General features: G+C 39.6%; 1 protein-coding gene across 2 annotated transcripts; it reads left to right on the forward strand.

Annotated features, from left to right (window-relative positions):
- The first annotated feature begins 1,259 nt into the window (after window positions 1-1,259).
- On the forward strand, window positions 1,260-50,871 carry Fam81a (family with sequence similarity 81 member A). Of its 2 annotated transcripts, XM_026384849.2 has the most exons (10): window positions 1,260-1,329; window positions 19,141-19,237; window positions 20,427-20,700; window positions 33,071-33,189; window positions 39,062-39,191; window positions 40,818-40,924; window positions 42,361-42,496; window positions 44,207-44,402; window positions 48,573-48,722; window positions 49,215-50,871. In XM_026384849.2, the coding sequence occupies exons 2-9, from the start codon at window positions 19,218-19,220 to the stop codon at window positions 48,695-48,697; spliced, it is 1,107 nt and encodes a 368-aa protein (XP_026240634.1). In that variant the 5' UTR covers window positions 1,260-1,329; window positions 19,141-19,217; the 3' UTR covers window positions 48,698-48,722; window positions 49,215-50,871. The 2 variants fall into 2 exon arrangements, with proteins under 2 accessions (XP_026240634.1, XP_077655970.1); XM_077799844.1 differs by having other exon boundaries at window positions 48,573-50,871.
- Window positions 50,872-52,501: the final 1,630 nt, after the last annotated feature.

Raw genomic sequence — 52,501 nt, forward strand, 5'->3', positions numbered from 1 at the left:
GTAGAGGGTCACATTTCTTTTTTCCTTCTTTTCTGTTTGTCTTAGATCTAAGCATAGTTTCTGGCACTTAGCAGGCATCCAATAAACACTGTTGACGGAATGAGTGTTACAGATGCTTTAACCCCTTGTTGGGGGTATTATTCTATTATAAAGGCAAGGAAATAGCCTCAGAATACCAAAGACAACACACAAATATCTGCTGAAGCAAGGTTTCCAAGACGGCTCTGCCTGACTCCACAGCTCTTCCTACTGTGTCACACTCCTTATCCAAGATTGGAGAGGCTCAGGCGGGTGGGGAGACAGACAGGAGGACCCGCGCTGGGTAAGTAGGAGAGAGTCTCCACGAAAGAGGTATGAACCAGACGCAGCGAGGCGGGCAAAGGTGGGGGTCTACCGCTCCGCTGAAATCCCGCCCATGGAGAGGAAGCGAAATTATGAGTGGATGGGTTTGTGCATCCTGCCGAGAATCCGTCATTGCGAGGAAGGTGGAAAGAGTTAGGATGCTCTGGGAGGAGGATGAGGCAGAGGAGAGAAGGAAGGGCTGGCAAGAAGAGGGGTGTAGCATTCTTCCTTGCGTCGTATCTTGCCCAGAAACGTGACCCTGGGTCCTCGCTGGGGATGTCAGGGTGATTCGTTAAAAGGCACTTGGTGCCCAGGGTGTTCGTTTACCTGTACAGGTGAGGCATCAGCGCGCGAGCCGCTAACCAGACCGTGACCTCGTCGACTAACTTCTCCCCCATCTGAGGAGGAGCGGGCAGTTAGTTATTTTTTTGTGGGGAAGAGATTTAATAAATAAGGGATGTTAGGGCTTTGGGGAGAATTACAGTGCAAACGCCATGGCTTAATCAGGCACCATTTCAACACCTAACTCTACATTCAAGTCAACCCGTCCTACAACAGGATTTATTTTCCAATAAGCGAAATCCCCGCCCGCCAACTCCGAGGCGCTTGGATGCTAGCTCTGTGGGAAACAGCAGCGATGAGGAGAGGCTATTTTGGGTGTGGGAAGGAGGAGGGAGGAGGGGCGGCGCCGCCGGGCTGGGCGCGGGTGCGCGGGGAAAGCCTCCAGCTCGGGCTGCCACGGCAACCGCGTCCAGGCAACGCGCCCGGAAGCGGCTCGGGCTGCGCGCGGCGGCTCGCGCCCCTCGGGAGCCGCGAACCCTGCCGGGCCGCGCGCGGGGCCAGGCGGCAGGCGCGCGCTGATTGGACGGCGCTCCCCGCGGCGCGGGCCCGCAGCCGGGCGCCCTGCACAGCCCGCGCCAGTGGCCGCCGCACCCAGCCGCGCCGGCGAGGATATGGGCAGCCGCGGCGCGCCCGCCCCCCGCGCCGGTGAGTGCCGCGCCCCGAGCCCCCGGCCGGCCACGCTCCGGGTCCCGGCAGCGGGCGCTCCCTGGGACCGCCGGTGACCTTGGGGCCCCAGCTTAGTAGATAGGCATGGGGAAGAAAGAGAGCTGCGCGTGGCCCTTGTGACATGCTGCGGGCTAGAGGGTTAACTGCATGCTGACGCGAAGGGGAGAAGTTGGGCACAGAGCGCAACTGGCATTGCATTTTCGCGGGGGTTGCATGCTAGCAAACCAACAGGCCGGGAGAGACTGTTTGGGGGCGCTGGGGTGGTCTACAGATTGCTACCGGTAAGGGCGAGTCAGCTGTCCCACTACTCAGAGCTGAGTGACCTTGGGCAGGTTAATCATTCTGTTCCCTCGCGGCTTTTCTTTTTCTCATCTTTGAAAAGAAGGACTCAGGTTCTTTGCATTGTACTGTGAGCTGAGAAAGGGCCCCAAAGTACGGTTTTGCGGGTACTGTATATACAAGGCTTAACCATATTAATTTTACTAGGGGTTTTTGTTAATTGATTCCCAAAACGGCAAGAAATGGAAGTGGAAGGTTAGTAATGGAGAAAGCAGTCGTGGTCTAGAGAGGGCTTGCTAAAATGCACAGGTTAAAACCCTAAGGTGCCCTAACATAGTGAACAAAATCAGGATTAATGCTCCCGGAGTACTTCTTTCCTGAAGTTGATCTAATAGAAAACTTTGTGTTTGAACAGGTAAAATCAATCCCAGTAGTGGCAGGCAGCAGCAAATTAAGTGAGTCATTTCTTCAATGTGCATGAGGTTTTGTGTGTGTGTGCGTGTGTGTGACAGTGCGCACGCGCAAACCCTCAGCTTAAAATCTGTATGTCAGTGTTAGAAATTATTTCATAAGAATAATCAGAATAATTATTTGAATCCACAGAGCTGTAACTCTCTCAGAAGCAGGGACAAACATTTGCAGCTTATTCTTTCGATAAGAGGTCTGTGAGTGTAAATATGTTCTTTATTGAGAACCTTTCCTAGGATTTGCGAATAGTATCTGTCATGAAGTGTGTATGTGTGTGTAGGGGGTTGCCAAATAGGCTGTGGTACTTCTTTTACTTTAGCGCTAGTTAGTACTAAAAAAAGATACTCAGGCCCCTTTCCATATTCTGCTTCCATAAACCTTCTCCTGAGAGGGAAAGAAGAAGTGTTCTGGATTCCTCTCACAGATCCCTTGGGATGCATGCCCCTTTTGACTTTCTGCTTCAAGGATGCCCTTGATAGTCATTCAAATTTGATTTTATCTGTATAAAAATATGAGTTAGGAAGATAAAGTTGTTAATATTAAATAAGCTTCTGCAAGCTTGTTTACCTGAGGGCTTAATAATCTTTAATGGTTTGCATCTTAGAAATCTGATAGCATTCAAATAGGAAAATCTTTACTGTTCAGAAATTCAACCACTAAACCCTACAAACTCTTCAATGAACTATATCTCATTGTACTTGGAACCCTCATAGCAAACTGGTCTTCCTCTCTCTGCAGGGCACTGACCTGCATGACTCCAGACTGCCTTTCAGTGTCTTTTTTCTTGCACCCTGCAGCCATACTTTTTTATTTTTTGCTGAGCCTATCTTTTTTCTCTCCCCTCACATCAGAGCCTGAGTGAACAACTCTACTCAGAAGAATCCTCTCTACTGTCCTCTCCATTGCACCAGAAGGGGATGTTCTTCCCCTTGCTCCTTAGTGCCACCTCATTCCCAGCCAAGTCTTCTCTTAGAAAGTAGTTCTGTTTTCCCAGTACCTTCCTTCTTATCTTCTGGTTTCTTTCTTATCTTAAACCTGGTGGCTCCTCAGAATTACCTGGAACATTTTGAAAAGCCTGGCCTGTTAGACTCTGTTAAATATACCATATTAGAATCATGAGGATGAGTGAGACCTAAAAGATCCTTATTTTATAACAAACCCCAAAAGAAGGAGGAGTGATAGGGGAGGGAGAGAGAAAACAGAGTTTCCTGGATGGTTCTGATGTTCACTCAGGTTTGGGAATCACTTCCCTTGATGCCACAAAAGAATAAGAAACAGTGGGAGCAGCTAGCTTCTTTCCCTTCTCTGTCTTGTCTGTTGCTAGTGACTTTGTGGATACGTTGAGGCTCTTTTAATTCATTGACTTTGAAGTTCTTCAACATTAACTTCTATGGTTCAGTTTTCATTCTACTTCAACTGCTAATATCTTGGACCTATTTAGACTTGGGAATTTTTCTACCTTCAAGAGCTGAAACTTGGACTTCTGCCACCTACTGTGCCCTATTTTAACCATCACTCTGGTCCCTAAATCGCTTGCTGTTCCAAAGCTTCAGCCCCTCATGGCTCCATTTTTCCACTTGGAATGTATAGGTAGGCAGCCATTTCAGTTCTGTCTGGAATCAAGAATCCTTTGTCTTAACATTTTGGGCTTCTCATATTCTAGTCCTCAATCCAAAATCATCCTTGTTATCTGTATATTCTTCTCCCATCCTACAAGTTATCCAGGAGAAAAATCACAAAGACCTTCAGACTAGTTACTGTTGCAAATTATGCTGGTTCTAATTTCACTGAGATCTTGCTTGTCTATGAACCCCCCCCCCCCAAAAAAAAAGCACCATTTATTAACTCTGTCTGCATCTATTTAGAGGTTGAATGCCATATCTTTCCATTACTTAAACTTCGAGGTACTTCCATTTCAGGAAGTAGCTCCTTTTTACTGTTAAGATTAAGGATGTCTGCAGTCTAGTTTACTGTCCTTACCTCAATGTAAATTCCCACTGCACCCTCCTCAGTACCTCTGAACACTTTTCTCTGCTTCTCTCTGTCCTTTATCTTCTCTTTCTCCATGGAAGAAAATGTCTACAAGTCCCTTCACTAAGATTAGCCCACATATACCATACTGTCCATTCTCTGGACTTTGTTCCTTCCTTCTTGCCCCTTTTGGGAATTTTTTTCCAGTTGTTATTCCCTTTCTCTGTTTTTATTTTGGTCCCTCCTTCCTCTGCTCCAGCCCTCACTACACCATGTATTCAGGACATCTTTCGTATAACAAATCCTGCCAGAGTCCTCACTCTGTCCAATAAAACTTTCAGTGGTGAGAGAAAATACTGGATTGTCCACATGGTAGTCATTGACCCATATGTGACTACTGAACTTGCAAAATGGGTCTTGCTTTGTAATTTAGGTTAAATTTAAGAAAATTTACATTCACGGGGCTGAGAGTAGGGTTCACCGATAGATCACATGTTCAGAGTGCATGAGGCCCTGTGTTCGATCCCCAGCACCCTTGCCCCACACAATTCGAGTAGTCACATGGGGCTATTTGCTGGCATATAGGACAGCACAGTCCTCTACTCTGTTGCCCTGTCCAACTCTCTTCAAGTTTCTCCCTTTGACTGCCCACTTGTCTCTCTGGCTTCACTCTTACTTTCTGTTGAATCTCCTCCCTGAAGGGCTCCAGCAGGGGTGTTTTGGCAGCAGATCTGAGCCTGTGCTGTCCAGAGCTCCTGGATGTGCCCTTCTCCCCTGCATTTGCTGCCTGTGTCAGCCCTCCTTCTGTGCTTCTCTTTTTCCCTGTCTCTAAGGCCTGGCTCTCCAGGTCCCACTCAGACCTCCTTTGTTCCTTTCTTCTTCTGGCCTCTAGGAGTGGGGATTCGGTGAGACTCTGTCCTTGTCTGTTTCTCCTCCTTTCCTGGCCTCCTCCCTTCTGCCTCCCAGCTTCAATCTCACTGCCAGCCCCTGATAGCCAAGAGGAGTGGGCACTTTCCCTGTGCTGCCCTGGGAGCCTGGTTCATCCGTGTTACCCTTTAGTGCTCCATCCGTCTCTGTGTGGCCAGCTCTTCTTATTGCTGTCATATAGTGAGGATCCTGGAGTAGAGGGGAGTAGAATAAGCCAAAGGGGGGGCATGCTTTTGGGGAGCAGATCTGGGAAAGGAACTCTGGCATCATTCTGACCTTAGAGCCCTGGTTTCAGCCCTGATTTGCTCAGCTCCTCAACCCCTTCTCTCAAATTCCATTCAGAATTTAATACCAGAAAGCCTGACTGTTTTGTCATCTGGCTTCCATAAGCATTTTTCCTGTTTCTTAATTGTTTACTTTGAAAAAAATTGAGATTTACAGGAACATTTCAAGAATAATTTAAGTAATTCTGATATACCTTTCAACAAAATTCAATAAATATTAGCTTTGTACTACACTTGCTTCGTCTTTCTTACTCTATCACATTCTCTCATTCTTGGAATCTATATACATCACATATGTGTCCGTATACACACATACAGATGTCGAAATTTTTCCTTGAACCATTTCAGAGTAATGTAGACATGATATACCTTTATCCTCCTAAATACATAAGGGAATATTTCTTTCTTAAAAAAGGTCATTTCTTGTATAACAAGTGTCAAAATCAGGAAACTAAGATTGATTCAGTCCTGTTATCTAAGCTACAGACCTTATTCAGGTGTCACCAATTGTCCTAATAACATCCTTTATACAAAAAGAGGGGAAGAAAGATCTCAAAACTGAAAAACCAAAACCAAAAAGATTCTGTCCAGGAGTCCATCCAGGATCCTTGTTACATTAGTTGTTATGCCTCTCTGGTTTCCTTTAATCTAGACTATTTTCCCGGTTGTTCTGTTTTTTGTGACCTTGACCTTGACACTTTTGAAGGGCACAGGCTGATTGTTTTGTAGGATGCCCTTTTCCTCCTCCTTTTTTTGTTTTTTTTTTTAAGATACTGAGAGTTAAACTTAAGAGTGTTCTACCCCTGGCCTACTTCTTCCCTAGCCCTTTTTATTTTTTATTTTGGGACAGGGTCTTGCTACATTTCAAAGACTGGCCTCAAACTTGTGATCCTCCTGTCTCAGCCTCCCAAGTCACTGGGATTGTAGGCATGTGCTGTTGCACCTGGCTGTAGGGTGCCACTCACTTGGGCTTGCCTGTGTGTTCTCCTGAGTGGCCCTGTGGTGCCCTTGCTGATGGTTTAGAGCTGACATTCTCTGCCCTTGGGGTTAAGCTTTCTGCTCTTCTTTCCTCTCCCACATCCAGTTGTCATCTAGTGCGAGGTGCAGTCTCTCTCAACTTGTTTCTTCCTTCTGTTCCTGCTGTCTCTCCTGTTTCTAGCAATCGTGGAGTGAGGGCCTCTGCACACGGGCCACACTCAACTCTTCCAGCCTTACCTCCGCTATTTACCTGCTGATTTCCACTAGTCAGTATTTCCTCTGCTTTGTCCCCTCTTCATCTTTCCCCTTGCTGCCCTGAGTTCACTTAGCCCACCCCTTGGGACATCCGACTCAAATGCCTGCTCCTCAAAGGCTTTTCCTGATGCCCAGTTCAAACTGATCCAGCCATCCTTTTGTCCCATAGCCTTGGCTAGTTTGTTCCTGGAGCCCTTAGCAGCCTCTCCAGTCTTGCTTGGTGGTCTGCTACTGCTATTTCCCCGTTGAGTCAAAGCTCTTGCAGTGCAGGGACTGTGTCTTGTTCGGCACTGAAGAGTGTCAATGAATGTTTGTTGACTTGACTAAAGTATTTGGTTAAATCATGAAGTGAGCACACACAGTGACGGCAGAGCTGTCCACTACCATCCAGTCCTTGATGGAGGATGTCAGACCCGTGCCTTCCCCTTGGAGTCAGATGAGCATTGGTTCAAACTAGGATCTTTGAGGAAAGTGGTGGAAAATTTGGGAAGGTATTTCCATATTGTAAGTGGGAAAAATGATTTCCCCTGATGATATCTTAATTTTGTGTTTATGTCAAGACAAAGAAAGAGCATATTTGATTAAGAAAATGAGTAGACAAACCTCACAGAGCATATTAAATATGGCCCATCTAGTTCTTCACACCCCAAATGAGCAGCTGAATGTGAGAGGAGCAGTTTCTCAGGCGTCCTCCCTTTGGAGCCCTAGCCACCTGTTCTTCGCATTGTCTGGCCTCCTGCTGTCCCTCCTCGGGCTCCCTCAGTGCTGCCTCTTCTCCTTAGCCTTCCCCTTGCTCATCCCCTCTTCTTCCTTATTTTCACTTTTCCTGCCTGTTCCTTCTGGTCAATATGCTTCTGTTTCCTCCCTTTCCCTACATTGGTTACTTCATTTTTGTCTGATCAGAAGTGGTTTTATGTTCCATGAATTTTTAATATGAAAGCAGGTATTTTTTTGAAAAAATAGGAAACTCAATTGTGTGTGTGTGTGTGTGTGTGTGTGTGTGTGTGTGTGTGTGAGAGCCTATTCAGTTGTCTTTTGTTGATTCTTTTCCATGGCTCAGTGGTTCTTGGTATTTTATTGACTTTTTACAGTGCAGGGGATAACCCAGGTCTTTCAGCATGCTAAGCAAGTGCACCACCCAACCCCTTTACTATTTTAAAGATGTAGTTATTGGTGATCATCAAATACCTGTTTCAGAAATAATCAGCTCTTTCTGGAACACCAGGAAAGTTACTGGGAATTTGCTGTTTGACAAGCTTCAAAAGACCTGAATTTTTTAGTCTCTGCTAAAGCAACATTTGTTCTTGAAGTTAAAAATCAGATTTTCGGATGGTGAGTGGTTGAGGTTGTGGGGAACTGCTGACGTCCCTCCTCAGGGTGTGTCTGCCCTTGCTGACTGGTGGTCAGCTCCGCCACCCCTAGTGCTTCTATGGAGATGTCCTCCCTGGACAAGGAACCGCAGAGGTGAAGACAGAGATCCTGCTGCTGCAGCTCAGAGTGGCTTCAATAAAGAGCGTGTTTGTGTGGGAGAGAATGTGTGGGGGTTGCTTTCGCATTATGGAATTCTTAAAATTGTTTAACCGGGAAGATGTTATTCAGAATCCCCTGGTGTCTTCAGCTTGTTTTTTTGTTTAGTTCAGATTTCTTTTTTTTTTTCCTGCATTTTTAATTATCTGTGGAAGAGCTCAAGAGTCCTCCCCTGCTCTCTCTAAATAGTTATAAAATTAATATGCTGCGCTCCAGTTGTGACTCCAAATAAAAGAGTCTCCTGGAGTCTCCCATGTGGGGCAGAGCAGTGCCACCACTCCCTCTGCATGTGAGGAAAGGGCACAGGCTGGGGCAGGGTCCTGGTTCAAGTCCACACCCTTGGCTTTCCCCTCAGCGATTCCACAAAGCCACAACTAGCATTTTGCCTGCACAACACAAAGTCGTGCCTTCCCCTCCCATGTGAGCCCTGGAGCATCTGGGGGTGTAGGTAGAGAGTTCAGTAGGTAGAGAGTTTATGCCGGCTTTAAATAATATTTTTTTCTGTTCTTGCTGTTTCATTTGGCAGATTCCCTTTTTAACATTTGGTAATGTGTCTTCTGTAATGCTAGAAAGAAAAGTTGCCAAATATAGCTGTTGATAAAAGTAATATTAAGACATTTCTTTTTTGGTGTGGGTGTGTGCACGTGTGTATGCCTGGGCCCGTTGCAGGGTGACCTCAAGCAGTCTGCCAAGTTCACAGCTGGAGGGGCACCTTGAGTCAGCCATCAATACGTCATTTGAGCAGAGCAACTCAATAATTAAAATGATGGGCCTTTCCAAATTAGAAAAACAAAAAGGCAAATGAACACATATTTATGAGCATCTGTGAAGAGGCACTCTGCAGGCTTACATAGGATGTGGTCCCTGCTGCCCTGAAGCAGCTCAGTTGGGGAGACATAATCCATGAAAAGTTCAAATAACAATAGAAGATTTAAATAGTATTTCAAAATAGCTGTTATTAATAGATTAGAACAAAAACCAGCCTGTTTTTACTGGGGTTCTTCTAGAAATGTTAATATTATTCTAAGCTGTGGAGAGTGGCTTAAGGCAACATCAATGGCTGTTCTTTGGGCTCCGGGGATTCATTTGTGAGTCTGTCTGTATGTGGCAGAGTCCACATGTATGTTACAGGATTACTGGATCCCTTCAGTTATGCAGTGACCACTGGTCTGGCTGGAAGACCATTGTAAATGTTTTAAGCATTTTGAAACCCATTTTTGTGAATCAAACACATTCTCTTCTTATCTTTCTATCTCCAATGGAGTTCCCTTTGTGAATGTAACAGAGTGGAGGGGAAAGGAAGCAAGTCTTACAAAGTAGAATCAGGTCATTTTTGCAAAGGACATTGGGAATATCTGCCTGGGACCCTGTGGAGGGATCATACCTTCCCTGGAACTAAGGCTTTTAGAAGGCTGGCTGGTGGCACTCCAGAGCCACTGTATCCGTGCCATATGCCTGATCTTCTTCTACAGGCAATCCAGGCTGCAATCATGACTTTGCTGAGGGTGACAGGCTCAAGCCTTATTATGTGCCCAGAAGAGAATGAGGTGAAGGTAAAAATTGACAGCACAGTTGTTTTAATTGAACCGTAAGCTCTTTCAGACTCAGAATTGGGCTGGTTTCTTGGTTTTGATAGCATTAAATGAGCACTGTCTGCATTTGTTGTTGTTCATTGGTCCATTCTTTTACTCAAGAAGTACCCCACTTATTAAAGTTCTGAAAATAAGGAAGAGCAGAATAAAAATGTACTCTGTGCCACTATTAACATTTTGACTTATTTCTTTCCACTATTTACAAAGATACTACTATAATAAATTTCCAGTGTGGAACTCCTGCCCTATCCTTTCCAAGATGGTAGAGGGATTTCTGGGTTGTTGGGGTAATGTAAGTTTGAAAAAGCATCAGTATATAACAGATGAATGGATGCTTCATCTGCCATTGGTCTAATATCCTTTGGTAAGGATACTCAGTACCTTAGAGGCCAGGGGTGGCCTTGAGGACTTACCAAAAAATTCCCTAGATCCATCTCACATCCATCATGCGTTCTACATCTCTGATTATGCAAACACAGGATATTTCATCCAGGATTGCTTATTTATTCTCCAAATTTCTATTCAGGGTTGGGGGGAGATGAGCTGCCTGTTAAGAAGGTAGCTATGTTTACTTGCCATTTTTGTTTGCTTGACACACAATTTGAAGTACTTAAAGCTCCTCTGGTGAGCAGTGGCCCTTCCCTTCGCTTCATCATGCTGGATATACTGGCCTTGCAAAGTAGGTATTGAGGCTTCAGTTGCACAGTCCTCCTCCTGCTCTCACCAAAAACAAATGGTATAGCCAGTTACTGACTACCCACACCACAGGGGAAACTCCAGAAATTTGGCATGGGAAGAGTGGAATGGTGTATAAGAAGGGGGAAAAGGAAATAGCATTAAAAGTAGCGTGAGTCCATGAAAGCATCCATGCTTGGAAAAGGGACAGGAGCTGGTGTGAGGAGTGGGGGAAGGCAGATAGTTGGTGTTCTGTGCACACAGTAGGACAGTGACTGCTTGGCTCTGGCCCTGGATCTCCTGCTCCAAACACTTCTGCTGGGTTAGGATCTGGTTGACTTCTCACTGTGGGGAGAAGGAAGGGAAGAGGAAGAAGAAAGTGGGGAATGGCAATAGTGGCATTGGTAGTGGTGGTAGAGAATTGGCAGGATTCTTTAAACATAAGTTAAAGTATTTGTACCACCTAAATTGCAAAGCCAAGGAGCAAAGCTTGGGATTCCAGACCCTGATTATGGTTGTATATAATACTGTAAATTCAATTTGTTTTGGTCTTAAACCTTGGCATTATAACTAGCATATAAATATTTCCTATGTTACTTCATAGTCTGTATAACCATAATTTTAATTAGCTATTGATATTCTATTGATAAATAGCTGTAGATGTCTTTGATAAATAGCCATTGATGCTCTAATTAGCTCCTCTTCTATTACTAGACACTTAGCCTGTAGCCACTTATAGAAATATTAACATCTAGTTAATATCATCTTATTAAGTATGGATAAAATGCTTTAAGGGTAGACATTTAGTGCAGATTAGTTACCATTGCCATGAAATTCCATTTGTGGGCCTAGAAAGTGTAGGGCAAGATTGAGTTCTGGGCATGTCCTGGAGAGTCTAATAGTGTGACAAAAATTTACATATTTTGTCATTTTTTAAAGTGGGAAATGGAAAAAGTAATTTTCTTTCTTTTTAAATAATAGAGTAGAAAATTGAGCTTAAGAAGTAAAACATCTGGGACTGGGGTTGTTACTTGGTGGTAGAGCATTTGCCTAGTATGTGTGAGGCCCTAGGTTCAATCCTTAGCACCATATAAAATAAATAAATAAAATAAAGTTACTGTGTTCAACTACAACTAAAAAATAAATATTAAAAAAAAGAAGTAAAACATCTGTCTGTTTATCTGACTCCCTCAGTATTCTGCTGATTCCCTCTAGCTCCAACTCAGAAAAAATCATAACCCTGGTTTGGTACTGGTTGTTTCCATGTTCACCTTCTTTACTTGTTATAGATTTGGCTTATTTTTGATATATTTTAAGATGGCATCATAGTGTCCATATCATTCTTTAATTTGCCTTTTTCACTTCATGTATTTGTGAGATTCTTTCAAATTTGGCTTGTAAATCTAATTAGTTAATTTTCAATACTGTTTATTATTTTATTATTTCATTGCATGAGTATGTCAGTAGGTTCACCAGTGGCCTAATGATGGGTGTCTGGCTCCCAAATGCATTTTTTGCTATTAGAAACAACACTATCTCAGAGGGCAGGCTGGGAAAAATAGGCTGGATTTGACTAGTGAGCACTATATGCATGTATGGGAATAGCGCACTGACCCACATTAACATACATAAATTTTACTGAACCATGTAAAATTTATGTATGTTAATCAGAAATAAAACAATTGTTAAAGAAACAACACTCTCTTAAGTATCCTTGTAAATGTGTCCTTATGAACATATTTGTGAAGTTTTTTGAGTAGTTCTCAGCAGTAGAATTTTGGGGTCATGGGATTTCTGCATCTTCAGCTTTAGTAGATATTGAGCATTGCTTTCCAAAGGAATGATACCAGTTCTCATTTTCATCTGGTGTTGCTGTTGTTCCATGTAGATTCTTGTCATTAGTTAATCTTATCAGACATGATTTTTGCCAATGCAGTGGAATGAAATGATATCTCTTGTGATTTTTCTCTGGTGGTAAATTAGATTCATTTTGTAATTTACTTTCACTGCCAGAACAGAAGTATGTATGAGTGGTACGAAAAAAACTTGTTAAAGTTCTTGTTGTTTTCAGTCTTCTTTTGATATATTTTAAGCAAGATATCCATTTGAAATTTGTGAAATGACTTAAAAATTAACTTATAAAATAGCTATTCTATTTCTAGTGAACAGAACTACATCCCAGGTGATTTGGTATCAGAATTGCAGCTAACTACAGCTGCCCACTGTTCTTCCTGCTGCTCTGAACTCTTAGGTTCTTGGAAACAGTTTATCTCTTCAAATTACCCAGTGCAGTGTAGCATGCTATAGTCCAGCTACCTGGGAGACTGAGGTAGGAGGATCATTTATATCCAGGAGTTTGAGATTAGTCTAGGTAGTGTAGCAAGATCCTATCTCAAAGTAAAAATTTTAAAAATTAAAAGAAGAAGAAAATTTGTTTTGACTAGACATGCTGTTATGTACCAATCCCCTTTCTTTTTTTTTTTAAATATTTTTTTAGTTGTAGACAGACACATTACCTTTACTTTATTTGTTTATTTTTATGTAGTGTGGTGGATTGAACCCAGTGCCTCACTCATGCTAGGCAAGCGCTCTACCACTGAGCCACAACCCTGTCCCCCAATCCCCTTTCTTATTGTATATTCATTTGCTGGTCAAAGTATAATTCAGTTGATCACACCCAGCATTATTAAATTACTTCAGTTTAGACACGTGTCCCTGAGATTCACTCATCCAGCAAACATTTGTCTGTCAGCTACTATGTGCCAGGTTTTGGGGATATGACTCTGGACAATATAGCTCCTCTTTGAGCAAACAGAACAGAGCCCCAGACTGACATTGAAACCAGCGTGAGTGTTTGCCTTGTTTCAGTCTCCCATGTCATTTTTACAGATCAGCTGGCTTATCACTTCTTGATTCTTCAAATCTAGCAGCATCTCATCTTAACTTGAATTTTGCATGTAGCTTATACTTTGCTCCATTTATTTCCACATACCTGAATCATTTTGTAGAACAAAGGGAAGGAAAACAACATGCCAAAAAGCTGAACTAAATCATGATTATAAACAGTATTTCAGTGTAAATGTCCATCAGTAAGGAGCTGGCTAACAATTATGATATATTTGTTTGGGGGACTATTTTGCCGTTATTAGAAATAGTGATATAGGGCTGGGGATGTAACTCAGTAGTAGAGTGATTGCTTAGCATGCCTGAGTCCCTGGGTTTAATACCCAGCACCCCCACCTCCCCAAAAAAGTGATCCGTATTTTTTTTTATAGCAACATCGAGAGATGGGTATAACAGTACAAGTTAGGAAATGCTGAGTACACTTATAGTGTGAAGTATGCTTTTATTATTTTAAGAGGAAAATTATATGTACCTGAGAGAGATTTTTTTTTAAAAAAAAGTAAATTGTTATAACATCAGCAATTTCTCTTTTTTTTTTCTTTATTGGTACTAGAAATTGAACCCAGAGCCTCAGGCATGCCAGGCAAATGCTCTACCGCTGAGCTATCCCCAGCCCCAACATCAGCAATTTCTGAGTGTCAGCTTTCACTTTATTTTTTATGTGTCCATGTAGGCCCTGAATCTTAATAATATTTTATTAATCACAGAAAAACCCTGTTTTTTAGTTCAAGAAGATGTGTTTCCCAAAATGTTCCAAATTTCTTCAAACAAAATACATGTTACAAATTGTTCTTTTCATGTGTGTGCTCTGGTTCCCCAATCACCAAATAACAGCACCATTGCTTCAGTCCAGCTGTAACCCCAGCACACTGAGACCCAGGAAAGACAAATTTGGCCACAAAGAGGCTACATAGTAGGTACTTAACAATTTTCCATTAGCTCCAAACAGAAAACAGTATAATAGTTCTTTAAATATACCAATGAATACTGTTTCCTAGAATCTTGTTTATAAAGTTTTATTTAAAAAGTTTTATTAGAAAACACATCTAGTTTATTAGAAATGTTTTCTATCAGATGTGCATGAAGAGACATTAGCCAGGAAAGGAACCAGCGTTTTTTGGGAAGCTTATCCAGAAGTGCAAGGCCAGACACTATCTTAGAGGCCTGCACAGCTTCCCTCTGATGAAGAGGTCAAGGTCCTGGGTTCGAATCTCTGCCTGCCTCCTCCCTGGCCTGGATGTTGGACAGTTGCTGAACATTTGTCGGGCTGTTTCCTTCTGTCAAATAGAATAAATGATTGTGAGAATGAATTAGACTAATGCTCCGAAACACACTTCCTCAGTGCCTGACCTAGGTCAAGCCTTAGGTGAGTGTGCACGGCCAGCCTGCTCAGATCACAGGGCCTTTCCCTGTACACTGTCCCGTGTTTTCCACCACTGAAAGCTAGGAGGGACTGTAGTGAGGAAGGGACTGTAGTGAGGAAAAGGGCGAGTGAGAGGAGGGAAAAGTGGTGGTGGAAGGGAGGGAAATGGAAGTGAAGGCAAGGGAGAGGGCAAAGGGAAGTGAGTGGAGCAAAAGAGTAAGAAAGGACAGAGAGGAGGCAGGAGGAGAGCTGGAGGGAGCTGGGGTGGGCTGGAGGGGGCAGGAGGAGAGTGGGAGCAGCAGCCCCGGGGACTAGTCCTGCTCCAGCAGGATCCCATCCCGGGTGCCTGGATTCCTGGCCTGGCTCCTGTGCTGTCCTCCTCCGACTTCTGCCCGCCTGGATGCTCCCGAGCTTGCCCTCCCCACCCTGTTCTTACACTTCCCCAGGACACACCGCCCAACCCCAATGCGATGCCCCGGGGAGCCCAGGCTAGAGGCACCTCAGACGGAGTTAGAGCTGCTCCCACCTGTCTTGCACACACCTTCTGCTGCTCCCGCCCTCTCTTACTCTATTTTTAACTATAAGGAAATGGGCTTTTTTTTTCCTACTACCAAATTATGATCATTTTATTCATAAATTCATTGCCGATTTTTAAAAATCTGACACTTGGCATAGCATATCAGCACTATATTTTAATAGTGAAGTGAAAAACGACATTTTTACATGATTGATATTCAGATTTTCAGTACAAGTTGTCATTTTAATTGGTTAAATTCATCCTTGTTTTACATTAGAATATTTCCATAGCATTTCTATCCAGTGTCACATTACTTATAAAAATATAGTAGTTGGCAATAATGTCTTCTTTGGTTATTGAGGTATTAAATATTCATAAGTATGTACACACACATACACACACACACACACACACAGCCTTTATGCATCTTCTTTCACAGAATCCTCATTGACAAAAAAATTTTGATTTAGACAGTAGCATTTCCCTTTACTGTTGTATGAGCCTCCAAATTCTATGAATGGATTGCATATTTGGGGCATTATGAGTTTGCCTTTCTTATGCTTTTTAGTTCTTCTCTTTTTGCTTTACCTATCTGTCCCGTCCCCTAATTTCCCCCAAATCATAAAGTGGAGATCATTTATTGTAATAGTGAACCTGATACAATCAGCACAGCACACTACATAGACCTGCTTGGTAAGGCTGTGGACCACTCACAGTATCAGTGATCAGATTTATAAATGCACAGGAGATGATAACCTCAGCAGATAACCCAGAGTTGACAACAGGGAAGATGAAGAAATGCTGCTTGAGGAGGTATTGATTAAATTGGATTCAGTGTATGCCTCGAGAACTCCTCTTCATTCTTTAAGAGCCCCCAGGCCTCAGTTGTAGAAAGTGTCTCTTGTGTATTCCTCCAGCTCTCTACCTGTGTGTTTTACACTAATTATTGTACACCATTGGTTTTTAGCTGTTTAATAGGCTGCCTCTTCTATTAAACTGCATACATTTCAAACCTTAATAGGCGTAGAACTGACCTAGAATATGCCAGACATGTTTGTTAATAAGCAAATGGCTACTGTTCCTGCATCAGAAATGGCATCAATACAGGCATCCGAAAATATGGTTTAGTTAAAAAGTAGAGTTCTTTACGGAGATGGAATTCCAACAGTTAGAAACCCAGTAAGGATCTGTGAGTGAATGGAGACTTTTGTCACTGGATTCAGTGATATATTTATTATCAACTCTTATTCCTCTGCAATATAGATCCCATTGTTCTGGCAAAATATCAGGATGCTAACCAATTAAGTGACCTAACAGATGAACAGATCCTCACCATGTTCATGAAAGGGCACAATTCTAAGTAGACAGCAGTGTCACATGAAACTTCCTGTCATAGAGCTAGAGCCATAGCACTGGTTATAAGGAAGGTTTGCTACGGAAAACCTGTTTCCAACAAGTAGTGGTGTACACACTGCTTTTTCAGAAAGTTGATCTGTGGGTGGGCTTCTGTGGCACAGGCCAGGTAATTCCAAATGGATGAAAAGAACTTCAAGGGGTGGGGGGGTAGCAAAAGTGTCCATTCACTCACAGATCCTTTCTGGGTTTCTAACTGTTGAAATTTTATCTCCATAAAGAACTCTACTTTTTAACTAAAGCATATTTTCAGATGCCTTTATTGCTGCTATTTCTGATGCAGGAACAGTAGCCATTTGCTTATTAACAAACATGTCTGGCATATTCTAGGTCAGTTCTCTGCCTATTAAGGTTTGAAATGTGTGCAGTTTAATAGAAGAGGCAGCCTATTAAACAGCTAAAAACCAATGGTGTACAATAATCAGTGTAGAACACACAGATAGAGAGCTGGAGAAATACACAAGAGACACTTTCTACAACGAGGGCCTGGAAGCTCTTAAAGAATGAAGAAGAGTTCTTGAGGCAAACAGGGGTGGGAAGGCTTTTCCAGAGAGCACAGGAACCTGTGATGCCTGCAGAGCACAGGACTGTTGCAAGCACAGTTGCAGATGGGGTGGCAGAGGGGATGTTGACAGGAGCAGGTGTCTGTGGTAAGGTATGGCCAGATGTGAGGCTGGAAGAACAGTTTGGCCATAGCTGAGAGTGGAGGAGGAGAGCCAGTGTTAGCCAAGGAGAGATGCTTGGGATCATCTCTCTGTTCCCTACTCTGGGAAATCCTGCTCATTCACATCAGTTCTTCCCTGACCTGGCTGCCCCCCAGGAAAAAATGCACCTCTCTCTTTTTGTCCTCCCCATGTGTTTGTGTTCATGTTATTATTTATCTCCCTGCTTTATGGTTGCATTAGCTGGGCTACTTAACAGATGCTAATAAATGTATCTTTTCTTCTTTTTTGTACCATGGATTGAAACCATGGGCGTTTAACCACAGAGTTACATCCCCCACCCTTTTAATTTTTTATTCTGAGGCAGGGTCTCACTAAGTTACTTATAGTCTCCTTAAGTTGCTGAGCTTGGCTTTGAACTTGCCATCCAGCTGCCACAGCCTCCCGAGTCACTGGGATTACGGGCATGCTCCACTGTGCCTGGCCCATAAATGTTTCTTAAGTGGTGCTACTCTGTAATGAAAATTTCAGCTGAGGTGTCTTACAATTTTAAAAGTAAACGATTCTGTGATTCTGAATAATAGCATTCTTTATACCAGTCTAATTTTATTTAGTCTAAATGGCAGCAATTCTTATCTTTGACACTTAAGAACTCCTGGGCATCATAGCTTGTTTGGCATGAATTACTTTTCTTCTTAAATGACAATTGTTTAAATTTTGAAGTTCTTTGTCTATGAAAGGAAAATGTTCACATTCTGAAACCCTAAAAATAAAACACCAGAGAGATGATGCCAAAACAATGGTATCAATCAGAAATGCCTTCTGAATTCAGTGTCTGAGAACAATGACTGAGTCAGATCCCAGTTACTAGGCATTCATTGTTTTAAACCAATTAACAGCTAAGAAACCGAAGTAATGAAATCTTTTAAAAACTCTCTATTTTCTAATGAGTTGTGATGATCAAATGTTCCTTATGTGTTAGATGCAATCTGTATGATTATACCTTATAGTTTTACAGCTTTAATTAAGAATATTATTCTCATTCTGTTAGTGGATAGCTAAGTTCTCCCAAATCATATCACATTGATCATGAGTTATTTTATTTTTGATTTAGAAACAAGCATTCTTAATTGCCATGAAACTTACTGAGATCAAATTTACTTAGACAGTTTCCTGCAAATTTCTACAGGGAAGTATAAGATTGAAAAAAAAATCTATTAAAGAAATTACCTTGCCAGCAGGCATGGTATAATCCCTGTAACTCTGGAGGCTGAGGCAGGAGAATCACAAATTTGAGACCAACCATGGAATTTAGTGAGACCCTGTCTCAAAAAGAGCCGGGGATAAATCCCAGTGGCAGAGTTCCCTTAGGTTCAATCCCTAGTACAAAAAAAAAAAAAAAAAAAAAAGGAAAAGAAAAAAGAAACTGCCTTCTTCTTTCTTTTTTCTGAAAAGTGGCTTTTTGTTTGTATGTTTGTGGTACTAGGGATTGAACTCAGGGGTGCTGTACCACTGAAATATATCCCACCTCTTTGTATCTTTTTATTTTGACAGGATCTCACTAAATTGTTGAGGCTGATTTCAAACTTGTGTCCTCCAGCTTCAGCATCTTCAGTTACTGGATGATAGGCGTGTGCCACTGTGCCTGGCTTGGAAAAGTGGTTTTTCAACTTGAGATATAGTGTAGGATTAGGAAACTTCTGGAAACTCCATTTGACAGTCTGTGTTGATTGATTCAGCAAAGTTTTATAGTATTAACTTCAGAAGCATGTTGATTTTGCTAAGTTCTTTTCTCCTTATTTGGAAACATTTACTGTTTATTTCATTTATGAGATACAGCCATTCAATAATAGAACTGATCAGTGTGTCAGCATAATTTATGAGCCACTTAGTACTAATTTCATAATAAACTTTGAGGTCACTTAAAGTTCCAGATATAAACTGTTAAATAATTTAGTGCTTGTTTTTTCAACAGATGTGAATTATTAAAAAGAAAATGGCCCAACGGAACACTGTATTTCCTAATCTTGTCACCGAGGAAAGGTATAATATATGGAAAATATGCATCTAAGGTATACTTTTCCTTTACACCAATCCCATGAGGGCTGCTAGTGGGTGTGATGGTCTTTATAAGTGAAGCTTTGTGGCTGTTGCATTATCCAAGAATAGTTTTGTCCAAGGGCAAGAGAAGTATTATAGTGTCCCCACTCCTGGTTTCCAGTTTATTGGATACCATGGACCACTTCATGACCCCAAGAGGTGGAGATTTCATAGTTTCCCTATAGTAGGATTAAACTTTCTATCAATAGTGAAATATAACTCTGGAGGCTTGAGGTTAATGTCTCTGTTATTTAATTAATTAATTTGATTGATTGATGATTAAATTATACATACTGGGGATTGAGCCTAGGGATGCTCTACCACTGAGCTATATCCTCAATACTTTTTATTATTCACTTTAAGACAGGGTTTCACTCAGTTGCCAAGGCTGCCCTCAAACTTGACATTCTCCTGCCTCCTAAGTCCCTAGAATCATAGGTGCATGCCACCAAGCCTGGTCCTTTTTACCTTTCTAAATAAAAAATTGGGGGCCTACATGACAAAATTGGCTCTTGGAAATAGATTGCATGGACTGCATGATCTTAAATGCTTTTTAAATGAGTTGTCAACTTTTAAAAATAGGGCAATTTCACATACAAGTCTGAATTTTCTGGCTCATTTGAAAATACCAAATAATCTGAAAAGATGAACCTGTGTTCCCAGATGATCACTTATAGGAGGAGCAGAATTGTGGCTCCCTTTTAGCTGGGAAATGCCCTGTCGAGTTCTCCAAAGTCCCCATCACTCCCTATTGCACCATGCATGGCATGCTTCACTCATTTATGTCACCTGCCTGACCCCTGTAGGCATTTGACTTTGTAACCATTGCTTCAGGGGGAGGGCTGGGGAGGAGATCCTGTCAGGAGACTGTGTTGGTCAGCTGGATCTTGATTTCACAACTTGAGCTGGGGATACCACTCTGCCCGGTTCTGCCAGCCTCTTGATCTTAGAGGTCATAGAGCCTAAGCCTGTGAGCACAATTATCTCAAGATCCTGTCTGGTTAATGGAGGAAACTCTTTGGGGCAGAAACCTTGCCTCAAACCCTATTTACCTTGTAGGGGTAGACAGTATGTATTTCTTTCTCTGTGAAGTCTTGAATCTGGCTTTAAGAATTATATTTTCCCAATGAGCCACTCCCATCCTGTGGTTTCCTTCTGCAGGCGAGTAAGAACCATGCCCCGACACAGCCAGTCCCTGACCATGGCACCCTACTCCTCTGTAAGCCTTGTGGAGCAACTAGAAGACAGGATCCTCTGCCATGAGAAAACCACCGCTGCCCTGGTGGAGCATGCTTTCCGGATTAAAGACGATATTGTCAGCAGTTTGCAGAAAATGCAAAACAAAGGGGGTGGTGACCGCCTGGCCAGGCTTTTCTTGGAGGAGCACATCAGGAACATAACTGCCATAGTAAAACAACTTAATCGGGACATTGAGGTAAGGTGTGTGCAAGTCATGTGGCCTGTGTCCCAATTGATCCTTATCGTCACCCAACTCTAATTCCCACCTCTCAGGCAGTGTGCACGTAGGCCTAAGCTGTCTGTCTTGACTGTAATGATCGCCAAGGAAACAGCTTGCACAAATATCCTAATTAAAGTTATTCCAGTATTTGATAGCAGTTTCTGTCAGTGTTATTTGTGTTTATTCCAAAATTGCCTTGCTGTTTATTAAATCACTTTGTTTTGTTTGGCTTTCAATGGGGAGAGAGAACTAGTCAAAAAGTTTCCTTGTAAAACCCTTCATACCTGTGAAGATAGCTATTAAATCAATTACTAGGTCAGCCTTTGCTACTCCAGATTAGATGTTTCTAGGCCATAATGATTATATATTATGCAATTTATTATTCAGAGAGCTTAGGTATTTGGATTGCTTCTCAGACTCTCCTTTATTGCTCTATTTTGCTCTGAAATGGGCCCCCTAAAAAAAGCCAATATTGTCTATTTGTAGAATTTAAAGGTTTACTGCTATTTTGGGGGCAGTCACAGAGATCATACAATTTAGTTCAGAAAACTTAGATCATTTAGGGCCTGGGTTTCTATTGCTACATAATGGTAATAGACTTCACATGTAATTATTAAATATAGGAATAAATGTATATGGCTAAATTAAGGAGAATCTTTGTTTCTTCTCATGGGATTGTACATTAATGGTGTTTTCTGAAATTAAGCCCCCACCTTTTTTCCATTGTCAGATTTGTGTTGTAATTAAACAGTTTTATTGAGGTATAATTTAAATACCACAAAAAACACCCATTGTAGGTGTACAATTAAATAACTTTTAGTATATTATTGAAATGTGCTACTGTCAGCACAGTTCTGTTTTATGACATTACCCTCACCTACCACAATTCACACAAGCCCTACTTCTTCCCCAGGTCAGGGCTTATCCACTTTCTATAATTATAAATGTGTCTTTTCTGTACATTTCATATAAATGAAATTATACCATATGAAGTCTTTTGCATCTGCCTTCTTTCACTAAGCATAATACTTTTGAAGTTCACACATATCCTCACATGTGTCATGTTCTTTTTGATGTCAGAGTAGTATTCTATTGTACAGATATACCCCTTTCTGTTTATCCATTCATTAATTGATAGATATTTGGATTGTTTCCAATTTTTAGTTACTACCAGTAAAGTTGCTATAAGTATTTGTGTACAAGTCTTTGATATGGAAAAGTTTTCATTTCTTTTGGGTAAATTACTAAGAGTAGAATTGCTGGATCTTTTATCACTATAAGATATATGTTTAACTTTTCAAAGCATAGCCAAACAATTTTCTAAAGTGACTGTACCATTTATAATCCCATTAGTAATGTATGGGTGTTCCAGTTTCTACATAGCCTCACCCATATTGTGTGTGTATGTTTTTTTTTTTTTTTTCAGTTCTGGGGATTGAACCCAGGGCCTCAAGCATGGTATACCCCAGCCCTTTAAAAATTTCATTTTGAGATGATCTTGCTGAGTTCTCTAGGCTAGCTTTGAACTTGCAATTATCCAGCCTCCTGAGTCTCTGAGATTATAGGTGTGTACCATGGTGCATCCCTACCTCTTAATGCTACCACAGTGGGGACAGAGTCTCAACATGAATTTTGGAGGGGACACCATAATTTAAATCATAGCAAATGAGTATTAGTGAATAAACACCCAAATTGAGAATGAAGGCAGTTGTAGATTTCCTAGTAGAGACTCTTAGATCATCTCTACAAAGTGCATCCTTTTCAGGATAGACCCAGTTGAAGTGGCCTCAAGTCTCAAAACCATTTAGTGGCAGTTCTGGGACTAAACCCAGGGGATTCAAAGCTCCAAAAATACGTTCCTTTCCCTTTTCTTCTTTTCCTCATGGGAGCTGTTCTGGAACCCTGATCTTATGTAACTAACTCTCAAATGTGACAGGTTGGCCGCTGTAGCCATTCTCTGCTTTCCGAGGATTTCTGACCCTCCAGAGAGTTGTTCATGAAACCAGGTAATTCCAGCTGTGGTTCTCACTAGTTCTCCCTGGCCTCATCATTCTGTTGGTGAGAGTTAACTTGAACTGGGATCAGTAGCAGATATATCATCAATCATTTTATGCTTTGCTAATTATTTCTCACCAAACATATTTCTTTAAGACAATTTTTTGAACCATTTACAATGCACTGAGTTTTAAAGTAATTGCAATTTTGCCGTTTTTCCAACATCTGAAACACATTTTATATACTGATTATGCCTTCCTCACCCAGACAGCACTTTTTTCCATTTCCATTTATTTTTAGAGTATGCAAATTTTGCAAATGAAAATATGATTTCTGTTGTAGAGAGGGAAAACTGAGTAAAATCTAATTCTGACAAAAAATTTACTTTGGCCATGTGAGTGTTTACTTTTTTTATAACTGGCAATAACTACATATCATAGTAAAGTAACAGCAAGAAAGTTTAGAAATGTAAGACTGCTATGAAGCACTAATTATATGTACTTGTGTATATTATGAACTTAGGCATGTCTACCCAAACATAACCAAAATTAGAATGCTTCATGAAACGTAAGAATTGCTATACTGTAGCCAAACTTCATCAAAATGAAATCATGACAAATTAGTCTGGGTGGCTTAAATAACAGAACTATATCTCCTGCAGTTTTAGAGACCGGGAAGCCAAAGATCTGAGACCCTGTTTCCTGGTTTGTGGGTGGCTCTTCTTGTGTCCTCATGGGGCAGAGAGCAAGAGCAGAAGCAAGATTTGGGGTTTCCTTTTTTAAGGGCACTAATCCCACACATGAGGGCTCCACCCTTATTACCTAAGTACTCCCCAAAGTCTCCCAAATCCCACCTCCTAATACCATTGCAGTAGTGGGGATTTCAATATATGCATTTTGGGGGATACAAATTGTATCCATAATCATAGTCCATAACTGTAATATAGGGTAAAAATTTTAAGAAGTCCTTATATATAAGTAGTATAAATATTGGGAGGGTGGGTATTATACAAGAGATGATAGTTGAATTTTTAAAACTATAAATGTGACAATATTCCAACTGTATTTCATTCTTTTGTGTGTTTGGATGGGGCGAGGATACTGGGAATTGAACCCAGGGGTTCTACACTGAACCACATTCCCAGCCCTTTTTATGCTTTATTTTGAAATAGTGTTTCATAGAGTTGCCCAGTCTGCCCTTGAACTTGCAATCCTACTGACTCAGCCTCTTGAGTATCTGGAATCACAGGCATGTGTCACCATGACTAGCTTTAAATTATATTTCAGTGATGTGAAAGTGTCTTTTTTATCTATAGATTCTGAATTTCTTCTGAAAATTGCCTGGCATTTTGTTGTTTTTATTACTGGCTTCTACTTGTTTTTCAGTTCTCTCAGTAAAATTATACTGGGCATTTGTTTTCTAAGAATCATCCTGCAGGTGATTTTGCAATACAAAATTAAAGTAAAAACCATTCTTAATATACAGAGCTCACTCTAGGCTCTTTGACAGGGCTGATCAAATTGAGAGATATTAAATCTGCAACTGGGTAAATGTACCTAGATAAGTCTTTAAGATTTTTCTATCACATGGCTCTGAATACAGTTGTACACTAGAAAAAGAGTAAAATATGTTGTCAAACCACTAGCCTGCATGATCTTCAAGAGCTAGAACAGAGTCTTAATTTTTCTATTTTTAGTGTGTACCATGGTGTTCAACACACAGTAAGAGCTCAATCAGTGTTTTACAATTAAAGGCTCCAGGGTCTTTTGCCCTTCTAGAACCCCATAATTATTGCCCATATTCCAAGTGCAGATTCCAATGTGAAAACAGATGACTCTTGTACACTAGATCATAGTAGGTGCTTAATAAGTGCTGGGTGGAAGACTCTATTGTTTTAATACATCCCCGCCCATGATCTCCACTAGCATTTTGCCTTGTACATAATTGTATGTCATCAATTATTTATTCCCCCAAGACTTTCCACAAATTATCATTGTCATTATAAATTTAGAAGAGGTAATGTAGTCACTATGAATTATACATGTCTGGATTATCTATACTGTCTTTGGTTTAAGCACCATCATCCCCAGAAGCCAAGTTCTGGTAAGTAGTCTATAGTCCCTTTTTGGGTGATAAGCTTTCCCTTCTGTGCCAACTTGACGGCTTGGGAAGTACTTTGTATCCCCTTGTGTCCCCTTAGAGGTTTAGTTGTGTCTTTGGCCTTTGGGGAACCAGGCAGTGAGGCCTTGTGGTTAGAATCTGGAGACCTACTCCTGGTTTTCATGTGCTCAGACCTCATGGTGTCCTGCTGGCTTGGCTTTCTGGCTTTGACCTAGTGGGGTTTTGGAAAACTATACCAAGCCCTCCTCTAACTGAACAGGTCATGTAAAGTTTGGCAGTTTAACAATTTGCAAATGAACTACTGAAGAGTTTTCTGAGCTCATGGGATGAGTGCAGTGTGGGATGTCATTAACATGTCAAGGTAGAGGTCTAAAAATGATGCTACTGTGCAGTTGGACCACAGAGGAGCTTGGCTCAGTGTGTACCCAGCACTGCCAGTGAGGAGGAAATTTTGACTACTGAATTTCATGTATTGTACCTAAATCTGGAATCTAGAAAGGCTATTTGGAAAGCATGCTGCTGAGATCTGGCCCCTGTATTCAGCAGAGGGATTTTGGTGATTTTGATTATCATCCAAATTCATTTTAACTCTACTCACTAGATTTGACTTGAGTCAAGAGAAAGAAGACATTGAATTGAGTGGACTTTGAATATTCATTCAGTTCTGGCGATGGAAATTTTCTAGTGTAATTAAGTTGGTATTTGGTATCTGCCTCATCTTTAGTACATCTTAGCTTGTCTGAGTTCATCTTTGAGAGTGTGTGGTCACCTCTGGTACAAGCTAGAGATAGTCTCTGAGCCTTCAATTTGAAAGGCCAGATTCTATATCATGGCATTAAATTAATTGCTAAATTTCTCAGTTACCCAGGGTGAGCCAGGCACTGTTAAAGGTGACAGGTACTACGTACTTACCCAAGCATGCAAGGTCCTTGCCCTTAGCCCTACTCCACATTCTAGTGTGTGTACAGGGAGTAAAAACTGAGGAACCAAGGTAACATCAGCCCATGTCAATGGTCTGATAAGATAATATAATGGTGGGTAATTGTGGGCTGTTTAGAAAGGACAGAAGGATGGTAAGGTGACATGAACTGAGACTGGAATGGCAAAGGGGTCAGGCCAGCAAAGGTGGAAGAGACAATGGGGAGATCATTTCAGAGAGAAAGAAGACTATAGGCAGGGAAGAACTTGGTGTGTTTGAGCAGAGAGGACCAAGGGACCTGAGTACCGTGAGTGGAGGGAAAGGGCCAGAAAGAAGGCTTGAAGGCTCTTAATAAGAAGTTTAGGGTTTGGATGTGGGAAGATGTTAAGTTTCCTTCTTTCCTTCTTTCTAGTTGGGAGTCTTTTAAGTTGCCCAGGCTGACTTTGAAACCCCAATTCTTCTGCCTCAGTCTTCCAAGTAGCTGGGATTACAGGCACACACCACTGTGCCTGGCTTTATTATTTAGTTTTAAGCCAAGGAATTTAAATAATTCACTCACACACATGGTGCTGGCAATAACTAGTAAACAAAACAGATAAAAGCCCTTGCCCTTGTGGGACTTACAGACTGATTAATGTTTCAGAAAGGAGCACTCTGACTACTGTGAGATGAAGGGGTCGTCTGGGAGCAAGAACAGAAGCAGGGAGTTGGGTTGTGTCTCCTGCAGAAGTTCAAGGAACATGTGATGGCAGCTTGAATTAGGAGAGTCACTGTAAATGTGGAGAGAAGTGGGTGGATTCTGGACTTATTTTGGAGGTAGAAATGGCAGGACTTCCTGCATGTTGGAGTCTATTTGGGACTTGGCATCTTTTAGGGGCCCACTGAATACCCAAGTGGAAATGAATACCAAGAAGGCCATTTGGTACAGAGGCTGGAATTCTGGGGAGTTGCAAGCCTCAGTGTGGAGATGAGGAGCCAGGGAGGGAGGTCCTATTTTGCAAGGCTCTTCCCTGAGCAGTTGGGTCTTTCTCTAGTGATGTTGGAGTTATACTTTTATTTCCAAATCCTTATCAATCTAGGAAGAGCTGGAGAAGGAGAAATATGGAGAGCTCTTTCTTTCTTGGTTGCTCCTAGGCAGCACCAGCCTGGCTAATGGCTTGGAGATCCCAGGGCATGGGTTGTCAACACCTCTGTATACACAGCCTTATAGAGCCTGACACAGGAGTTCTGTTCCATGCTGTCTTTGGGAAGGGAGGTTCTGTAATGATAGGCCATAACTTAAAAACAATAACAACAACAACAACAAAAAAAAAAAAACAGCAGAAGGTCCCTCTTCCAAGGTGCCTGGCCTCTTCTCTGTGTGTGTGCGACTCATGTTTACTGGATGGACTTGGTTGTGAACTCACCCACCCTGTAGGCTCTTCTGCTACAAATGAGCTCCCTGAAATTATGCCTGGTGCTCTGAATGTAGTAGGCAGACAAAAAATTTCTTGAACTGACAGTAATGGAGAATTGATGATTTACTTAAGGATAACCTTTTTAAAGTAAATGCATCATGATGATAAATTTCTCCAAAATGACAAATTAGGGCACATTACTGATTTTACAGAGGGATTATTTTTCTAAAGCTTCATTCTCAAATTCTGTTAAATAGTAAGCTCTGCAGTGCCTTCTGTTTTCATGTAGCTTTTCAATAATATGCATACTGTGTTAAGTTCAGATAGAATTCTTTTCTGTGTTCTTCAAAGTACTTCTACTACAATACCTTATTCGCCTGCATAAGAATTCTGAAAGATAAATTGTCTTTTTTCTTATTTCTAAGCAATAAACAAAATGCATTCTTTTATACTGGTTATAAAGTAATGTATGTCCATTGTGGGAAATACACAAAAAAGGGATCACCCATAATCCCACTAGAAATCAACAAAACTTGAACATTCTAGTACTTTATGAGGATTTCAGCGAATAGCTGGAATCATGCTGTGGTTATTTTGTGCCCTTTCTTTTTGATTAATATTAGATTATACACATTTTGCTTTGTTTTAAAAAAAAACCCTCTATGAGCCTCCTAGTGCTTGTATAATGACACTCCTCATGAAAGACTTCATGTGTGTCACACTATGAAAACATTTTTATTTTTCTTAATATTTCCTTTAATATTAATCCTAAGAACCAGAGTCATGAATCAGAACCAGAGTCAAAGTCATGAACATTTTGAATGTATTTTGCTGTATCACTCTTCAGAAAAATTGTTTCAGGAAGGGCCAACTGTGCCTTTTTGATTTTTGATATACTTTTTTAGTATTATAAGTTAAAACTACTTGCTACTGCTTCTCTCTTCTCTCTCTCTCTCTCTCTCCTGGAAATTGAACCCAGTATGTTCTACCACTAATCTATGTCATCAGCCCCTTTTGTTTTATTTGAGACAGGGCCTCACTAAGTTCCCCAGGTTGGCCTGGAACTTGTGATTTTCCGGCCTCAGCCTCTCCAAATCCCTGGGATTACAGACATGCGCCACTGCCTGACCTAAAAATATATGCTTCTTCAACCAATAAAGACGATATGATATTTTGATTTTTTAAAAAAATACACTTTGGGCTGGGGATGTAGCTGAGTAACAGCACATACTTTGTATGCACAAAGCCCTGGGTTTGTTTCCCAACTCACTTATTTACTTATTTAAAATAAGTATATAAAACAAAAAAATAAATAAAAATAAAAAGTAGACTTGATCTTTTTTGAGCAGTTTTAGGTTTGCAAGAACTGAGCGGAAAGTACAGAGAGTTCCCATCTAGCCCCTATTCCCACACATGCACAGCCGCCTCCACCATCTACATCCTGCCCCAGAGTGGTACATGATAATGGTGTGATCTTATTTCCTGACTCTTTGCTTACTAGAAAGGTTGAATCTTTAAAAAAATATGTTGTTTAATTATTTTTAGCTTCTCTTTTATGAAATCACTTTCCATTTTCTTTGCTTACTGATTGAAAATCAACCCAAATGAAGTAAGACCGGCTATAGCCTTTGCTGTTTCTATGATGTCTAATGCGATGTTACTATCTCCAGGAGCAGTTCATGATGCTGAACAGCCACACTCCTGGGTCCATTCCTTAACTTTGGTTTTCTGGGGGATGGAGCCTGGGACTTTGCATGTGGAATAAGCCCCCCAAGTGATACTTATACACCCCAAAGACCTTTGAGAACAACTAGTCTTATGCTTTATAATAAAGGTTTGAAACATTCCACACAGAAAGCGTAAGTATTAGTTTCTATTAACTGTAACTAATAGGTGTTACTTCCCATTAAGAAAGAGAGAATGCTCACCAGCCTTCCATTCAGTGGGAGAGTGCCAGGACCTGATTAGTCAGATCTGAAGTGTTCTTGCAGGAATATGTTCAGATGACTAATGTTTTGTCATTCACAGGTGATTGTAACTAGTTTGCATTCTTCTTCATAGAGCAAATTCATTCAGAAAAAAAGTTGGAAACTACAGAAATAACAGATGGATCTGACAATTACAGATTCCTTTCAGTGAAACATTTCTTTATCCTCATTGTCACTCCTTCCAAAATGACCCTATCAGATTTCCAATAAGGAAAACAGAACACTCTCATTCCTAATTTCTGCTTTTTGCTAGGAAGTTTGAAAATCTAAAAATGTACATACATTAAATACACTTTTCTGTGTGTACATTATGACAAAGAGAGAGAAAAGATAAAAGAGTTGAGAAAAGGTGCACAAAAATGATTTCTGTAAGCGTAATTGCATTGTCTTGAATTGAGTTTCCCTATTCATTTGCAGCAGGACCACAAATTTGTCAGTATATCAGAAATCATCAAATTTCTAGAAATAAACAGCAGCATGTAGATACCCAGGACTATATCCTTAGGAAATCCTTATGTTGGTACAGAAGAGTGAGGGGAGGTGGTGGGTTAGTGCCTACTTCTCCATCCTAGTGCCACCTTCCTAAAAATGCCTGTGCTAAACAGGCTGGAGACCCTGGGGACCCTTGCAGAGACCTAGCTTGGGAGAGCCATGGATCCAGGATCTAGAACCCATAGCCAGGAGTCTGTGGAGGAGAGGGTCCTTCTCATGGCCTCACTCTATGTACTTAAGCCAGTCTCCTGCCCTTGGAGACCTGGAAGGCCTGTGGAGGTAGGCTGTGTCCCCAATGCCTCCTGACTGGGGCAGGATGCAGAGAGCCTTCCTCCTATGCCTTACTTGGAGCCTTGCCCTATGCCTTTCCAGGCTGCACTTCCAGCCCAAAGCTCCTCCTACACTCAGGAGCACCTACTTAAAGCACTCCAATGAGCAGGGAAAGGAAGGTCATATCACACTCAAGGGGCCCAGCAGCCAGAGGAAGGAAGAGTAAGAACAGCCCCTAAAACATTGGAAGCAGATGGACTATGAATAAAAAACAATTCACCCATTTAGGAGACCCTAGTGCAACATAAAATTTGTTCCTTAAACTCAAATTTTTTAAAATGAGCAGATGAATTGGAAGCAATTAGTTGTCAAACAAGACAAAGTAGAAGAATTCCATGAGACATCAGAGCCAAATGTAAAGAGGGAGGAACCAGGAGAGAAAGAGAGGCGTTGGTGGACAGATGTAGGACATCCAGAATGTGAATGACAAGGGTTCCAAAAGGAGAAAATAAACAGATGGAGAAGAAGTATTAGTTCCATAGGAGAAGAAATTCTACCCAAGTTAAAGAAAAATCAGAGACTGTAGATTGAAATGTTCACTGAGGTCCAAGTAGAATTGAATTTAAGAAAAAAGAAAAAAAAAGAAAAAAAAAGTCCCACAATCAGGAATCAGGTACATTCTGGTAAAATTTCTGAACTCCAATGATGAAGTACCTACTTCTAGGTACCAGGAGCCAAGATACTTACAGAGAAAGAAACACTGGACACTCTGGCACCCTCAAAGGTCACCCAGCAGAAAGGCCCAAGAGTTCTGTAACCCATCCGCAGATCACCCACCTTCAGGGTGGGGAAGGATGGTAATCCATATGGCTGGGATCAAGAGTCTTTCCTCAGGTGCCTGATCTGATGAAAATGTCAGAGAAAGGACTCCAACCGAATACACCAAGTATAGTACGCATGAACAGAGAACCTGAGGTAGGGCAGAGGAAAAACACAAAGATGATCTATGATCCTTAAAAAAGATCCATATAATTTCAGGCAAATATATATTGATAAATGCCTAGGACTATGTAAAGAAAGCATTAAAAAATAAAAATTTTAGAGAGATTCTGCAAGCAAAATTCTAATGATAGCCCAATCCAAAGTATCAAGATATTTTAGCAAAGCCTATTGGGAGTAGGGGAAAGGGCAGGAGGGAAACAAAGTAAATTTTTTCCAAATAAGACATCTGGGTTTGAAGAGCGAAGGAAGTAGCCATGCAGATGTGCTGAGTGTCCATATCAGGACAGCCATGCAAGAGCAGAGCCCAAAATAGACGTGCATGTAGTGTGAACATGGGGAATGGAAAGTAACTACTCATGGAATGGCTATGTCTGGAACATTCCCCGATTAATAGGCAAGATGAAAGCGTGGATGTAACCTGATTAAATCAGTTTAGATAAGGAAAAGGATGGGGCTGGGGTTGTGGCTCAGTGGTAGAGCGCTTGCCTAGCACGCATGGGGCACTGGGTTTGATCCCTAGCACCACATAAAAAATAAATAAATAAACAAAAGACACAATTACAATAGACACAATATTAATCTAAAAATATTAAAAAGATAAAAATAAGGAATAAATAAGGAAAAAGATAAAGAACAACACAGTGACATACATTGAATACATACAGTGAGATGAAAATGCAGACAACCAAAGCAATGTGGTGTCATGGTTGAGAGTATACTATGGAGCCAGACTCCCTGGGTTTGAATCCCAGCTCTGACACTTGGTGTCTGTGTGGACTTAAGCAAGTTGCCTAGAGATTTCCCCATCTGTGAAATGGGGATAGTGATAGTACCTTCTTCTTGGGACTCTGTGAGGATTCAGTTAACATGCCTGATGTACTTAGAACAGTGCCTGGTATACAATCAAACCAAGCAGTTAACACAAAGCTACTGTTTGCTTCATTGTTTCTGAAAAATACTAGCAATAATCATATCAGGTAAGATGAAACTTAATATTAAAGGTACTAACGAAGGTTATTAGAGGATGGTAATAAATGCTTTTTATCTAAGTCCATGTGTACCAAATAAAATGGCAACTAAATGGAGAACTTGATGAATATATTTTACAGTGGGAGAATTCATAGTTATTCTTTCACAGATGAAAAAATGAGATAAAAACAAATAAGATTAAAAAAACAAAAGTAAATAGGATCTAAGGGAAATGAATAATGAAATCAGTAAACTCAGAGTAGACAAATTCAAACCTTACATTCCTCAAGTAGTAAATATATACTTTTTTTTTTTTTTTTTATACCAGGGATTGAACTCAGAGGCACTCAACCACTGAGCCACATCCCCAGCCCTATTTTGTATTTTATTTAGAGACAGGATCTCAGTTGCTTAGTGCCTTGCAGTTTCTGAGGCTGGCTTTGAACTCATGATCCTCCTGCCTCAGCCTCCCAAGCCTCTGGGATTATAGGCATGGGCCACCGTGCCCAGGAGTAAATATGTAGTCTTGCATGTCTATAGAACGTTAAAAAAAATCAATTGTGCTACAAAGCAAGCCTTAACATATTTCAAAATTATACTATATTTATCATAAACCAATATTATGAGAATTAAATGATAAAAATGACCACAAAACAAAACTGCTTGAAAAAGATGTCAATTCTAATTTGTTTTCTTTTTTGAGATAGGGCCTCATTATGTTGACTGCAATTCTAATTCTAAGTAATCCTTAGATATCTAGATATTCTTATGTCAAAGAGGAATCCAAAATTGAAATTCAAACAATAAAAAAGAAAACAACTACCACAACAAACACACACACACACAAAACAAACAAACAAACCCACTTCATACTTGACCTCTGGGCACAGCAATATTATGCCTAAAATGCCTTCATTATTAAAAAAATAATATAAAGGAATTTAGTTCTTATTGGTGAATTAAGGGACTTAACCCAGAGTGGTCACTAAGGTCTCTTGCTTTCTTCCTAAGCCTCCTGATTTCCTCCTAACCCACTTCTTTCTGTCAGGTGACTGTTAAAAAGAAGCTTCTTGTGAAATATATTAATAATAATAAGTTGTTAAACATTTTTATTTTTTTCCCCAAAATACAAAATACTTTTGTGGCTGCATATAAATTTACAAATGACCTTGAGTGGTCTCTGTGTACTCCAGGTACTCCAGGAGCAGATCCGTGCCAGGGACAACATTAGCTATGGAACTAATTCTGCCTTAAAGACCCTGGAGATGCGTCAGCTCTCTGGTTTGGGAGATCTCCGAGGAAGAGTGGCAAGGTAGGTGTTCAAATGTTGGGGTCTGTGCTCGTCAAAAGCTGTGTTTCATAAACTCCGTTTTAGTGAGCATTATATTTGTGAAGCCCCAAATTCCTTGCATTTCTTTTCACATCCCCTCCTTGCTTTGCCCATAAAATTAGTGATCCAAGTCAAGCCTGGTTGTGAGCATGCCATGATTTCTTGTGTTTCTGAAATCAGCATGGTCTTCATGGGAAGAAATGAGCAGAGAGCTCCCTCCACTGACCTGTGGCATTTGGTAAGGTAACATGTTCATTTTAACCAAATGAACATAATTAATACAATGTTGGGACTTACATTTTGTATGCCTTTTAAATTTTTTTATTTTTCTTATAATTTGTTTTTGTTTTCTGAAAGCATTGAGTTTTGATAGACTTGAAATTTTAAAAAGAGATCCATCTAAGATAATGTGAAAAGTGCTGCTCTCTCTGCTTGATGTGTGCTCCATGAACCAGCAGCACCAGCATTACCTGGGACCTTGTTAGCAATGTACAATCTTGGGTCCACCCCACAACTACTGAATTAGAATCTACATTTTAACAAGATCCTTGAATTCACGTGCATTCCAGTGTTTGAGAAGCACTGCACATGACTGTGTCTAGGATTATTTTTATCTATCTGGGATGAAGTTTTCCAAATTATTTATGCTCCTCTTCTGCCCTCTGCTGCTATTAAGAGCCAAGCACATGAATGTGCTTCTACACAGGAGCTTTGGAGTGAATGCCAGCCTGTGATGACAATGAGGGTGATCTGTAAGTGGGGGGTGGAAGAAAGAATAGAGACCCCAAGAATCCAGGGCCTCTTGGGAATAGTGAGGGGTAGTGTTGGAGTGCATTTGTGTAGAAACCACACTTAGGGCTTTGAATGCTGGGTATGTGTGTTTGGGTTTGCTAAATATCAGTTTAGTAGCAGAGGGCGCATGGATTGAATGAAGGACTACTTGACCACTTTCCTGTGGCTTTCTATCCTCATCAGGATGAACTCCTGTTTCCTTAGTATGGGCCTTGGTGGTGGACAGCCTGCTGACCTCTTCACGAGCTCTACCCTGGAGCCCCTCCTACTGCCCCTTTGCCCTTGCTGTCCTTGTACTAGCTTGCCTGTCCTCTTCCTTTTCTGACTTCTTGTTGGTCTTTAGCTTCTGCTCAGATGCACTCCTCTGGGAATCTCTCCTGACACTGCTTCTCCACCAGGCTCCCCTCGCATGCACATTCCATTGAGTCTCTGTTTCCTGCTCACTCCTGCAATCATCGTCCTGGAGTGTGGTTCCATGTCTTTTACTTCTGTAGCCCAGTTCCTGGGACAGTCTCTGGAAAGCAGTAGGTACTCAACAAATGTTTGTTTGGATGAGTGAATGATCTAGAAAAATCACTGTTTATAGACTAAAAACCCTTGAATCCTTACTTGCTGAGTGGCTTAAAAGAAGCCCTAGTTCTGTGCTACCTCTCAGAATGGCAAGGAGTTGGAAGAACCTTAGAGCAACAGGGCAGAATAGGGACTTCAGGAGAACCTTGAGGGTCTTCCTAGCCCCTCTAGTTGCAGGTTCTTGAAGATTAAGTGAAGCAATATATATAAGAGGCCTCAGGCACAACATGGGATGGAGTGAGCTTGCAATGAATGGTAGCTGTCACCTCAGGGGCAGTAGTGAAAATTGAAATTATCCTCACGATACTAGATCTAACACCAAGTAGAAAAATCATTTTGAGATACTTTTAGAAATCTTACATTTTCTTCAGTTTCCTATCAATTTCTCTACCCAACTTGTTCCTTCCCTGTAACAAAAATACTTCTAAAATTGTCAAAAACATTTGTTATGAGCACCAGATATTTTTGCTTTGTTTTGTGGCTATATTTGTCTTTCCCTTGGAATGTTAATGCGAGTTTGATTGTTGAAATGAATTCATGAGAAATAAAAATTCTTTGGCAATGCTTTTACTTTCTTTCATTTATTATGTAATTGTATTGAAGGGGTATGAAATTTATAAGTCATATTCCTTTTTTTTCATACTGGGGATTGAACTCAGGGATGCTCTACCTCTGAGCTACATCCCTAGCCCTTTTGAAATTTTATTTTGAAACAGGGTCTTGCTAAGTTGCTCAGGCTAACCTTGAGCTTATGATCCTCCTGCCTCAGCCTCTTGAGTAGCTGGGATTACAGGTGTGCACCACCACACCTGGCTGTGATATTAAGTGACTAGACTGCAGTGTTAGTATTTAATTTTGTAGTTTTATGGTACATTGGTGATATCATGAATAGCAAACAGACCCTGATTTTTCCCTGTTAAATTAAAGTCAGAAGAGCACAGGTAAATTCTCATTAGAGGTGAGGGACACATTTATCCCAGTGAGCATAACATATCCTAAATGGGACTTGGTCCAAGATTTTCCCATTTCTCCTAAAAGCAGAGCTCCAGGAGTTTAGCTTTCCAATCCTACTAGAACATTTGGACCATCATCTGGTACATTGTTTTTACTTTTCCAAGATTCAGTGGCTTCTTCCACTTTCCTCTGTGAGGTTGGTTGGCATGGTCAGAGAGCTTTACAGGACAAATGTCCGCATGCTGAGGCAGGTGCCTGAGTTTCTTCCTATGTGCTTAGCGGGAACTGGAGTAGGATAATACCAGGAGCCAGCCCCTCAGGAATGGCACAGCAGAGATGCATGATGACCTCTCTCTCTCTCTCTCTTTTTCTTCTCTCTTGCTCTTTATGAAGAGCTTTAGTGAAATATAATTCACACACCATAGAAATCACCTATTTAAAATATACGATTCAGTAGATTTCTTTTTTTCTTTCTTTCTTGTTTTTTAAGGCGGGAGGTCTTGCTACATTGCCTAGGCTGGCCACAAACTTGTGATTCTCCTGCCTTATGCTCCTGAGTAGCTAGGGTTACAGGTGCATGGTTTTTAGTATATTTATAGAGTTGTGTAACTATCATAATTTATTTTATAATATTTGTATCATTCAAGAAGAAACCCCACACTCATTAGCTGTCATTCCCCATCTTTACCCTCCAATCCCTATTCCTCCATTCCTCCTGTTCCACCCCCTAGTCCATGGCAACCATTGAATATTTTCTGTTTCTTCTGGACATGTCACATGAATGGAACCATTTGTGGTCCTGTGAGACTGCCTTCTTAGGCTGAGCATGTATTTTCAGGGTTCATCCATATTGTAGTATGTATGGACACTTCATTCCTTTTTTTTTTTTTTGCCATGTTAGGGATTAAACCCCAGGCCTCATGCATGCCAGGCAAGTGTTCTACCACTGAGCCATATCCCCAGCCTGAATGTCTTATCTTTTCATCAATTGGATGTTTAGATTATTTCTACTTTTTGGCTGTTATAAAGAATGCTGCTGTGAACATTTGTGTACAATTTTTTTTGTGTGAGATTATGTTTCTTTTCTCTTGGATATGCACCTAGAGAGGAATTGTTGAGTACCATGGTAACTATATGCAACTTTTCAAGGAACAGAACAGCTAAACCATTTTCCAAAGTGGCCACACCATTTTACACTGGCACCAGCAGTGTATGAAGGTTCAGATTTTCCACATCCTAACACCTGTCTGTCTTTTTGATTATAGACATTCTGTTGGGTTTAGAGTAGTATCTCATGGTGGTTTTGATTTGCATTCCCCTAATGACCAATGATGTTGAACATGATTTAATATGTATATTGGTCATTTGTATATCTTCTTTGAAGAAATGTTTTTTTCAGTATGCATGCTCATTTTTGAGTTGGATTGTCTTTTTATTATTGAGTTGTAAGAGTTGTTTATAGATCCTAGCTACAATTTCCTTATCATATCTGATTTCATTTTTTTCCTAAGAGTCATCGAGTCATCTTCTCACTTTCTTTTTCTTTTTTGGGGGGACTGGAGATTGAACCACCCAGGTGTGTTCTACCACTGAGCTATATCCCCAGCCCTTTTTTATTTTTGAGACAATGTCTTGCTTTGCTGAGGCTGCCCTTGAACTTTCAGTCCTCCTGCCTGAGTAGCTGGGATTACATCACTTTCTTGATTGTGTCCTTTGAAACACACACAAAAAATTAATCTTGATCATATCAACTTATATATTTATTTTTCTTTGGTTGTATTTTTGGTTTCATATTTTAGAAACCATTGCCTAATCCAGGCCATGAAAACTTGTAATTACATTTTTTTTCTAGATTCACCTCTTAGATTTGAGTCTTTGATCTATTTTGACTTAACTTTTTATATATGGTGTGGGATAAGATTCCAAATACTTTCTTTTGCTTGTGGATATTTAGTTGTTTCAGAATCATTTATTGAAAAGTCTGTTTTTTTCCCCCCAATTGCATTGGCTTGTAATCCCATTTGGCCATAGATATGTAGGATAATTTATAGACTCTCAATTCTGTTCCATTAATCTGTTAGTCTGTTCTTATGCCAGTACCACACTTTCTTGATTACTGCAGCTTTGTGGTAAGTTTTGAAATCCAGGAATGTGAGTCCTCTAATTTTGTTCTTTTTCAAGATGCTTTTAGCACTTCAGAATCCCTTATATTTCCATATGAAATTTAGGACCAGCTTATCAATTTCTGCAAAGAAGGTAACTTGGAATTTTGATAGGGCCTGTGCTGAATCTGTATATCAATTTGGAGAATATCATGATTCTATAAATATTGTCTTAGATTTATTAATGTGGGTATCACTCCATTTGTTAAGTTTATCTTTAACATCTTTCAAAAATATGGCTTTCAGAGTATAACTTTTATACTTCTTTAAACTTATTCCTAAGCATTTTATTTTTGTTTTCTTAATTTCAATTTCATCACTACTATATAGAAATATTATATATCAATAAATATTGATTTTTTTGTATTTTGGTCTTTTATCCTGCAATCTTGCTGAACTCATTTATTACTTTTAATAATTTTTGGTGGAATTATTGGGATTTTCATGGCATCTGCATATACAGTTTAACCTCCTACTTTCCAACCTGAGTGACACTTATTTCATTTTCTTGCCTAATTTTGTCACTAGAACCCCCAGTAGGATGTGGAATAGGAGTGGTGAGAGCAGAGATCCTTGTCTTGTTCCTGATCTTAGAGGAAAGCATCCAGTCTCTCACCATTAAGGATGATGCTTGGTGTTTTCTTTTTGTTGTTGTTGTTGTTTGTTTGTTTTTTTAGTCCTATGTATTGAACCCAGGGGCACTTTACCATGGAGCTAATTTCCCAACCCTTTTTGAGACAGGGTCTCACTATCACTTAGGGCCTTACTACGTTACTGAGTCTGGCCTTGAACTTCCAATATTCCTGCCTCAGCCTCCCAAATCATGGGATTAAAGGCATGTACCACTGGACCTGGCTAGGTGTGGATATTTTGTATATTCTTTTTTAAAAAATTTTATTTCAGTTGTCAGTAGACTTTATTGATTTAAATGTGGTGCTGAGAATCGAACCCAGTGCATCACGCATGCTAGGCAAACCCTCTACCACTGAGCCACAACCCCAGCCCTGTATATTCTTTTTATCAGATTGAAGGAATTCCTTTCTATTCCTAGTTTGTTGATTGTTTTTATCATGAAGAGTGTTGAATTTTGTCAAATGTTTTTTCTTCACCTATTGAGATGATCCTTTACCCTGTTGATATGGTATATCTAATTAACTGCTTTTCTGTTGTTGAATCAAACTTGCATTCTTGGAATGATTCTCTCAGTCATGATACGTAATTGAGGGCAGCTTTCTGAGTCCACTTGAACCCCTTAAAAAACATGATTGACTGTGCAGTTTCTGTGAGTGGGGCTTTGCATTTTATAGTATGTAAGGAAGCTTTTGCACATGTTTTTAAATTTTAATAAGAAGTAGCTTTGTTGTTTGCCTGGGCAGATGTGATGCCAGCATAGCCAGACTCTCTGCAGAGCACAAAACAACCTATGAGGGGCTTCAGCACTTAAACAAAGAACAGCAAGCTGCCAAACTGATCTTGGAAACGAAAATCAAAGATGCAGAAGGACAGGTATGACCTGTTTCGGGTAGCTTTTAAAAGCAGGTAATTTGTTCTTAGCTAAGAATAACATGGTGTTGATTATTTCTTTTAGGAGCAACTAGCTTAGATTTATGCAAATAAGCATGTCTTTTCTCTACTACTTTCTTCTCTTTTTCACTGGAGTGGCTCTTGATGAGTCTGGTAAGCAAACCACCAAGATTTTTCAATGTTCCTAATTGCAAAGATTCGTCCCCTTCAATCCTAAAACAATTCATGTAATCCAGTAATTTCAAATTTTGTCTCCAAAACTACCTCTTGCACAGATAAGTGATCCAGAGGTTTTTTTTTTAACATGCCACTCACCTCAGTTTTTGATTCAGGTGTGGCACTGGGACTCATTACATGTGCTTCCTCATTACATGGTCTGTATGTAGGACACAATCAGAACTAAGCTAGAAGAGAGACTTGCTCAGAATGTTAGGCTATTCTAGCTTGAAATTGACAGATTAATTTCACAAAGCAAAACTCTTGGCATTTCAGTTTTTTTTTGTCTGTTTTGTCATAATAATAGGACCTGTCTTCTAGAACTTTTCCCATAGTATCTGCCCTATTTATTATTCTTCACTCATAGAGAGGCTGTTCTAGAAAAATAGGGGTATCTAGTTAATTTATTGGATTAAAAATATTTATCTCCTAACTACCTCCAGTAAGAATCTGAAGTACTGATGTGAGCGACACAGACATTATTAAACTGTGAAAAAAAAAAAAGAATAAAGACAAGTCCACTTTTTTTTTTTGAAGAATAACTGAGGATGGAATTATTATGTCAGACAATAGATGCAAAATAAATCTTATGCTGTCTGGTAGCCAGGCCAAGTAAAACACTTACAGAAACCCATCAAAAGAAGCATACTAAGGCAGGGGCTGTAGCTCAGTGGTAGAGCATTTGCCTAGCATGTGCAAGGCCCTGGGTTCAATCCCCAGTACTGAAAAGTAAATAAATAAAAATTTTAAAATGAATAAATAAAGGCATACTTAAAAAAAAAATTTGGTTCCAGATCTGATAGATACCATGAATCTTTAAGTAAAGAATGTTGAACAATTGAACACAATTTCCTTCTTCTCTTTTTTTCTTTCTGGAAAATGTGAACACTTCACACAGGACAAGTTTTAGGTTACATTTCAGTAAAAATATAAGGGAAATGGATAGGTAGTGAGAAAAATGACCAAGAAGGAGATAGTCTAAAATTATATTTGCTGGTGACTTGACTCTATAGTCCCCTCTGGGTCCTTGATGGATTTTATAAGCAATAGGAATTCCATTTCCTGTGCCTAACAGCCACTTAAAATTCCAAGGTAAAGATGCCTGTATTTTGTGCCAGCTGGTAGAAATGCTTATCATGGGCAGAAGCTGGGCTTGCTTATCAGAAAATGGAAAAGGTTCATGCTAAGTGTGGGATGAGTATTTTGTTAATGCTACTAGTCTCGATTTCTGATGGCTGTGTAAGAAAGAAAATAGAGGTGAAAAGATGAGATGAACTCCTAAGTGAATTTATTAGACTGAAAATGATGCTGATTAGATTATAGCTGATGAGATGATTTCTGAAATTATATCTGATGAAGTGTGATATTATAAGCAAGTCTCTTCTTTTCCAGATTTCTCAGCTTTTGAACAGAGTGGACTTGTCAATATCAGAGCAGAGCACCAAATTGAAGATGTCCCATAGAGACAGTAACCACCAGCTTCAGCTTTTAGATACTAAGTAAGCATGAATTTATCAAAAAAGGTTTTGGTTGAAACTCTTTCTGAATTTAGGTGCAAAAAAAAAAGAAAAAAAAATGAATTTAGGTGCTACTAGAATTTTTTCCTCTTGATTTTTACTTATTGCACATAATGAAATCAGTAATGGAAGTTAAAAGGGAAAGTTTACATGTAGTATGTGTCCAGTTTTCCTTCGTAATTATTGTCCTTAGTTGTTGGATAATAACTGATATATTTATTCAGCTAGCATTTGTGGAGTACTAAGGGGCCAAGAATCCAGTAATGAACAGAAAAATGGACTCTTTTCTTATCCTTGTAGAGTTTATATTCTAGGGAGCTGATGACTTTTTAATCAAGAAGGAACTTAAATAAACCTATGTTATATTATTATTAATAAGTGTTTTGAAGGAAAGTTACATGATTGTGGTAGGCTGAATAATGGTTCCCAAATATCGCCATATCCTAGTTCTAGAATTTTTAATGTTATCTTATGTGGCAAAAGGGTCTTTGCAGATGTGATTAAGTTAAGGATCTTAATTGAGGTGGATAGGTCATCTTGGGTTATCCAGGGAAGCCTGATGTAATTAATAAAGTCCATAAAGGAGAAGGCTCTTATAAAGAACAGTAAAATTCCATATAATGCTTATTTCTTGGTGAGTAGGACAATTACAGAGCATACTTGGGGCTTCTGTGTCCTGGTGGTCTGTGGCTAGACAGCCTTATACCCTGGATGAAGTCTTCTTAAAGGAAATAAGAGAACAGAAATTACAGGACACTTAGAAACTATGCCCCAGTGGGTGTTGTTATTATTTAAATCACAAATCTACATCACATGTATTAGTCTGTACTTTTATTTCATATCACAATAAAAAGTAACTAAGGGAGGTAGCATGTTTAACAGTTACTTTTAGGAATTTGGAAAGGGAGAAGACTAAAGGAGTGGAAGGTTGGGAGGATTTTTTCCCCCCTTTTAATTTTACTTCTGATTTAAATTAGGATGTGTCCATATGGGGCAAGAGTAATTTGGGGAACAATATAGAGAAAGGGAGCCAGGTTCCAGTCCTGGGAGACAAAAGGAACACGAAGAGCCCAGAAAAGCAGGGAGCCTGGAAGGGTAGATCAGGGACGCTCTGTTCTCCAAGAGCACCACAAACCCTGGGAACTGCAAAACTTAGCACCTGGCACAGCTTGGGGAAACCATGTCACCTCAGTGCCCACACTGCCAGCTCCTTACAGGTAGCAGCAGCAGCAGATGCTTTTCTATTGTATCTTCCTGCCCTCCCTGCTTTCCTAACATGGTGCTGAGTGTAATCCTAAGAAAAGGGGAGCATGTAATTTGGTCAAGCTGAGTTTAATGCTGGCAATTTATCAGAAATCTGATAGTCAGAGGTTGCTTAATATCATTTAAAAATTGTTTTATATACATTTTTTTTTTAGATTTAAAGGTACAGTTGAAGAACTCAGTAACCAGATTTTATCTGCACGGAGTTGGTTACAACAGGAGCAAGAACGAATAGAAAAAGAACTTTTACAGAAAATTGATCAGCTTTCCTTGGTTGTTAAGGAAAACAGTGTAGGTATTAATGGTTAGCAATAATTTAGCAGTTATTCAGAGAGGGTGGGGGCTACAATGTTTGACTAATATAATGTCTACTGACTTATTACTGATGAATTTGGTACCACTTAAAGCTGTTCTGTTGTTTCTTGCCTTTGATCACATTCTGGTGGTACATATTCTTTCTTCTTTTTTGGTTCTGGGGATAAAACCCAGGGTCTCTCAGATACTTGGCCCATGTTTTACCAGTAAGCTGTGCATGTAGCTCCTGTTTTTGTATCCTTTGTAAAGAGGTGGTGGAGCATTTTGACTTGTTTTGGATAACACAAGCTGGAAAGAAAATTTCAGTATTTCCAGTTAAGATAAATTTAAGTCATGATCTTAATGATTTAGTTTGCCTGTCTGTCTTTCTGAATAAAACTAACAATTCCCAGCTTGATCTTTATTGATTTTAATTTCATAACTTGGTTTTTGGTTTTTCATAACTTTTTACCAATGTCCAATAGATTTCTCTCTGCAGACCCCTCAAAACACAGCAACCACAGTGTGAGGCATCCCAGTGCAACATGTAACTGTATCCATCATTGTCTTTGCTATCTCCTCCTTCTGCCCCAGTCTCTCACAGAGCTGAGGTTTGCAGAACTGCTCCAAAACCATATCAAGAAAGTGTTGTGTACATGGTGTTCAAAACCAGTAGACTCTGAAACCAGTTCTTGACAAACAAATTTTTGTTGGTTTTAGTTAGCATCACCATTTCCTTTTCCCTTCTCTTTTCTTGCACTTCCTCCTCCTGTTGGGCTTTAACTGGCCAGAAACAGTGAGCACAGTTTACATCTCTGACTGTGCTCTTTCCAGTTGAACAGCTGCTGAATTACAGACTTTTGCACTGAGTAACATCAGAGAGCTTTATCATGCTGTAGCAACTTACAGCTTGGTCTTTGTAGTCTGGGCCTCCAAAGCTCACCAGCAGACAAAGATTCCTACCAAATCCAAGCATGGTGAAAAGGAAAGGAAAAAAAAATATTTAATATTTCAAATATATTCTTTTAGTATTTTCTTCTATTTTCATCAGGTCTACTGAATGTTTTACTTAGATCCATGCTAATACATTTGTAGGTTTCTGGGTCTTTGGATTACTTTTATTATTATTTTTACATGTGGATTGATTTAATAACTAACAGTAAACTCTGGAATAATGATGACTCTAATAAGATAGAGGCTTATTTCTGTTTTACAAAAAAGACATATGGATGTAGGCTAGACCATACTGATGTTATGGCCTGTTACTTATTGATACTCAGGATCCTTTTATATTAACTTTCTGCCAATCCCAGAAAATGATCCTCATTTTTATAATTCAAGAGATCTGTTAGAGCTCCAGGAATTGTCTGAATTATAGAAACAGAGGGGAAAGGAAGAAATAAGGATAAGTATCAGCTGCCTTGTAACCTTGTCTGGAAACTATCACATACTTGTAGTTACGCTGCATTAGCTGAGACTTAATCACAAAGTCAGGAGACAGAGGAAGATGTAGTTTGTGTTCTGGATGACCTGGTACTGAACTAAAAATTGGGGGTCTGTTAAAGAAGAAACAGTTGAGAATGGATATTGGAATAGGCAGCAAGTAGCCTCTGCAGTTCTGTCCCAGCAGATTATTATGACTGACATGAATGCAATGCAGACTTTCTTTTTGGAGTAATAAAGTACAATTCTTATCATGGATCTCAGGGAGCCAATGAAAGGGACATGGAAAAGAAGCTCAGCCAGATGTCAGCCAGACTTGACAAAATAGAAGAGAGTCAAAAGAAGAACATGGAAGGGCAGAGAACAAAGCAAGAAGAAGAGAAGGTGCACGGGCGAATCAGCAAGCTGGAGTTGCAGATGAATGAGGACATGAAGGAAATGAAAGCAGAAGTTAATGCTGGTAGGCCAAAACCAAAACAGCTCACATAGCTTATTTTCCATTTTATCTGAAAATCTTTTAATTAGTAATTCCTTACAACTACTTATGAACCTTGCTAAATGTAATAACGGTGAGATGTTCTTGGTTGCTTTTCTGAGTAGCTGTACTGTATTGAACTAAAGTGCTATTCAAACTCCAAATATGAAGAGCCACCCTGAGGCACAGGCAAACAAAACTGTACATGCTTAGCTTGCAGCTGAGATGTTTTCTTCAATGCCATCTGCTGACTCTTTTCTGTTTCTAATCAAGTTCAACATATCTCAGAAATAAGCATATATCTTTGAGAGGCTTGTGAGGGTTTATTTTATACTGCTGACCATATACTAACTCGGTAATGACTTCCCTCCACTCAGAAGTCAACAAGGCCCATGAATACACCTTGTTTACAGGTGACTCTCAGAGCTGGTTTCAAGGTCCTAGTGCTGCTATGTAAAGGGAGGTGTCAGTTCATTTTCCACTGGCACAACAGAATACCTGAGATTGCATAATTTCTAAAGAACAGAGGTTTATTTCTTACAGTTCTGGAGGCCAGGAAGTCCAAGAGCATGGTGCTAGCATGAGGCGAGGGCCTTTCTGCTGTATCTATATCTTAGTGGAGGTCATCACATGATGGGGAAGCACACACACAAGACAGAGAGAAAAATGAGGCTGAATTCACCCTTATAGCAGGAACCCATTCCCATGATCATGGCCTTAATCCAATCCATCTTAAAGGTCTCACCTCTTAATACTGTCACAATGGCAATTAAATTTCAACATGAGTTTTGGAGAGGACATTCAAATCAGCAGAGTGGTTAGATTTACACTCTGAACTCAGGAATACAGAACTGGGACCAATAAGTAGAAGTGACCCAAGGACAGATTTTTAACTCAATATGAGGCAACACTGTTTTGGAATTCAGGGTCCTAAAGACACTGGTGGCTTTATGAGTTTGAGAGCATTTTGTTGTTGAAATTGTCAAGCAGAGGCTGGTGGACCCTGGTTAGGACAAGTCCTGTGTAAGAGTGGGACTAATTTATCTCCTAGCTCCTTCTAGTTCTGTGACTCTGTATTTTCTTTTCTGGAATTGTTCTATTTTGGCCACATGGAAAATAAAAATAGTTATTTCAAAAATGATTTTGTTTCCACCAAAAGTTTATTATTTTATTTAAGTAGAAAATACAACTAAACTTATGAATGGGAGAATTTATGCAGATAAAAATTAATTTTATTGTTAGGCTTTTGGGCTATTAGAACATGGCAACTGAATGTTTCATTCAGTTAAACTGAATGTTTAACTTTGTATCATTTCCAGAATGAATTTATTGCCATCTACTTACCCTACCATTGAGGTTGTTGATATTTGGTTCCTAATAAGAAACATATGTGAGTTTTTTTAAATTAAAAAAATATTTTTAATTTTAATTATATTTCTTTTTTAATGTAATAACAAGGATTCTTTTTTTTCAAATAATTATTTTTTAGTTTTAGGTGGACACAATATCTTTATCTTACATTTATGTGGTGCTGAGGATTGAATCCAGTGCCTCACACATGGTAGGCAAGCACTCAACCACTGAGTCACAATCCCAGCTCCATATAATACATTTCTTAATGGAAAATTATAAAGCACAAGATATTTTTAAAATACTCAGACCTTTTCTCACCCAGAGGTTATTTCTTATGTATATATTTCTATACATGTAGGACATTTATGTGCTCTTTTCCAAATTAAAGCACATACTACACATGCTGGTTTATAACTTGCTATTTTATTTAGTTAGTAATATGTTCTGTTTTTTCATGTCAAAAATATTTTTAATGATAATTTTAATGAATTTTTACATAAAAATTTTGGGAGAAAATTTTAAATTTACTAATGAAGTTAAAACTTAAATTTTAAAAATGTAAAAACCAATAGGAATATAGAATAATAGGATTTTTTTGTGGTGCAAGAATTGAACACAGGAGCACTTTACCACTGACTACAGCCACAGCCCCTTTTAATTTTTTATTTTGGAACAGACTCTCCCTAAACTGTTGAGGCTGATCTTGAACTTGTAATCTTCCTGCCTTAGTTTCCTGAGTAGCTGGGTTTATAGGTGTGTATCACTGTATCTGGCTTGAAATGCTTCCAATGGTGACTTTTTTTCTTTAAAAAGTTTTTCATTTCAAAAAGAGATAATTTCAAATTTAGGAAAACTATAAGAGTAATCCCAAAATTCTGTAAGTCCTACACTTAACAATTGTTGACATTTTGGAAATATACTTAATATCTCTGTGTATGACTATAACTTTCTTCTCTGAATCATCTGGGCATTGCAGTAGTCATGCTATTTCTTTTTTATCCCTTTATTGTTTCAATATATATGTCCTAAAAACAAGGACATTCTCCTACATGACTATAGTACCACACAATATTGTTGAGGTGTTTTCAATATTCAAATTTCACCATTGTTTCCTTTACAACAAACCTTCACCAGTTGGGTTCTTTCTTTGATTTTATTTTTCTAATCAAATGTTTCATATATATATATATATATATATATATATATATATATATATACACACAGATGGACACAATACTTTTATTATATATATATTATTTTATATATATTATATATATAAAATAAAAGTATTGTGTCCATCTACAACTAAATAGATAAATATATATTTAGTTGTAGATGGACACAATACTTTTATTTTATTCACTTTTATTTTTATGTGGTGTTGGGGATCAAACCCAGTGTCTCATGCATGCTAGGCAAGCACTCTACTACTGAGACACAACCTGGGCTCCTCAAATGTTTCTTTAAATAAAAAAATTAGCTATACATATTTAAGGTATGTATGATGTTTTAATGCACACATACATAGTGAAATCGTTTTTTATATTCAAGCAAATTTAATGATGGTTTCCATATTCAAACCATCATCTCCCATAGGTATGTGTGTATGTGTGTGTGTGTGTGTGTGTGTGTGTATGTGTGTGTGAGAAGGGCACCTAAAATCCACACCTTTGGCAAAAATCCTGAAGTCTATACAATATTATTATGTTCCTTCTATATTGTATATTAGATCTCTAGACTTGTTATCCTACATATTTGAAGTCTGTATCTTTTGACCTGCATCTCCTTATCCTCCCTATTTGTTGACCCCATCCCCTACTAACTACCATTTTATTCTTTGTGTATTTGACTTTCTTTTCTTTTTGATCCCACATAGGAAATCATGCAGTATTTTTCTTTCTATGTCTGGCTTATTTCACTTATTGTGTCCTACAGTCTGACAGACACTTTGGTTGTTTCCGTATGTTGTCTATTGAGAATAATGCTGCAATGATCGTGGGAGTGCAGATGTCTATGAGATGATGATTTCCTTTCTTTGGGTTAGATACCCAGTAGTGGGTTGCTGGGTCATCTGGTAAATCTATTTTTTAATTTCTCCAGGCTCCTCTAAGTTCTTTTCCACTAGGGCTGCACCATTTTATACTCCCACCAACAGTATACACGGTTCTCTTTTCTTCAACTGGCCATCTCTTGTCTTTTTTTTATAGTAGCCATCCTAACAAGTAAGGGGTGATATTTCATTGTGGTTTTGATTGTATTTCCCTGATGATTAGTGATGTTGAGCACCTTTTCATATACCATTTGGGTTCTGATCCAGAATTATATATATCATATGTAGTTACCATGTTTCTTAGTCTTTTTAAGCTAGAGCAGTTCCTCAGCAATCTTGAGATTTCAAAAGAATGTAGGCCAGTGTTTTGTAGAAAGTCCTTTACTTGTTTTTTGCTTCCTTGTGATATGATTTGGGACAGAAATGCCCCAGGAGGGAATGTTGTGTTCTGCAGGGGCATCTTATCAGAGGTACATGATATTGGTTTCTCCCAGTGTTACTGTATCACTTGGTTAAAGTGTTATCTGCCAGATTGGTCCATTGTAATTGGTCCTTTTCCCCCTTTGTAATTAAGGAGTAATATCTAGGGTGATACTAGGTAACTATGTAACTCATGTTCCCCATCCAACTTTTACCCCCAGAGTTTAATCATATATTTATGTTTGTCAGAAGTAACTATTGCATATACTATAGAATCTGATACAGTATCATTTTTTAAAATGTTAACTTTTGAAATTTACCTCTTCTTAAAGGGTTTACGGCCATCTATGAAAGCATAGGATCCCTCAGGCAAGTTCTCGAGGCCAAGATGAAGCTGGACAAGGACCAGCTGCAGAAGCAGATCCAACAAATGCAGAAGGCAGAAGCTCCTGTGTGAAGGGAGCTGGGACAAGGACCTGAAAGTAGGTCTTGCCAGTGAGACTGGGAGCTAGATACCTCTGTAGCCAGGCCAGTGCTGCATTCTGGATTGTTCTATCTATGGCGTGCATGTGCCAAGAAACGTGTTTTCATGGGTCTAAATGTTTACCTTGAGTCTTGAAAACACTCTTTAAAAATATGAAAAACACAGTTTTTACCACTTCTCTAAATTCAGTGGAAACCTACCCCTCAAGGTTTTGAAATGCTTTTCTCCATTTTATGAATGAAAAGACTTAGATTTTCCCCCAATGCTTGATGCTCTACCAACACTACTTACTATTCTGAAAAATGTCATGGTGATTTTTTTAAATTAAGAAACTGAAGTCTCACAAGAATGTGTTGCTCCTCACCCTAAAGTAAGAGAATGTCCCAATAGATTAGAAATCAACCTTTGAGTCCATATTTGGATTTTATTACGTTGTCTGTACATTTCTTATATTGGTTATCTTCCTGTAAATCTCTTTTGTCTTTTGTAGGGGGAAGAAATCTAACATTTGGAAAATACCTAACTCTTTATTTATGTAATGAAAATAGTTAAGAACTGATAACTGCCATACAATTTGCAAATTAAATGGAAACATAAGACAATTATCTAGATAATACAAGGCACAATATTTATATCCACCTAGATATATCAGGTTTTAATATTTAAAACTTTTCGAATTATCCATAACTTGTATAGCTATATAGCCATATCATAATGGAATAGTGGTTAGCAGTCTATTTATTGCACAATTAATTGCTAATTAATCATAATAGGATATGAGAATTTTTCAGACTTTATGGTCTCTCTAAATGTTTCCAAAATTGGCACAAAGTGCTAAGGTTTATATATACATATTGTAACTGTAATCTTGTGCCTTGGTTTTTATCATGTCAATGCACTGTACCCTATAAAAGTTTTGCCAACAAAATAGAAGGCATGATAATACATCAGAATTATGATGTAAAAATGGGATCCTATGTATTTTTTAAATGTTCTAAAAATTTTATCACTGTTAAGACATGAATCATTCAGTATTATTAATGGAATAGAAATTCATACTTTTGTATGGACAAATAATCAAATTGATATTGCATTTATAATATGGTCAAGAAACTTTCATCTTGAACAACTTTGTAGATGACGGGCGTTTTATTTTTAATTGCCATATTTGATTAATCGTTGAAAATTCAAATGAGTGCCGTTTGTTCACCTGTATATGTAAAAACTGACAGCGAGACACACCGTTCTAAACTGTGAGGGTACCCTAGGAAAAAGAATAGGAATACTTAAAAAGATTTTTCACCATCCCCCCCTTTTTTTCCGTTCACCAAGGACTCAGGAAAATAAAAACATTTTCTATTTTTAGAATAAGTCACAAATGAAATATCAAACTGTCTATTACTGTTTACCCATATAAAATATGCTGCTAAAGTACATGATATTCTACTCTCAATGGCTTGACAAATTTTTTTTTTTTAATTCGGACATGAGAGATTAAATATAAGGAATCTGTCATTCAACAATATATTTCCTTTTTCTTTCTTTTTTTTCTTTTTTGCCACAAGTCTTTTCATATCTATATAGGAAGACTAATTCCACTTAAAAATAAAATCAATATTCTTTTGCAATCAGAAAATTACTTTCTTTTTGTAATAGCGTAGCCATGTTTCATGGAGTTCTCCATGATTAAGCACAAGCCACAGGACAGTGAGCCACCGCCCTCTCCAGCATCCCCCCCCTAGGGTCTCTCAAGAGAGAGGGTAGGCACATCCGACACCTGGGAAGGGCGGGGGCGGGGGACACCCAGTTCGACACTGGTTGAGGGGCTGATGTAAGCAGGTGATTTCTAGCTGTCAGCTGAATTTTCTCAGGTGCTTCCGATGTTGCCAGCCCAAAAGATGAAGTATCACAGGGACCCTCCACCTTGGCTGCTTGTTGGACTCACTTGAGGGAGTTTAAAAAGCTACTGATGCTGAGCTGTGCCCCAGACCAAGTAAAGTCAGCACCTCTGGGAGGCGCGAGGCAGGCATCAGTGTGTATCAAACCCCCTGGTTATTCAGTGGCGTCAGGGATGATGAGCCACCGGTGACAGCAGAGTACTTTTCTCACCAAAGTTTAAATGAGAATCAGCTTCCGTGTTCTTTCCTTTACCCGAAATTTGCAATAAAAAGAACAAAATTTCCAAATAAATGTGGTGTATGATTTTTAAATTTAAAAAAGTCTTTTAGTTTGAGGTGAAAAAATTAGGTAAAATGTTTTAGGAAACATCCCTCTGTGCTTTCTTTGGAAAACCTTTGATGGTTAAAGTGCTGAAGCCCTGGCAGGCCCTATGGGAACTGGACCTGCTCCACCTGTGGGTCCCAGGACACAGGGCCTTCTCTGCTGCCTTCTGGCCTCTGGAATCTCCCTGACTCATTCACACCCCAGATGCTGCGCATACGCCTTGTGCTTGTGCAGCGTCCCATGTGTACTAGTTCATTTCATTTTAACAACTAGTTGGGTTTCATACTGGTCATTTACCTGTTTTACTGACAGGAAAACTGAGTTACCTAACTAAACAGTTTGCCCCTAATCCTAGAGCTAATAAGTGGGAGCCACAAGTCAAACCAGGCACCTACTTCCACAGCCTGCACTTTTAACCAGTGTACCACACTATCAAAAGACACCTGCTAATGTCCCCGTGACTGACTTGCCAGGCCACCAACTCCAGCTCCTTCTCTGTTAACTTTACAGTCAGCTTCTGACTACCTTGCTTTTCCCCCACCATTTTTTAAAATTGTTGATGGACCTTTATTTTATTCATTTATTTATATGCGATGCCAAGAATGGAACCCAGTGCTCACACATGCTAGGCAAGTGCTTTACCACTGAGCCACGACCCCAGCCCTACTTTTTAATGCCCCAAATCCAAACAAAGAGATTGGCAATCTTTCTAGCTTTCCTTGGGTCTGAGTTCTTTTGTTGTATTTATGGGAACACAGGAAGTGGGGTAAGATGGTGTCACAGACTGTAGAATCATCATACACATTTCATCTCCTGTGCTTAGACTAAGCTAGGGAGTGGACTGTGGCTCCATCCTTTGGGACATGGGTGGTATTGGGTAGAACGGGAAAGAAGCCTCCATTCAAATTTGTGATTATCCCATTAGGATTTCAAATTGGAAACACACACACACACACACCATTCATGATATCAATAGTAAGTATATAAAGTTTTTCTGACACAGTCTTCTTCTAGCTGTGTAACTTGGGTGATTCTCTAAATGTGAGTCTTAGCCGGGTGCCATGGCACATGCTTGTAATCCCAGTGGCTCAGGTGGCTGAGGCAGGAGGATCTTGAGTTCAAAGCCAGCCTCAGCAATGGCAAGGCACTAAGCAACTCACTGAGACCCTGTCTTTAAATAAAATACAAAATAGGGCTGGGGATGTGGCTCAGTGACAGAGTGCCCCTGAGTTTAATCCCCAGTACCAAAAAAAAAAAAAAAAATCTAAATCTCTGTGAGTCTTAATCATCTGCACAATGGAGAATATAATTAAAAGAGAGAGGGCTGGGCTGGGGATGTAGCTCAGTTGGTACAGTGCTTGCCTTGCATGCATAAGCCTCTGGGTTCAATCCCCAGCACTGCCCAAAAAAAGAGGCCCTTTTTCTGGGGATGTAGCTCAGTTGTAAAGTGCTTGCCTTGCATGCACAAGGTCCTGGGTTCAATCCCCAGCATGGCAAAAAAAAAAAAAAAAAAAAAAAAAGTAATTACAAGTCTTTTGGGCTGGGGATGTTGCT

Source organism: Urocitellus parryii, chromosome 6, assembly GCF_045843805.1.
Source record: "Urocitellus parryii isolate mUroPar1 chromosome 6, mUroPar1.hap1, whole genome shotgun sequence".
Lineage (NCBI taxonomy): Eukaryota > Metazoa > Chordata > Mammalia > Rodentia > Sciuridae > Urocitellus > Urocitellus parryii.

Bases quoted from the DNA above. Each gene is read 5' to 3' on its own strand.
- Fam81a (XM_077799844.1), top strand. From the start codon at position 19,218: ATGGAAAATATGCATCTAAG. The intron at 19,238-20,426 runs GTATACTTTTCC...TTCCTTCTGCAG, and splicing joins ATGGAAAATATGCATCTAAG to GCGAGTAAGAACCATGCCCC. The intron at 33,190-39,061 runs GTAGGTGTTCAA...TTGCCTGGGCAG, and splicing joins CTCCGAGGAAGAGTGGCAAG to ATGTGATGCCAGCATAGCCA.